This window comes from Halichoerus grypus, chromosome 6 (genome assembly GCF_964656455.1).
Source record: "Halichoerus grypus chromosome 6, mHalGry1.hap1.1, whole genome shotgun sequence".
NCBI classification, from domain to species: domain Eukaryota; kingdom Metazoa; phylum Chordata; class Mammalia; order Carnivora; family Phocidae; genus Halichoerus; species Halichoerus grypus.
Window position 1 is genome coordinate 28078713 of NC_135717.1, and position 59481 is coordinate 28138193.

A 59481-nucleotide genomic window follows, 5' to 3' on the forward strand; every position below is an offset into this window, starting at 1 on the left:
AGGGAGGGAGAGGTCACATCCTACCTTCCCCCACTCCACCAAGTTCCAGGGTTGGAAAGGAGCCTCCTGGCCTAGCACACAGTAAGTCCACAGTTGGATTAATTTCTCCCTCCTCTATGTCATGATAAGGTCTTGGTCATTTTGCTAATGAAAAGATAAAGCCCAAAATCGTGGGTGACTTCAACCAGGCCTTGTCATCAAGTCTTAAAGAAAGTGGAGCTGACTTCTCTTGGTTTTGCTCATGCAACACCTACTTCTCTGGGAAATGCAGCACCCCGGTCATGGTGGCTGCCAATGGCATGATGTAGGCATGGCTCAGGTCTGCCAGGCCCCAGCGATTCTGTAATTCGCCGCTTCCCCAGGACTGACACGTGTTGCCTCAAGATGAAGTTCTCTTTCTGTCGGGCCTACAAATCGGGATGATGTCAGGCCTGACACTCCTGGGTGTCTGTCTTCTATAGAAGCACGACAGGTTGGCAGAAACCAAAGGCCAGTTTCCCAGACTCCACTCACAGTTAACTGTTGTCCTGTGCGCCTAGCACCTGCCCCTGCCCCTGCCTCAGGGAGAGCAGTGACTGAGCAAATGGCCTGGGGCCAGTTTAAACCGTCTGTCAGTTTCCACAAAGTGGTCTCTCAGAGCCCATCGCGGAGTCCTGCTCATACAGCCTTGATGGAGCAAAAAGCAAGGTCAACACAGAAAGGGGAGCAGAGCCAGACAGACCCTGGATCCAGCCATGCATTAAGCCTGGATTCTTCAATTACATCATCAATGACATGGCCCATGTTGCTTAAGCTAGTTGGAGTTGGGTTTCTATTACTTGAAACCAAGAAAGCCTAGACTAACACACAAGCAGAAATGCATCAATCTGCTGGGAGTCTCTCAGTCACCGTGGAACAGTACCGGCTACGTAACACTGCAGAACAAGTTACCCCAAAACTTAGAGGCCTAATACAATCATGTACGGTACTCACAGATTCTGTGGGTCAGGATTTGGGAGGAGCTCGGCTGGGCAGCACACATTTGGGGTCTCTGAAGTGGCTGCAGTCAGATGTCGGCTGGGGCTGCATCATCCAAAGGCCTGACTGGGGCTGTAGGGTCACTTCTAAGGTGCCTCACACAGGTGGCTGGGAGGCTGGATGGGCTACTGGCCACAGGGCTCAGCTCCTCTCCACAGGACTGCATGAGGACCCTCATGCAAGGCAGGCAGGCTGGCTGCACCCAGAGCCAAAGTGGGAGGCATGACGCCTTTCCTGACCAAGCCTGAGAAGTCACACATCACCCCCCACTTCTGCCTCATTCCATTGACCACACCAGGCCAGCCCCAATTCAGCACAGGAAGGGACCACATAGGGTCACTGGGGCCCCTCTTGAGGCTGGTACCTGTCCCAAGTGCCTACCACGTGCCGGGGGCTGGAAATGCAGGTGGCTAAGATATGGTTCTCACCCCTCATGCACACTCAGCCTCAGGCTCAACGGAATGCAACCACTTTGTCCCCCAAGTCCTGCCCAACTCTTCCCTTTGGGATGCTCCAGCTTTTAAGGAAAGGGAAATCCTATTAAGGAACTGGGTTTAAGTGTCTAGTCATACAGTTCTTTGTTCCCAGAAACAATGCTGAGGTCCCTCCATGACCCAACCCTCCGTTGCATACACTGCTACATGTCACCGGGCCGACTGACTTTACCACAGGTACGCCCACCTCTCCCGCACACGGCATTCCTTCTCTAAACCCCTGAACTAGCCCCAGACAACCCAGCATGGAACCACACCGTTGCTTTTGTGTAGCGGGGGAGCAACAACTCTTGGTCCTGGGTTCGACTCCCAGCTCTGCCACTTAGTAGCTGTGAGATCTTCGAGTCTCAGTGTCCTCCTCTGTGAAATGGGACTGAAACACGTACGCTTCACAAGGTCACGAAGATCCAACGACCCATGCACGCGGTGCCCTGCACATGGTGGCCACTCAAGGAAGGCGGGTCTTTCCTGCTGGCGCTCTTCCCCCAGGATGGCAATCACTCACCTTGGCCTACTCTCATGAATCTTCTTTCCTCACAGGAAGACCGTTCAGAGTTAACACAGGACTGCCTCTTCCCTCTGCCCACCTGCGCACCTTCAGCCCTTCCCATCCCCCCACGCCCAACAATCCTCCTCGCTGGTGGCTTGACAACATTCAAAACAAGAAAACCCACAGGAGCCAAGGGAAGCCAGCACCTGAGAATGACACTTCCCTGAAGGTCTTTGGGGGTGTCCTCAGTGAAGTTTTATGGCCGCTTCAATAAGCAAAAATGTGCAAGCAGTGGAAGTGAAAAACCCATCGTTTTGGATACTTAAAAAATTTCCCAGGGTAAAAAAAAAAAATTTCTCGGGGAACTTTGGTCCCATTCAAAATTCTCTAACACCATTAACCTGTCCACCTCCCAGGGGGAATCAGAGGAATTCTGTCCCGAGAGTGCCCGAATATGAGAAAATTACAGACAAGAGTAAGCCCACCTTTCAAATGGACTGAGAAATGCATCCGCTTTCTCCCCCCACGGGGAGCAGAGCCCTTTAGAAGCGTGGGCACAACCCCGGGTGACCCGCGGCCAGTGGCGGGGGAACACTGCCACTTACCGGCGGTGGCCGGAACTGGCTGGAACATAGTGACATTTAGTAGTATCTTTCACAAGCTCTTAACCTTTACACCATGTCAATAAAAAGCCCCATTAACATTTAAAAGGGATGTTTCTGGGTGTCCACTTGGAATAAGAGTTAGAAAACACTCCAAGAATTGGATTATGTAGCTCATCTGTCCCAGATCTCCGAGGGCTGACTTCCTGCATTGGCAAGTGACACCTAACAAGACCTTGCACCCTCTTTTTCCTCTCTCCATTCCCTATCCTTCCCGACTTAAACATCACGTCCAGGAAGCCCCCTGTAAACACTCAGGGGGACCAGACCCCTGCTCTGCACCCCCAGGCCCCCACGGCCACTTGAGCTTCCTCTGCCAGGAAGCCCTCAGGTCACCACACGGTCCTTGTCCCCTGAGCGACTGGTCTTCCACTCAGTGATGGGTACGTTCTGTGAAGACAGGCGCCGTGTGCCCACAGATCCGTGCGTGCATGCACTTGTTCACTCCTTACACATGCTCAGTACACGCTAAGAGCTGGGGATACAACAAGAAATGAAGCAGATGTGGTCTCGGCCTGAGTGTCACCGGCTCCCCCCACCTTCACATCCCCAGGGCCGGTCAACTGTGGTGCTCAGCAAATGCTGGGACTTCCTGTGGACCCCTTATGCAAATGCGCAGGCTTCAAGCTTCACCCATCCCACAGATGCATTTTGTTCGGTTTGTGTGGTTTTTTTTTAATAAATTGAATTGGTCACGAACATTTAACACTTCGGTTTCACCCAAAATGTTGTCTTTCTGGCTTCGCTCCCCACATTCCAACAGAGCACCGGTGAGCTGGAGCCCAGACGCTCCGGCTCCTTTAGACGGGGTGGGCACACGCCTCATGTTGCCACAAATCCTTCCCTCCCGTTCTCCTACCGCTGAGACCAAAGACGGCTGCCGTGGGCCACCTCCCCCTTGCTAAGGACTTTCTTGGCCCGGCCCTTCCCTCAGGACCTGTGTGACCCCTGCTTTATGCCAACGTCACGGAAGACATACATCCGAGATGTGCTACAACACACATGAATGGGTGACTTTATTGATTTTTACCTCCTCACCAACCCTCCTAGTAGTAGTTACAGGTTGTGCGGTTTCCAGCAGGGGTCAGAGACGCAGAGGGAAGTTAAGGGACAAGGCAAATCCGACAGGTCCTTCATGAGCAGACCGAAAACCTGTAGTTTACTGGAATTCTTGCAAACTGAATGCTGAAGATTAAAAGATACATTCTCACACCACTAGCACAGCTTAAATACTTTTTGACCAAAAATAATAATAATAAATTATCTTCAACTCAGAAAATAAATTGTGCTCAGCAGAGTGACAGGAGGGTCTATTCATGGCACTGCACCGAGGGGCTGGGGGCGGGGGGGAAGGCAGGCCCGGGCAGCAAGCGCAGGGCAGAAAGCTCGGGCTGAGCTCAGTCAAATGCACGCTTGACACCAAGGGCGGCTGGTGGCCCCTTGGCGGTGGCCTGTCCTGACTGAGATTCACCTGCCCCTCTTCCTCCTCACGTCCGCCTTGTCTTCTGTTTCTTGGCTTGTCTCTTCGCATCTTCTGGGCCGCTGTTGTCAGAGGCTGTCTGGCCAAGAGCTCGGACGCCCTGCAGTCGACTTGTCAACTGCAACAGCAAGGGAATGAGCTAGAAAGAGAGAGAGAGTGAGAAAAGGGGATGCCAGGAGAACACTTCTGCGCACAGGGACACTGGAGCCTCACATGTCCCTATACCTCCTTCTTCTGCCAGGCCACCACCCAGGTTCAAGACAAAGCCGAGACCTTTGCACTGGGGAGGGTCAGGAGAGAGAGGGCGACTGAGGATTAGGGAAGATGTCACAAGAGGTTAATGGCCTTGAAAGGAGGCCTGGGATTTGACAAAGTACAGCACCCCTTCTTGATAAAAACCCTCAACAAAGTAGGGCTGGAGGGAACATACCGCAACATCATAAAAGCCACATACAAAAGACCCACAGCTGATATCATCCTCACTGGGGAAAAACTGAGAGCTTTTCCTCTACGGGCAGGAACAAGACAGGGACGTCCACTCTCACCACTTTGATTCAACAGAGTCCTGGAACTCTTAGCCACAGCAATCAGACAACAAAAAGAAAAAAAGGCATCCAAATCGGCAAAGAAGAAGTCAAACTTACACTATTCACAGATGACTTGACACTCCATGTAGAAAACCTGAAAGACTCCACCACAAAATTGCTAGAACAGATACATGAATTCAGTAAAGTCAAAGGATACAAAATCAATGTACAGAAATCTGTTGCACTTCTATATGCCAATAATGAAGCAGCAGAAAGAGAAATCAAGGCATCTATTCCATTTACAATTGTACCAAAAACCGTAAGATATCTAGGAATAAACCTAAACAAAAAGATAAAAGACCTGTACCCTGAAAACTATAAAACACTTATAAAAGAAACTGAAGATGACACAAAAAAATGGAAAAACATCCCATGCTCATGGATTAGAAGAAGAACAAATATTGTGAAGATGTCAATGCTACCTAGAGCAATCTACACATTCAATGCAATCCCCATCAAAATACCATCAACTTTTTTCAAAGAAATGGAACAAATAATCCTAAAATTTGTATGGAACCAGAAAAGACCCCGAATAGCCAGAGGAATGTTGAAAAAGAAAAGCAAAGCTGGTGGCATCACAATTCCGGACTTCCAGCTCTATTACAAAGCTGTCATCATCAAGACAGTATGGTACTGGCACAAAAACAGACACATGGATCAATGGAACAGAATAGAGAGCCCAGAAATGGACCCTCAACTCTATGGTCAACTAATCTTTGACAAAGCAGTAAAGAATGTCCAATGGAAAAAGGACAGTCTCTTCAACAAATGGTGTTGGAAAAATTGGACAGCTACATGCAGAAGAATGACACTGGACCATTTCCTTACACCACACACAAAAATAGACTCAAAATGGATGAAAGACCTAAATGTGAGACAGGAGTCCATCAAAATCCTTGAGAACACAGGTAGCAACCTCTTCGACCTCGGCTGCAGCAATTTCTTGCTAGACATGCCTCCAGAGACAAGGGAAACAAAAGCAAAAATGAGGGCGCCTGGGTGGCTCAGTTGGTTAAGCAACTGCCTTCAGCTCAGGTCATGATCCTGGAGTCCCTGGATCGAGTCCCGCATCAGGTTCCCTGCTCAGCAGGGAGTCTGCTTCTCCCTCCGACCCTCCCCCCTCTCATGTGCTCTCTCCTTCTCTCTCTCAAATAAATAAATAAAATCTTAAAAAAAAAAAAAGGCAAAAATGAACTACTGGGACTTCATCAGGATAAAAAGATTTTGCACAGCAAAGGAAACAGTCAACAAAACTAAAAGCCAGCCTACAGAATGGGAGAAGATATTTGTAAATGACATATCTGCTACAGGGTTAGTATCCAAAAATCCATGAAGAACTTATTAAACTCAACACCCAAAAAACAAATAATTCAGTTAAGAAATGGGAAAAAGACATGACTAGACATTTTTCCAAAGAAGACATACAAATGGCCAACAGACACATAAAAAGATGCTCAACACCACTCATCATCAGGGAAATACAAATCAAAACTACAATGAGATATCACCTCACACCAGACAAATGGCTAAAATTAACACAGGAACCAACAGGTGTTGGCGAGGATGCAGAGAAAGGGGAACCCTCGTGCACTGTTGGTGGGAATGCAAGCTGGTGCAGCCACTCTGGAAAACAGTATGGAGGTTCCTCAAGAAGTTAAAAATAGAACTACCCTACGATCGAGCAATTGCATTACTAGGTATTTACCCAAAGGATAAAAAAACACTGATTTGAAGGAGTACAAGCACCCCGATGTTTATAGCAGCATTATTAATAGCCAAATTATGGAAGCAGCCCAAGTGTCCATCAACTGATGGATGGATAAAGAAGATGTGGGTTGTGTATATATATCTATATCTATTTATATCTATATACTTATCTATATAGATATATATACACAGCAGAATACTACTCAGCCATCAAAAAGAACGAAATCTTGCCATTTGCAACAACATGGATGGATCTAGAGAATATAAGGCTAAACGAAGTAAATCAGAGAAAGACCAATATCATATGATTTCACTCATATGTGGAATTTAAGAAACAAAACAGATGCACATGGGGGGAAAAAGAGGCAAACCAGGAAACAGACTCTTAACTATGGAGAACACACTGAGGGTTGCTGGAGGGGAGGTGGCTGGAGGGGAGGATGGGTGAAACATGTGATGGGGATTAAGGAAGCACTTGTGATAAGCACTGGGTGTTGTCTCTAAGTGATGAATCACTAAATTCTACACTTGAAACTAATATTACACTACATATTAACTAACTAGAATTTAAATAAAAACCTGAAACATTAAAAAATAATAAAAAGTTAAAAATTTAAAAAAAAAAAAAAAAAGGAAGAAAGGAAGGAATCTGGGGGACAGGACTTGAGGCCTTCGCAGTCGCTTCTGGCCCTGAAATGTGCTAACTTCTGTAACAGGGGACATGTCCCAGCTGTGCGGACGGCGCCCCTGGCACACGGCACTGTCTCACCAGGCCTCTGGGTTTCCTACCTTATCGTGGTTGTAGCCGGCCAACAGGACAAGCAGCGTCAGAGGTAGGGCGATGTAGGACCCCTGCGCGATGTCTTGCTCAGGCAGTTTCCTCTGTGGACACCAAGAGCACCGCTTTACCGGCTCTCCGCTCCCCGCCGCCCACCACCCTGCCGCCCATCTGGCCCAATCTGGCCCCCCGCGTGACCCAGCCCTTGCTCTCCACGGGCAGCAAGGGCAGTGACCTGGATACATTTTCAGGTGAATCCTCTGCTACCCAAACTCTCCTGGCTTGCTCTCTGCCGCTCTGGGGCAGACCGAGGCTGGTAACCAGGCATGTTTCCTCTCCTACCTGAGGAGAGCAAGAGCTGTGGAGAGCAGGCCCCGTGGCTGAGGAGGGCCTCCTCGGGCCGAGTCCCAGCCACACACAGGGGCTCTTTCCTACAAGGGAGTACCGGGAACCCGCCGTGCTAGGCTCCGGCGCACAGTGACCAAGGACATGGTCCCAGAGATCAGCCCCGGTGAGGAGAGGAGGCAGGCTGCTGCTTGTGTCCCAGTGGCCATTTGCCCCTTCTTCCAACAGAACCCCCAACCTTCACCTGGGCCATCAGACTACATGCACTTCCCGGCCTCCCTTGCAGCTGGGACAGCCACGGAATTCTGGCCAAGGCTACATGAACGCAAGTGTTCGGTAACACATCCAGGCTGTTCCCTAAAAGGGCAGTGGTGTGTGTTCCCCTCCTGCCGGCCAGGCGTGCCATCTATGAGGAAGGGGGAGAGGCGGGGGGATGACAAAGCCCCAAGGGGGGGACTGGGTCCCCGATATCTCGGGGCTTCCATACCATCCTGGACTGCTCAGTCCCCGATGCTGACAGAAGACAGAAACTTCCATCTTCCTAAAGCCCCTGAGATGATGGGTCTCTGTACTAGCCAACAAACCAGCACCCTAGCTCACTCAACCCGCACAAAGGAAACAAGTAAATGGAAACTTTCAGAAAATGACAGAACAAGGGGACAGAGCACCGGTTCTCAAAGTATTGTCTGGGAACTCCCTTTCAGGAGATTTTTAAGGTGAAACTATTTTCATGACAATGCTAAGATATCATGTGTCTTTTTCGCTCTCATTCTCTCGTAAGTGAACGGTGGACTTTTCCAGAAGCTACGTGTGATGACGTCGTCACTCTAACAGCTAACGGAATATAATAAATAAAGATAGATTACACATATAAACTAAAGCTCTCTCAGACTCTCAACAACTTTGAACAGGGTAACAGGGTCCTGCAACCAAAACATCTGAGAGCATCTGGGCGGGAGAAGGGCTATGGGGCCATTTTACCCAAGACGGTTGAGGCAGAATGGAATGGTCTCTTAAAAATGAAAGAATCAGGGTGGAAACAGATTTCCACCTCCCACTGCCTACATGTCTTGGGTCCCAGCACATTCTCCCCGGAAGTAAATAGTTAATGGGGACGCTGCAGAGGGATGAAGACAATGAGGCTCACGTCTCGGGTCTGGCCACGTGACCTTGGGCAATCACGGGAAGACTCGGTTCATTCACTATTAAGTGGCGCTGATCCGAACGGCACCCACTGCAGGGGAATGTGAGGTTCAACGAGATTAGCTATGTAAAGTGCCAAGCAGCGCATCAAATATGGAGTAAAAAAATCAATGATGTGGTTCTGGGTTTGCATGTCAACAGAAGAGTAAAGTGGAACGCTCATAAATGCACAATGCTGAGCCACCCATCAGGAGGCTGTAGTGTTCTAGAAACCACGTGATGTGAGACAAATCACCGCATTCTGAGTCCTGGCTCCGCTGATTAACTGCGGGGAGGTAGCTTATTCTCTGAGCTTCCGTCAAGTGCGAGGAACGGCACATCCCCACAAGGTCTGTTGTGGGGATCAGCAGCAGATCCCCTGCATGGCAGGGGTGGGCACGCTCTGCACTTGTCACTTGGCGCCCTGGTCTCACATGCAACGACGCATTTCTAGCAGCAGCTATGGGGCGTGGTGGCTGCTTGGCCGCCACCCAGCAGCATGTCTCTTCCCGCCACCAGCTGGGAAGTGTCCCAAGTATCTCCCTGGATCCAGATTGGGGGGGGGGGGGTGAGGGAATGTCGCAGACGGCCACCATCGGTGCCCTTCATGGGGACCCTCTGCTCTCGCTGGGCTGGCAATGTGCCTCCACGCAGGGACAGATGGTCCCTACATGCTCATCTCTTTGGCACCTCCAACCAGGTCTCCACCCTGGGCAACGAGGAAAGTGCTTCCTTCTGGAGTCATCAGAAAAACTCTACTTCAGGTAAGATTGTATTTGCCAAGTCACTGGGCACAAGCTCCTCGTCAGAGACGCCCAGAAAGCAGCAGAAGAGCTGTGTTCAAATCCTAGCTCTGCTGCGCACGAGCTGGTGACCTGGACGGCTGTCTCTCCTTGGGTCTCATCTCTAGATGACGGAAAATAATTCCTACCTACCTCCCATCTAGGATGGTGTTTGAAAAGCACAAAATGGTAACTTGATTGCATGTGGGAAAGATAAATTTGGAACTATTCTTCACACCCTACACCAGGAAGAACCCCAAATGGATAGAGATGGAAATGTACAAAAGGAAACCATACACGTACCGGAGGAAAAAGAAATTCCTCTAAAAACTGGGAGCGGGGGAGACTTTCCGAACTATGACTCAAAATTCAGAAGCAATGAGGAAAAGACTGACACATTTAACATAAAAAGTAAATGTTTGCATAATCAAAATGAAAAAACAAATTGGGAAAAATAGGTACAACACATACCACAAGGGGTGAGAATCCCTCATAGACAAAGGGCTTCCAAAATAGATGAAAAAGACCAACAACTAGAAAAAAGTCAACAGTTCCCAGAAAGGGAACACAAAAATGGTTCTTAACTACATGGAAGGATGAGAAACGCAGGGAACAGCTACGTGGAGATGCCATTTCTCATCCACCAGACTGCAAACACTCTTTAATCTGACCACATACTCTGTTGGGGAAAGGGGTGCTCTCATACATTGCTGGTGGGAATGCAAAGAGGACATCCCCTGGAGGGCAGGTGGCCCCGTCCAGCAAGATTCCAGATGCACTGACCCTATGATCCAGCAACTGTACCTCTCAGCGTCTATTCCAAAGATGGACTGACAAGCAAACACACGCATGCATGAGGCCGATCACTAACAGGTTATTTGTAACAGCAGATAACCAGCAATAACGCGAATGTCCCTCCAGCAGGGCTAACTGAACATATTATGGAACAGCCACGCAGGGGAGTGCTATATAACACAGCTGTTCAAACATACTCCTCTGCACAGTTACCTTTTTAAAAAAAATAGAATTCTGACCCTTCACGCTGAAAAGGCCTACAACAGTGACCAATGCAGTAGCTCGGGGGCCAGGCTTCTGTTTTACTGTAGATCCGTGGGCTCTACTCTCACTACCTACCAAGTTCAGAACCGGCCGGTGTGAGGTTGGGCCCTGGAGCCCATTTTTGTGGCTGCTGTGTGTTTAATCCTCAGGTGATTCTACTGCACGCCAGGTTTGGGAAGCACTGATCTAAATAATCATCTCATGAATGTGTGCCTTGTTTGTTCTGTTGTTTTTAGTCTGTTTGATACAGGATCCAATGAGGTCTACTTATTGCAAGTGGCTGATAAAACGAGCAAGTTTCAGGGCGCCTGGGTGGCTCAGTCGGTTAAGCGTCTGCCTTCGGCTCAGGTCATGATCTCGGGGTCCTGGGATCAAGCCCCGCATCGCGCTCCCTGCTTGGCAGGGAGCCTGCTCCTCCCTCTCGCTCTGCCGCTCCCCCTTCTTGTGCTCTCTCTCTCTCTCTCAAATAAATAAAATCTTTTTTAAAAGAATTTAAAAAATTATAAAAATAATAAAAATTTTTTAAATGAGCAAGTTTCTTTTAATCTGCAGGTATCCCACCCTTGTTGTTTTTTTTCTCTCTTGCAATCTGTCAAATAAATCAGGTTCCAGGTTAATGTCCCACAGTTTCCCGCAACCTACACTTTGTTGACTATATCCCTGCAACATCCTTTATATGCTCTTGTGTCCTCTCTATTTCCTGTAAACTGGCACCAGTTTCTAGAAGTTTGGGCAGGTCAGGTGTCCCGTGCCTCCTGCTGAAGGACCACAACACCCCCAATCATGACATAGGGGTGACCCTTCTCCCAAAAAGTCACACCTGAGCCACTGACCTAAACACATCCCCTCCCCTCATTGACAGCTTCCTCCTCAAAGGGAACTGAAGGCATCAGCACTCGAAAAAGTAGAAAAGCATCTAGGGAAATCCAGAATGCAAAAGGGACCGGAGTTGGGGGCCCTCAAATAGCTGTCCTCCCTCCACTAATAACCCGCAGCAAAGGTTGTGAGGTTTTCCTTCTCTCACCGCCCTGATCGGCTGTTTCTAAACTCCCCCTTTTCCTTACCGTGGGATTAAAAATCAGGGTGATGTGTTTATGGTAGCCCACTGCCGTGAAAGAAACCTGAGGCAAGACGTAGTCATACTGGGATCTGGGGAGCGTGGAGTCCAACAGCACAACGTAGTTCTGTGCACAAGCAAGAAGAAGTTACTTTTATAAAGGACTTTATGCTTTTAAAGAAATCCCCAGGTTTATGCATGCAAACCAAGGTTGCTAACTTCAGAAGAGGAAGCTCAGTGGGCTGTTCCATCAGGGACAGCCGTGTGTCCCAGCATCTCGGAGAGAGCGTCTTCCGATAAAGCTTTCAAAGTCTGCGGAACTTCTGTATGAGCATATTCAACTGCGACATAACTGTGGTCCTTTGAGGATCCGACTTTATGAAACACAGAAAGTTATTACGAGCCACTTCTGATGAGGGAGATACATGATCCAACTGAGAAAGACTGCTTTCAATCCAAAATGAGGTTGACTTTTAAGGGAGGATACTTAAGTGGCCCGTTAGCTGGCAAGTTCTAAGAACACAGCATCTTTGGAACCGTCCGGAGCCCCAACGGTGTGCTAGGCGCCGTGAGCACTGCACAAGGCAGACACCTGTTCTGCTCTAAGCCATGGGCAAGGTCGGGTTTACTGCTCCCATCTCAGAGCGGCGGTGAGCCCAGGTGGAGTCTGACCCCAAGCCCATGCTGTTTCTGCAGAGCCGTGCTGCCTACAGCGGCCCCTGCAAAGGGCGTCTCGAGAAACGGGGAGCGACTCCAAACGTCCATCGCAACCTATTTCATTATTTTACAGCCATTTCATGCCCCCAAAGGGCCACAGTTTATCATCCCTGGGGCAGGTGGTAAGAAGCCGGGACAGGGGTGCACTTCTGACAAACGCGTGCCAGGCCCACCAGGAAAGAATCAAATTCTTTGAAAAGTTTGCTCTCACCTTGACAACTACAATAGCCTGCTCTGTCCAAATACAATTGATAATAAACGTTCTACAGTCAGGAAAGGATGTCCACCGTTAAGGGCTTGGTTAAATAAAGTATAGCATTTCCTATATTAGAGACTATTGTGCAACCATGAAAAACCATGTTATAAAGGTTTAAGGATGGGGAAAAGATTTCGGATATATTCTTCGTTGAAAAGTACAGGCTATAAAACAATGTACAGAAGAATCCTAGCCTTGTGTTATTAAAATAAATATATGTGTATACTTACATCTACACACACACAAGCACACACAATGAAAAAGACCAAAGGATACCTGTCAGCACGTGAACAGGGGTTATTTCTGGATGATGGGATTATATCTGATTTCCACCCCCCCCCAAAAAAATCTCCTGCCATGGATGTGTATTATTTTTGCAAAGAGATAAAGAACCAATTAAGAAAACATAAACCCTACAGAGCCCAACCTTGATTCAGAGAGCATGTCAACCGTTTCCACAAAGAGGTACTGGGGGTAGGGGGATGAGAAAACTCTTTCCTTAAACTCAGAAGTGGAGTTATTCAGATGAAGACACAGCTAGAAGGCAGCCCCGGGTGTTAGTTACCTGGCCATCTCTGAGCAGGGGCGGAAAGTGGAAGAAGAGGGACTGGCCCAGGGAAACTGTCTGGATTGGGTTGTCAAGGTTTTCACTTTTGTAAAGCTTTACCTGGAGAGCAGAAAACAAAGCAGGGCGTGCTTTCGAAATTAAAATACAATAAACATTTCGTTTCAAACACTTCATTTCTTCTTCGGGATGGCTTAGCTCTTGGGGGGGCGGCGGGGGAAGGATCTTTGGGAACACAGATGTTTGAAAGAGAAACAACCCGCCCCCTGCTGGAATACATAACGCATTCCTCCGTCGCCTGAGACTCACAGTTCCATGACCTGCATAGAAATGTTAAGATTTTAAAATCGATTCCAGCAACTTAAGTTAATGCTCAAGATGGTAAGTTAGTATAATGATAATAGTAAAAGGAATAGCTTCTACTACAGCTATGAATGCCAGGCAAGCAACAGGCACTTCGTACATACGTCGTCACCAACCCTGGCTCTGAACAGGCATCATCATTACCCACAGGGAGGCCCCGAGCCTCCACCACCTAAAGTTGCACAGTTTATATGTGGTGGTGCCTGGGGCTCCACCCACGTCACTGAGGGTCTGGCCCCCCTGCCATGGCCTCTCCATATGCTGTACCTTCAACTCCACAAGTATTCCTTAAGCTCAAAACACATTCCCCTTTTGCATTTGGTTGTCCGGGCTGCTTCCAGAAGCAGTTCAGTCTTGTATTTCTAGCCTTTCTCTTCGGCCTGTTCTCATTCTCACTACCACAAGCAGTGGGACAGGCGAAGGAGGTACAGTCCTGGATGCCACAGGAGAAAGCCAGTCGCCCCTCCCCAGGGCCCAAGCTGACACTTGTATAGAGAACACGCAAGTCACGAGGCATTTTCCTAAAACGAAAGTCACAGACGGGAGGCCAATGGGCCACATCCAAGACCACACATGCGTTCTCGTGCCGTATACGGTGTTCAGAGCTAATCTGAATTCACTGACCATGTTTAAAAACCAGGTGATTTCAAGTAACTCTACCTTCCAGCTTCTCTGGGAAGTTGGGAAGTGATCCCAACCCTGGGCCAGGATTCCAACAGGACAACAATCACGCGGAGACGAGGAGGGGGCGCCATTCCCTCCCGTCTGCTGCAGGTTGCCCCACAGCCCACCCAGCCCGCTCTGCTCGGGGCCTGCCCGCCCAGCCCCCACAGGCAACAACACGCTTGCAAACCTGGAAGGAAGAGCGAGTTCAGAGGGGAGTTAAACCCTCAGCGCACATTCTCAGCCAAGTCAAATGTGTCATCGTGCATAAAATTACAAGCGCCTCTGAAAAACACATTCCCGTGGCAATTCACGGACATTTTTCAAGGGGGATGCTAGAGCAGGGTATAAACATTTCATTAACTGCAGACAAGGAGATTTGGTTAGAACCTGAAGAGATCTTGAGAGGTCACTGAGTCCCAGCTCCCGTGTTTCCCAGAGGAGGAAACCCCAGTCCGCAAGATGGAGTGACTGCCTGTGGCAGCGGGGTGAGCAGGACACTGGTCAGACTGCCTGACTCCCAGTCCCCTGCCCACCACCTCCACCCTGGACAGAATTTTAAGTTACAAGGCACTCTGCCTTAAAATTACCTTTCCGCTTTAGACTCTAGGTTGTATGGAGCATTCATTAGGCTGCTACCACAACGTTTCCAAAGACTAATTTCTAAGCTAAACAGAGAGTTATCTGAAAGTATGAAGCCTTTTCTCTTCCGGGCCGTCAGCAACCACTCTCCCAGATACATGCCGGGATCTCAGCCTCAGCCCTCAGCACTTCCACCATCTGTCCGCGCTCAAGCGAGCACCGGGCAGGCCCACATATCCCGCTCCTACTCTCCTCAGAGCTGAAAAGAACACAACACTTTCACCGTAAAAAACTGGCCTTACCCATAATGTAGGGAGATACTCGGAGGAAGTGATCACGTTTCCACTTAAATCAAATTGATTGATCTGCCGGAAAACTATGATGCTTACATCATCGATGTCATTATTGCCGACCTAGAAAGAGACCAGGAACAATGTTGGTGGCGAGGAAGCTGGGAGAAGAGCTTCTACTCTAGGTGGTGACATCCTAGGCGCTGTTTCATAGCAAACTTCACCTCTTCAGTAGTCCAAGTCCAAGGGCACAAACTGGTGGTAAGGAGGTGGGCACGGCTGGCCCAAGACACGTTTTGTTTGACTAGCACAGAATATTTTTTTTCTAAAATTCCATTATTTGCCAACAATTTAAAGAGAAATTTCACACACACCAAAAGCCAGACTTTCCAGCCTCTCGGGGAAAAAGAGACAGATGTGTTTGCCTGGCAGCCATCAGCAGGGGCTGAGGCAGAGCCACCCCACAGGTGGGTAGGTGCCCTGCCATTTGTCCCTTTTTCCGTATCTGCCAGGCCGTGGTCCCCAGGACTGTCCGTGACCCTGGCCTTGGCCACCATGGCAGGGAAACATGAGATGGTAAGATGCCACCCTCATTTAAAATGCCAGATGCCATAAAGACATCAAGAAAACCCACTTCTCAGCCAGGTGGTCCTAAATGGCCCACCCCTCTCCTAAATCCTCATTACCTTCATGCCTAATGCCACCTAATCAAGCCACCAAGAGGCAGCACCGCCCATCTCGCCCCTCCCCCCGCCGTCCCACCCAAATCCTCCAGTCTAGCCAATGAGTTACTCCGTGGGAGAAAAGCTTCACTTCAAATGATTCCCGGGCTCCTTCCTGTGACCTGGAGTGAGAGCCGCCTCCTTAGGGATCAATTAGCTAAGTCGTGATCCAGAATATCAAGAGACTCCACCCACCAAGTGGAAAAAACAAGGTCATCTGGATATAAGAAAATCGGTTGGCCCTGACACCGATTAAGCCCACGTTGTCTTTATTACCCTCCCATGATCTGAAATGCCACTTAGACCTTGAGATCCTCAACTTGGAGAATAATGATCAGTTTGCTGGGGGGAGGGAGGAGACAACAGCTCAAATTTCTCCTCCGGATTCACGACAGCAATGCTGCTCATTAAAACCCCACAGGAGATGCCGCGTGTGAAGCTGACACTATTCGAAGAGGACCCTTAACTAGGACCCGGAGCCCCCCCCACCCCCACTCCACCTCAGAGGAAAGGCAGCTAGCCAGAGCTAAAGCGTTTCGGATTGGGGAAGCGCTCATACCGCCACCCGTCCACCGCAGTTTCGTGACTTACCGCGATTACCCGGTGGTGGGGGAGGGCCCGCTCGATGTGGTCGTTGCCTTCTGCCTTGAGCTGCACGTGGTACACACATCCCGGCTGCAAGCAAACCCAGGGATCACGCCTCTAGAAAGGGGCTCGCTGCCCGGAACCTCATCCGAGCCTGCTCCGACCACAGGCCCTCACCACGACCACGCTGCCATCCCCACCCCGCCACTGGTCCCAGTCTGCAGCCTGCTAACCTTCTTAAGAGTCCCTTTTAGAAGCACCCTGATGAAGGAACATGTATCTGGAGCTCTGCAGTTCCTTCAATCCCCAAGAAAAATTAGATTTGGCTTCCTGCTTCAAAACTGCTAAGCACAATACGCTTATTCTGATAAAATCGTTCTCCCCTGGCTGTCCACCGCTCCCTCTGCCTGCATATATATGTGGAGTGACATCAGCCATGACTCCCGAATGCTTACAATGGACACGATTTCTGCCAAGTGAGATCTGAGAATTTCCTTCTTAAAAAAAAAAAATCTGTTCTTTCTCAAGCTTTTTATTCTATTGCTCAATTTTACAGGCATACGTGAAGTTTACCAAACAAATCATTACTCTAAGAAAGCTTTCAGAGCAACCAATTTTTGATCAATAGCACAACTGACCTGCTCACACATTAGGATCTAAAGCATCGGGCCGAGTTCAGAGGGGTCTATATGCAGCTAACGGGGGCCAGCCCTAAGATGTGATCGTTTATTTTTAAACTAGCATGGATAAAAGGCTTCTGGTCTCCTAAAATAATGTGTGCTTTGATAGCTGCAGGGTGTGTTTCTTCCCTTTTAAGATTCTGCTCGTTGGGATATGTTGCTTGAGCTATTTTATAATGAGCACGTGGCACCTTTACAGAGACAATAAAGCTATTGTTTTTTTTGAAAACAGAACAAATTCACGATCGCCAGTAGACACATTCATTGACTTTACAGGTGAGTTAGGACTGGCAGTATCGGGTTCAGCTCAAAAGAGCCATTTGTACCCCAGGGAGGAAGGGATGTGAGCAGTCACTTGGGCAGAAAAGGGGACGGCACTGCCCGCTCGCTCCTGCACCTGGACCACCGGGGAGCCTGTCCAGGCAGCTGCTCCATCCCAACCGGCCCCCTCCTCACTCGGGGCCCAGCCGACTGGCTCAGGGACTCGCCCTCATCCTTTGGCCATGGACTCTAGTGCCGCAGCTTCTTGCCCAAGATGTCCTGACAACAGTGCGGGGAAAGGTGAAATGAATGAACGAGTCCTGCCTGGGGCGGGGATCCTTAGGAAACCTACAACAAGGGATCTTCAGCCTCGTGTCCTCTGGGAGACTGGCAAACGAGAATCCCAAGCCCTGGCTGAGGAATGGCTAAGGATGTCCCCCCAGAACTTGCGGCCTGGCACATGAAGGCGTGGGCAGCCCCCAGGGTGACTCTAAAAACTACTGAGAGCACTAATAAATTACCACCTATTAGAAGAAACAGGAACAGGGGGAGGAGGAGGGTGTCTTCAGAGCATCAATTAAAATTGGAAATCTACTGCGCCGGAGAAGGAAACTATCTTCGGTTTAATTACACACAATGTGTTAAGCTGGTGAGATTAGAAGAACACGTCTGGGCCAGCGAGACGATGGGAGAACCAAGAAGGTGATGGAGATTTTGCGTCCCCGCAACCGTAAGAGTGAGGTAGGCCAAGAACACAGAGTCCACCCAGAGGAAGGAAGGCTCCTGCCCTACACAGGCACCCACCCAGATCCCTTCTCAAGCTGCCACCCCAGAAAGCTACAAACCAAAACCTGAGCTGGCAGCTTAGGTGAGGGCCGCCTCGGGGGAAGGTTTTGTTTGTCGACATTGTGCGTGCCACATACACTGACCTATTTAACACCCACAGCCGACCTCCGAGGTGGACGTCACTCTTATCCTACATATGACTAAACAGAGAAAGGATAAACTCCTTGCCTGAACATATACAGCTAAGCGATGACGGAGGCGGGATTCACACCCAGGCAGATGAGAGCAGAAGGTTGTTCGTGCAGCCAACAAAGGACGGAACTGCAAGGGCTAGGCTTGCACGGATCTCGTGAGGCCGAGGAGCTGGCTCCCACAACTGGACACCTCTCCCTGGGCCCTGGCTACAGTGGCATGAGGCCGTGGTGTTCCGCCTGTCTGTTCTCTGTAGAACCAATGTCACAGGAAGGGAGCGGGCCTGCAGGAAGCACATTCCTCAGGGGCAGTCCCCCCCAGCCCCAAGGCGGAGGACAGCGAGAAAGGAGCATCGCGGTAAGACTTGTGCAGACTCCTAAGCACGGCAAGACAACTGTCATCTTGACGACTCTGCTGAGAACATGCCAGACAGAGGGAGTGGTGGGCAGAGCGGGGAGCGCAGAGCCCACCCAGTTGGTATGCATCCAGCTGGACCATCAGAATTCTAGTCCTCAGCACAGCCAGGGAAGACACCCCCAAATCCATCCTCCTCAGCTTGAATACCCCAAGCTCACCAGGCAACCTTCAAACCTGCCTTCCAGGTACCCCAGGATCTGACACTGGGATGCCCTGGACATGAGTATTTTTGTTTTGGGGCAAGAACAGCTTTGCTCCAATGTACCTAAATAAACTGGGAAACTGGCTTACATTTCAGCTCATGTGATCTGGGCAAACATTAGCCTGCTGCGGAGTTATGCGTGCCTGTCTCTGCAGTCAGCTAGGAATATCCTGTGTGTGACTCTGAAAGCCCGGGGACCCAACCCCAGATCCAAGGGGCCCAGTCCAGCAGGTGTTGTCCAACCCACACTCTTGCAGTGACCACACAGTACACAGGCAGTGTCTGCTGAATGAGCAAATGCATGAATGCAAGAATACAAATTGAGGAAGCATCATAAACCCTAAACTGAATGTTGCAGCTGAGCAAAGGACAAATGAGTTGGTTGTTTGGCCCACACAACAAAGTTGTGGGTTTGTGGGGTTTTTTTAATTAGCTGTTGACACCTAAAAGTCAGGAGTTTTCACATGGAAATCTGAACTTCGGACTTGCCTTTTAACAATTCGAACGATCTGGCAGCACTGAGCCTATCTTCCCACGTGGCTACAAGGAGCTGGAATGGAGTGGGAGCTGTGCCCTTTGCATGGGCCCTGCCCTCTAGAGTTCACCACACTCCTCACCACTCCCTAGTGGGCAGCCAGCATCCTTCGGCCATTCACACGCCTCTTCTGGCCCCACAGGCATTTGGTCTGAGAGCCCTGGCCTACGCCACAACCGCCTAATGCCGGGCAAAAGCTGCACCAGACCCACTGTTTTCCAACTTCATTTTGCCACAAAACCCCAACCCAATGTGTCAGCTCAATGAAAGGTAAACTGTGCCAGATAAGACAGGGATTAGGAGGGTTCCAGAGCCCTAACCCCCCAGCCCCAAACCCCTTGCTCTGCCCATTCCCACCAGTCTTGGGGGGCACAAGACACCTCTGAATCCAAGGTGAAAAGACCCACTAACAAAAAATGTCCAAAGTCTCACCAGCAATCCACGTAATCTGAACTTCCCCTCTTCATCTGTCACAGTGTCTTCCCCGTAAATACTACAGTCGTTCTGTCCCACTGCCTCCACGGCGACACCCTGCTCTGGTTCCCCATTCAGAGAAGAAACTGTACCATAGCAACTAGAGCAACAAGAGAAGAAACGGAACATGGTAAGTCCCGTGGTTTTCTGGAGCACATGAAGGATTTGTGGTCAAGTGTCCCGCGTTTACCAACAATTTACGGTTCCAAACAGCCCAGGGGAGAACTGTACCCTGATGACCCAGGCAAGTCAGTCCCGGCCATGTCACTTCCAAATCCAGCCTTCCTGCCTGAAGGCTCGAGCCAGCCGGAAGGCTGTCACCGATTTCTCTTCTTTTACGTTTGAAGGGATGCTCCAGAAAATTAAAAATGGCTAAGCCTTATTTTATTCCATTTTATCTCATTTTCATTAAGCCGTATTTTAAGTAAGGAAGCATCTAATGAAATGAAATCAGTTTCTCTCTCATTCCACATATTCATTTGAAAATGGCCCATTTTTCTAAACTTTCTGATTAATCGATCTTTACCTCAAGTGCTTCCGTGTACTTTTACAAATACCTGTGTGTGGTGTGTGTGTCTATAAATAAACTTACAGCTCCATAATGCTGATACAGCTAACATACAGTGTATTGTGTATATTAGCACAGCAGCATTTGTGCAAACTGTCTCCGGAACTGCTCTCAAACACTGGAAAACGTGAGCGGCTGGGAGACAAGGAATGGAGGAAAAGCTAACATTTTATCCTCTCTTCAACATTTTGAAGCCTTACTCAAGCGAGTTCATTTCCTCCTTTGTAACATTTAGTTCCAGTTTCAAGCTCTTGTAAAAATAAAACTTTTAAGCAACTAAACAGGCTCTCTCGGGCCAATTTCAGAATAGGAACTTTGTGACAGAATCACTAATTTGAGGAATCCGAAGAAAAAGGCAGCAGTTAGAACTCTCTGGACTTGCTATCTTATCTCCTCTGGCTCCTGAATGGGGGCGAGGTGGAGTTCCCAGGAAAGAGAGGCCTGAGGGGGACTCCCCAGCCCAGGCCCGGAGGACCGGGGAGCAGGCGGGCTGCGCACCTGTAGGCCGTTCGGTAGCCGGTCACGGTGATCTTCAAGTTCTGCCCCTCTTGAACCTCGATCATTTGTGAGGACGGTTCGAAACGGAATTCCTTCATCATGGGTTTGAAGTAATACTGGCCAGGGCTCTGCCGAGAGACAACCACAAACTGAGCCTCTGCTGCCACCTCCAGGTATGGCTGAATGGGAGGCGACTAAAGTCATCAGGGACGAGAATGTGGCCACCAGAGCTCTGGGGCTTCCTGCACAGACAGAAACGGTGACTAACTCTCCAGTAAACGGGTGACAGCAACAGCAATGACAACTCTAACAACAGCCAGTGTGAGGTGCCCACAGTACTTTTGTGAGGTAGAAACCTATTTGAATGTTATAAAGAAACTGAGGCTCAGAGACATCAAGTAAATTCCCAGAGATGACACAGCAAGTAAATAGCGGACGGAAGATTCGAAGCCACTCAGCGTATGATCTTTCAGCTCCGCCTCACTGCCTGCCAGAGACGTCCCCGTAGCCGTCACTTTGTTCCCAGGACTCAAAGAACAGCCAAGTAACGTACGCTTCCTGAGTCTCCACTGGTCAGGGCCCCAAACGACATCTTGAGGGAGACGGTGCTGTCCTCCCGCCACGGGGACCACGGTTTGCAGAAGAAACACAAGCTAACCCCCAAATAAGGCTCTGCATTATCAACAACGCGAGACCACGCTCTCGCAGAGGGATGCCTAGGAGAGGAGTCGCTGCGGCCAGGGCCATTAATTACATTGTCGTCGTGACAAGCCGGCGGCCAGAAAACAAGATGTGTCGGCGGAAGGGAACATGAATCAGCAACATTAAGTTCTAGTAAGAGCAATACTCTAATTACATTTGGTCCCCTAAGAAACGTAAAACACTCCACACGGGGCTCTGTTCTCACGTTGTCAAGCGCTACCTAAGTCACGCACGCTGTGTCCCCGCGCTCCCAGGGAGGGGGAAGACCGGCGGGCGGTAAATTACAGGACACCTTACCAGATTGGAGAACGTCAGAATGCCATTGTCCTGAGTCAAGAGGTTGGAACGAAACATGCCGCCGCTGAGGGATAACAGGACACCAGGGAGGGGCTGGTCATCCTCGGCCTTTATCTGGGGGTGAGAAAGGAACAGCAGAGCAAGGCAGACTCCTCTTACCCACTGAAGAGAACATTTCAAAGGTCAAGAGGTAACTCTTCTGGGTTGTGTTTTTTTTATTGTGATCCGCTGGGGGACAGAAGGTCTAGCCTTTGTCCCCAGGGGTAACTCATATTAAGAGTTTGGCAGGCAGCCTTCCAGAACTGCCGCTGTGCCCACACGAGCGTATAAGCATCACGGCTAGTGTTGACTGACTTCGCAGTGGGGGGGGTGAATCAAGCATGGGGCCCCGCCACACGGCCCTGCACCCCTCTGTATCCCCTCAACCACCGGTCCCTGCTTCCCGCGCTGCCAGGCCACACCGCCTGCCATACTGTGTCCTCACACACAGCATCCTAAAGCAGGGGGCGGCCGGCCACGGCACGCACACTGGCCACCTACTTCTGGGACAGAAAAGGTGGGACCATCAAAGCGTCCTGGAACATGTATATCTATGTGCACTCACGGTTTCCTCTATTCTTAGGGAAACGGCTGGGACATCGTGCACTCTGAATTCAAAATGACGCCACCACGCTGCACACCAAAGTAGCTGTGACCACTTACAGTTCTCTGAATCATCCACGCACGGGGCCCCACTCGCTCTTCAAAAAATGGACATTGTCTTAATCACTGCGAATCTAACCTAAAACCCAGTGTTTCTATGGTAACTTCCTTTGCATTCCTCAGTCACTGCTGAAGTTGGGTATTTCTCCTACATTTATCAGTCACTTGTATGACTTCTGCGAATTGCCTTTTCCTATACTTTGCTGTTCTTTTTTCTATGGGGTTGTCATTTTCTTATTGATTTGAGCAGTTCCTGGTAATCTGGGGTATTACTTATGGTATAAAGAGTTCTTCCCGGTTGGAATGTCTTTTAATTTGCTTTAAAATGCATCCTGCACAAGAGAATTTGAAATCTGTATGTGATGTCATCTGTGCTTCTTTTCCTTGAACCTCTATGTTGAAAATATTCACACTCAAGGACCTCCAGACTTGACTCTGGACATCACACAGCATGCTTCTTCCCAAGAACGATGGCGGGAAGACAGAATGACATTAAATACCACTCTAGGAACATTCTGTCCTTTTACACAGAACACAGTTAAGGATGAGAGTTTAAAACACTCACCAAAAGGTATGCAAACAAGCTAAAGTCAACAGGTCTCCAAATTACGCTGGGTGAAAGGAAGCCCCCTAAAAAGAGTACATCCTGTATGATTCCATTTATGTAAATTCTAGAATATGCAAACTAATCCACGCTGACAGAAAGCAGATCAGATCAGATCAGCAGGGAGGGACGGGGTACAAGGTAACTTAGTGGGGTACCAGATTGTCACTGTTTTCATGGGTGTACCCATATGTTGAAATGATCAAATTATATGCTTTATGTGCAGTTTACTGTATGTCAATTATTATACCGCAATAAAAATGATTTTAAAAACGTGTTACCTCAAAGCTTACGCCGGCCAAAGCATACGCCTTAAAGTCTCCTACGGTTCCTTCCACCGCGGTCAAAACGTAGCCTTCCTTCTGTGAGGACACAGTGTACTCCAGGTCGCTGTGCAGGGGCCCGACACTGGACAAAAAGCAAGCCGATGCTGGAGATGGCTGTGCATCACACCTGCGGGAGGCCTCGCCAGCCCCGTGGAAGCCTGGGCTCCCCGCCTGGTCCCAAGCAAGTGCTTCTTCTGCGGGGCTTACCTATAGGCACCTCTGTCATCAGTGAAGACTGTGATCAGGGGTGAGCTCGCCCCCTTTTCACTGATGACGATCTCAACTCCCTCCAACTCTGGGTGGATCTGGCCTTCCAGAAATAAGCCAGCTTTCCCATGGATCTCAATCAGCTTCCCTGGGCAGCTTTCTACACAGGGAACAAACAGAAGAACAGGACTTAGCTGTCGTGGGAGGGGGCATTCTGGTTGGCGGGCTTCCCACTAACGAGGGGCCTGAAACGGATAAGCTAGGTCCAAATGAGGTTAATACATAACAGAAACTGCAATAATCAGGGAACCCAAGCCTCCATCCCTGAAAGGCCTTGCTCAAGGGCTGGGAATGTGAGCAGATAAATCTAACAAAGGCTGGGTTCGCACTAGCCCTCTCTCTCCATTGTCACAAGGCCTTTCTGGCGGGTAAGAGGCCATGCAGCAGGACCCGAGGCGGAAGCTCACCCCAAACGGGCTGCCTGCCAGAAAGCCACGTTACTCAGTATGCCCTCCTTCCAAACACAGACCACGTAAATGCCCAGGATCTAATGAACCCATAACGCTAGAGGAAATGGTCGGAAGCCAAAAGACACTATTCCACCAGCCGTCACTTCTAATTGTCCGGTCCCAAGAAGACCCTCCCTCACCCCTACCAACAAGTATAAACACCATGAAGAGTTCAGACACACAATGGCTAATGCTCACATTTCAGTAAGTGAGGGCTTTGCTTTTTCACCGGCTTTTTGGTGGCAAACTAAAAATGCAGGGGAAACAGTCGGTAGCCCTTCTCCAAAGAGATGGCCCAAATTCTAATAACTGGAGTTACTTTCATCGACGGAGACCTTCCATTCACTCATTCACTCACTCGCCAAGCAGTGACAGTTCTATGCCAAAGGGCATTTCAGGAGCCTTACTACAGAAACGGCTTCGTGGGAACGACGACACGGAATACGTTTTTAAATGCAGGTAGAGGAACGGTTGCAGAGATGTGTCTGGGGCTCACTGAGTTGACATTTACCTCCGCTGACAGTGGCTTCCATGGACGGGGGGTAGAAGAGCAGCTCTTTAGACGAGGGTGTCACAGTGATTTTCTCTCCGGACCTAAAACGATGGAAATACTTCCATGTGTCTGGTTCGGCCCTCTGCTGGGAAGGCCAGCAGAACGGAGGACAGCACAGAGACAGGGAGCTTACCGTGCCCAGTAGGAGAAGTCATAGGAGAAGGGGCCCTGTAGCTCCTCCACCATCTCCTGGACGGGAGGCTTGGCCCTCCCTCCCCCCGCGTCTTCCCTGCCGCTCTTCTCCCGCTCCTGCTTGCGGCTCTCGATCTCGGCCCACTGCTGCTCCCTCCGCAGCTCCTGCACAGACTTCAGGGGGCCCAGGACCAAGGCGGGTTCACTGTCAATGGACGACCTGGAAGAAAGGAAGGAGCAGCCGAGAGCAGGTGGTCACCTATTCCTGTGGTCGGTGGCAATCCGACATTTCGAAAAGGACTCATCGGTAAGGAAGAAACCAAAGCCCTTATAGCGCCACCACAGCGACACACTGATCGTTTTTTTAAAAAATAAAAACTGAACATCTCTGTGATGGCAGCAGGATCGAGTAGCTCTCAGCTGGGATGAAGTACTTTGTGACTTGAAGAAAACGTCCGATTTCCCGTAGGACGTGGAAGTCTGCACGCCACCATCTTTTTTCATTCAACCCTAACTGAGAACACTCTGCTAGAGAAAAGGTAAGCTGGACAGATGGCATTCCCTAACCAGGTGGAATCCACATTCCAGTGGGAAGAGGCAGACGATTAACAGAAAATGAGGTCAGGTAAGTACAACAGAGAAAAATAAAGCAGCGTGGAAGGAAAGAGTGCTGGGATGGTGGGGGTGCTGTTCTTTACTGGGCTCCCTGGCAGAGGAGTATGGCGGGCAAGGAAACAGCAAGTTCAAAGGCCTTGGAGCCTGGGCGGGAGCTCCCCTGGGGAGAGAGCCAGAAGACTGAGGTGGCCTGGGCAGAGGGACCCAGAGAAGAATGAGATGGGTCACAGGGTCACCGGGCAGCAGGTGTTAGACTAGGGCTTTGCAAGCCTTGGTGTGGACCCTGGATTTCACTCGGAGTGGGATGGAGAGCCACGGGAGTTGCAGGCAAAGGCATGACATGATCTCTACTTCAAAAGGATGAACTCTGCCTTCCGCACGGAAAACAAACTGTCATGAAGCAAGAACCCAAACAGGGAGGCCAGGCAGGATGGCTGTGGCAATGATCCAGGCAAGAGACAGTGGCTCAGACCAGAGTATGGAGGGGAAGTGCTGAGAAGGGACAAGATGGCAAGCATATTTCAACTGTAAAGCCAAAAATCTGCGCATGGACTGGTTGGGTATGGGATGCAGGAGAAGAGTCAAGGACCATCTAGAAAGATGGCTGGAGAGGCCAACAACCAGGAGTCCAGTGTGGGATCCGGTGAGCACGAGATCCCCGGGAGGGATCCAGGCAGCCATGTCCAGCTGGAACATGCATCTCATACAATCCCCAGCATAAGCAAACAAAACAAAAGCCCCTCTGAGGCTACAAAAATGAATTCAATAAAGACTGAAAATAAGGTAATACGGGGTCACGACTGGTAAGAATATGACTTTTTAGTCCCACCAGTAACTGCTATGTTCCAAGCAGAACAGTAAAAGGCATTGTTCCAGTACCAGACATAGTCCCGGGCCCGCAAGAAACACTCCCACGTCCATCTCCTAGACACCTGGCTACCCTGGGGAATGGGGTACCCCTTCAACCCACTCTCCTCAGTCAGAAGTCAAGGGCTGTCCCCGACACTCGTCCCACCTGACCCCACTGGTCAGTGTGTTGCCACATCCTGTCAATTCCATCTGCTCAACAACCCTCCCAGCCACCCAAGGCTCCCCAGCCCACTACCAACCATCTGGCTGAACCCCCATCAACTCCTACCGTCTGGCTGAACCCCCATCAGCTCCTTACTTGATCGTCACAGTGACATCAAGGAATGTCCACCTGTAGGCTTCTTGTACCTGCTCACTCAGCAGCGAGGGGGAGCTTTCTGAAGCAAAAAGTCATCTCTCTACTTAAAACACGTCATAGTGTCCATGTGACAAAGCAAAGACCCTTAACACAGGCTGGTGCTACCGGCCTGCCTCCCTTGCAGGCCCCCCCCCCAACCCTCACGGGGGCCAATACAAAGCCCTCATCGTAGGTGCGACCTCACAGTTCCGTGTGCAACACCCAGATGAGTGTCCGTGTCCCCTGTGAGATTCTAAGTCCCACGAAGGCAGAGGCTGGCCCTGAACACTAAAGACTCTCCACAAACATTTTCGGCACAGGTGGATGAGTTGAAAAGGCAGTGGACAGAAAGATGGAGACACAGCTGAGAAGGTCACTTAAGGTAAGAGGAGGAAAAGTTACTCAAGGTTTCCACTCTCTCTCAGAAAGATGTTCATGTGGCCAAAATTCTTTCATTTCCCGAGAAAATTAGGGTGTCAGATGCACCTCACCACACTGTAAAAATTCCTCTCAAAGGGGACATTCGCATGAACCTGACCCTCAGTGAGGGACTGCCTTTCATATACTTTCTCCCTCACGACCCTGCGTAGATCAGGTGCCATCTCTACTTGCCCAGCCTTCAAGAAAAGGTCTCGAGAAAAATAGGCAATTTTTCTGAATTCGCTAAAACACCTGAAATACAGTGAACAAGGCAGAGATTTTTTTTTTTTTCCGCCTTTAGCCAAGGCAGGGAGTGTAAAAGGTTCAAACAAAAATTTAAGGCACAGAAACGAGCTGTCAGAAGGCTCTCCCTCAATCCGTAGTTAATTCCGGAATCATAAAAGGAGAGGACCAAGGCTGTGGTGAATTTACGGCTATGTCATGTAAGAGGGAAGGCCGTTTGTATACATACCTAGAGATAAGAAATCAAAAATAATTTCCAGAGTATCTGTTAGAGAAGTCCCCCAGCCTCGTCCACCACCACCCTCGCCCCGCGCCGTGCTCAGATCACCGCGGAGCACGAGCCTTACTTGATCGTAACAGTGACATCCATCATTTTGTCAGTGGTGATAGTTCCAAGGACATGGTGGCGAATGGCTGTCAACGTCAAGATACTAGGTGACGACCTATAAATTAAAGTGGGAAAAAAAACACCAGCAACATCCCCTAGTTGTTCTTAAAGGATCACAAACACACCCTTTATGGGCAACCGTTCTAACCCTGAAATATACTACACGAAACTGCTCTAAGTTTGGGGTGAGCTAACTCCTGACGTACCTATCAGTGTTTTAAAGAATCAACTAATTTTCCGCTCCAAAACTTGACACCTCCAATTCCTGGTGAAACCCTCAAGCGTGTGTAAAAAATGTAAAAATGGGAGGCTGGAGTTTGAGAAACTCCCACCACTGAGGGCTGGAAGATTTAACCAAAATGATATTTACACCACTTGAAAACCTCAGACTTCCATCTTGGGTTACAGAATTCTGGGGAAAGATCCCAGCTCCATTTCCTCAATAATTTATCCAAGTGCTGGGGTGCCTGGGTGGCTCAGTCGGTTAAGTGCCCGACTCTTGATTTCAGCTCAGGGTCGTGAGATCGAGCCCCGTGTCGGGCTCCGCGCTGGGCATGGAGTCTGCTTAGGATTCTCTCTCTCTCCCACTGCCCCTCCCCCACCCTCCACTCACGCTCTCACTCTCTTTCTAATAATAATAATAATGTATCCAAGTGTCTTAAAATCCTTACATGGAAATTCTTTTTTATACCTAACTTTACCTCTTCCAGAAAAGAACTTTCCTTTGTTTATCAGAAATAACTGAAGAAGAGGTGTGCGCCCACTCTACTCCAGAGGAGGCTCACACATGCCACAGGGCGGTGAACACCCAGCTTACGTGTCATAGGTGTAGAACGCTTGCTCAAACCGGTGGCAGGAGCGAGGGGTCACCTTGTACACACCTGCGGCCAGGAAATCAGAAGTCATTTTCAGAGGAGGGTTTCTACCACACTGAGCACCTCCAGCCCTGAAAATCTACCGGCAGCGCCTCTCACTCGGGACACACACACAGCAGATGCGCAATAATGGAACCCAAGATGCCTTCTCCGCTGCCTATGGCAGCTTCTTCCCAACAACCCGCTCCATCTCATGGCCCCTCACAAGCTCAGGATTTCATTTTCCGTAAATGAACAACTCACACTAGTTTCATCTGCACAGATCAAGCTAACAGGGACGTGCACACGAAGAACAGGAAGTACATTTCTACCACAAATGAGATCGAGAATTTTCCACTAAACAGATTCTATTAAAGATCCAAAAGATAACCACAGCCTGACCTCCTTCCTAGAAATATTCCTAAAACGGAGCACGGAGCAGAGGAAGGCCCCGAAATTTATGGAACGATTGCAGAGGACACTTTTATGCCACAAGCCTATGTAGGGTAATGATTAGGCGCCTAAGTCGTTTGCTGGAGGAATACAGTCAGTTTCAGGAAGGAGTGAAGCCTAATGATTTACTCCCCCAAACGGTCACTAACCCACCTTTTGGCCATGCTTCCTACAAAAACCTGAAATGAGTTCTAACTATCTCTGCTGTTTTCAGCCCACCGAGGAAGCCCTTATGCAACTACTGGCAGGCAAAAGACTTGGGCTTCTCCGTTCACTTTGTTCTTTCATCCTACAAATGTTGACAGAGCACCAGCACCCACTACAGGCCAGTTATCGTGCCGGGAACAGCTACACGGTGGGGAAGAGCGTGTATTCTATCTCGAGAACCAAGAGAAGTCACTGAATTATTCACCAAGAAAATGCAAAATAAAACCACCGTGAGTTGCCACTTTACGCCCACCGGGACGGCTAAAATCAAAAAGACTGTAACGGATGTTGCGAGGAACGGGAACCCTTGTGCGCTGCTGGTGGGGACACCCACGGGCACACACGGCCCCTTCAGAAAACTGTTGGGCAGTTTCTTAAAAAATGACACATAAATTTACCCTATGACCCAGCAGCTCCATTCCTGGGTATCTAACCCAAAAGAAATGAAAACAGATGTCCACACACAGACTTGGATGCAAACGTTCACAGCAACATTATTTGTAAGAGCCAAAAACCGGGAAATGTCCATCAACCGGTAAGTGGACACACAAAATACTATCTATCCACATGAGCGTATTCAGTAACGACAAGGAACAGACCACTAATACCTACCCCAACATGAACTTCAAAACGTTATGAGAAACTTCAAAAATGTGCTAAAGGAGACAGACAAAATACCACTATAGTAGGATTTCACGTATATGAAATGTCCAAAAAAGGCCAATCCATAGAGACAGAAAATAGATTAGTGGCTGCCTCGGGCTGGGAGCAGAGATTCACTGTAAACATGCATGAAGAATATCACCAGGGGGATGAAAATGCTCTAAACCAGATTATGGTTATGGTCGCATAAATTGTGTAGGTTTACAAAAATCCCTGTATGTTGTAAATGGGTGAATTTTATGGTCTGCAAACTGCACCTCAACAAAGTTGTTCTAAGGGGAGAGAAGCCACTGAAGGATTTTAAGCAAGGGGGCAGATGGTCCAATTTTTATCTTCAGAAGATCACTTTTAAGGAGAGGTCACTGGCCCGTGGTATAGTATTTTTCAAGGGGAATGGGCCCAGCCGTCTCTACCCAACTCAAACCCGGAGACCAGGAACGCTCTCCAGCCCCCCCACCCCCCCGCCCCGGCTCTAATTCTCTGGGTCGAAACACCACTCCCTCCAGCGGAAAGAGACAGAAAAACCAGTGTACGCTAACCACAACCGAAATTGATAGCCTGACGCAAAGAGAACCCAGGGAGGAAAAAAAGGCCTTTACCACAATCCTCGGTGCCTTTCCATTCTCTAACTCAGAGCCCATCAATCCTTTCAGACTCACCAGGCTTGGACAGGCAGAATCGGTTGACTCCTTTGGAGAGGTTATAAATCCCCACGTTCTCAGGTCCATTTCCATCCTGATAAAATTCCTAAGGGACCAAAGCCAATACAATGACTTACTAGGGGAGACGGAGACACCAAGATGATTAATAATATTTCTGTTTCTGAACCAGTCATGTGTTTTACCCATTAATCATTTGAGCAGTTGGGTGCCACAGGAAAATTAAAAACCTTCAAAAACTTCCCACAAAAACATGCTCTTTTTCATTCAATCAACTAATATTTATTGAGCACCTGCTATGACAGACCCAGGGCTGGGCCCTGGTGGCTGATGTGGCTCCTGCACTCAAGGGGCTTACGTTCTAATATGGAAAGACAGAAAATCAATGTGGTCAACAAAGAAATGAGATTTCAGCTAATAAGTAACAGCACAGTGGGCTGAACAGCCAAGGAGGCAGTACAGAGTGGGAGCGCGGCAGGAGCATCTCGGCTGGCCGGGCTCAGGGCAGGACCTCTCCTGAGTAGACAACATTGGGGCTGCAGCCTGAATGATGAGAGAAAACCAGGCACACGCACCACCGGGAAAGATGACTGAGGGAAGCGCATGTGCGAAGGCCCAGAGGAGGGAACGAGCCTGGTGTGGAGGTGAAGAGAAGGCTGGTGTGCCGGGGCCCAGGCAGCAAGGTGGAGAGAGCGGTAGAAGGCTGGGGGGGAGGAGAGGGCCTTGCTGGCCACTGTTATGGAATGGGGACCTCGTCCGAAGGGAAACAGAAACCCGCTGAACAGCTGAAGGAAAGGAACAATCTCCTAAATGTCTACCACTTACTCTCAACTGGGTACCAACTAACCCATCTCCTGGAACCACATGGCTTGTGCAGTATTTGTCATGAAGCAGTTAGGGCAGTCGACTGGCACTGGAAACAGGCTGCCAGCCCTCCAAGGGTCTAACATGAGCGGTGGCTTAACTGCCGCTTGCCTCAGTTTCTCCACCGGAACCTGACAATGACATCTGCCATCACCAGAAGCCAAAAAGTTCTACAAAACTCATGAATGGACCGAGATGGGCCCACACACCTGTTCTCTTTCCTGAAACCCAAGGGGCACACTGCCTGTCAGGGAGATTCCATCGACAAGACAGTAAGATCCGAGCCGCTCTGTCCTCTGCCCCGGAATAAATATACCAGAGAAAGTGACTCGGTGGCACCTATTAATAATAATAGCAGTGTTCACCGGGGAAACCAAGTACAGAAGAGGTTTCCTTAAGCTTCACTACAACCCCAAGAAGTGGAAATTATGATTCCAGGGCTACAAAAAACCAATGTGCTCCACACGACAGCTGTCCCAAGTCACTCATCAAAGTTAGAATTTCATGCGGGGCCAGGACAAGAAAATCTCCCAAAGGCATCTTTCCACTAAGCGGTTTTAAAAAGCTCCCTGTGCTTTCCTGAATCAGGGGATGAGTGGAGGGCAGAAAAGGATATTTGACTTAACGATAGTTAAAATCTTCTTGGCATGCTAGCACCTTCCCGCTTTCCAAATAAGAGAACCCACACGAGGCAGGCATACCAGAGTGATTGCGTGAGAAAGGGAACATCGCAGCATGTAGCCCGTCTGCCTAAACTCAATCGTTGACACGTCGTCCTCCAGAACCTCCACCTCCAGACTCTTGTTTTTCCAGCACCAATCTTCATGCATGATGCTTACTGGAAAAGCCACAATTACAGACACACATGGGCACAGAGCACATCACCTCCCTGAGTAAAAATTACAAGGACTTAATTATTTTTAACGTGTATGCGCATATATGCGCACGCACACACACATGTAACTGGTAACGCTCAGGACAAGTAAATACTAAAGAGAAAAATGAAACCCATGCTCATTAACATCAGCAAGAAAGAAATTCGATGGCGTCTCAACAGCACGCTCACAAGTAAGATATTTAAGGGGCAGCAAACTTTTCCTGTAAAAGGCCAGAGAGTAAATATTTCCAAGTCTGCAGGTTGTGCAAATATTCAACTCTGCCTTCATAGCACATAAGCAGCTGTCGATAATACATAAGCAAATGGGTGTGGCTGTGTGTGAATAAAACTTTATTTATAAACACAGGCAGTTGGGCCCCCTGCCATCGTTTGCCAACACCTGACAGAACAGAAAATATAACTTCCCAGATAAAACAGCCTACTTTATAAGCTATTCACTGCCAAGAGGCTCTAAACTGAGCTTTGAAAAAGCAGAAATACAGCCAGCGGGTGGCTTCGAGAACAGCAGGGAAAAGGGAAGCAACACTGGCCAGCACCTACTGCTTCCAGACGCTGTACACACTGCATTTCATTTGGTTTTGCACTCTCCAGAGAGGCCGTAACACTCCTATTTGAGAAGACGAAACGGAGTCTCAGGGACATCACACAGCTACTAAGGGGGAGGACACGTCAGTGCCATTTCATGCTCTCTATTCGGGCACTTAGACATAAAATGGCACGAATGAGGGCACCCTCCCCAAACAGCAGACGCGCGTGGGTTGTCCTGACAACGTGGCAGTGAGGGGCAGGAACAGCCATTCCTCCATTATCCCCCACTGCTAAATAATGCACGTTCAAGGTCAAGGGGCAAGGAAGACGAGTAAAAGGTATGCAGGTGCGGTGCAATTCGAGAGCTGGGTTTGGGAAAGTTCTGAAAGACAGGAAGTACGTGAGAGCCGCGAGATGCCGCCTTTGGGTCTTACTTTTGTATTTTCCAGGGAGCACGTTGTCAAAGGTGAACGTCATTGAGTTGACCTTGCCGGAGAGCTGGAGGCTCCGCTTCTCACCCTGGCGGCTCACGGACTGCAGCGTCACCAGCAGGTCGCCGCAGGTGTCTGCAGAGCGGAGACAGGAGGGCCTCGGATGGCTGCCCTCGCCAGCCACAGCCCAGCCTCGAACCCTCCACCCCAGGGTGCTGCTTTCCACCGCTTATGTCCCGAAGGGCAGTGACAGCAGGCTTCCTTTCCAGCCAACACGCATCTGCTCGGCCCTAAGACGCCTCCCCTGTGCAGGTCATCAGTGCCAGACACCGGAGCCACCGATGGTGAAAGCCACCCCATCATCTGTTGCACAGCCCCGTGCGAGCACAGAAGACAGGAGAGGGAAAACAGTATTTCAGAGTGCCTGCTAAGTCAGATGGAAGGTGAAATGGGGGAAGGAAAGTATTTATGGAGCACCAGAAGCCAGAGAAAAAGAGAGAAAGAGGACAGGCACGCTGTCTGACCTGACCGTGTTAAAGCCTCACTAAGACCTTCTGAGAGCCGTAGTATTCCCATTCTACAGAAGAGAAAACTGAGGCTGAGCTTACTGTCTCACAGCTGGAAAGTGACCGAGCTGGGAAAAAAGCCACCTATTGTTCTTTTAGGAGCCAAAGCAAAAATACTGCAAGGGAGGGACACCTGGGTGGCTCAATTGGTTAAGTGTCTGCCTTCAGCTCAAGTCATGATCCCAGGGTCCTGGGATCGAGCCCCACATAAGGCTCTCTGCTCAGCAGGGAGTCTGCTTCTCCCTCTCCCTCTGCCTGCTGCTCCCCCTGCTGTGCTCTCTTGCTCTCTCTGGCAAATAAATAAATAAAATCTTAAAAAGAAAAAAATACTGCAAAGGAAACATTTCTAGTGACTTGCCATGTGGCGCTTACTCAGAAAGAACCGTACGCAATACGGATTTGAAAACCACTTCCAGGCGCGGTTTTGGCATTCACCTTGAACGCCACCTGACAGGGAAAAGCTCACCAAAATCCCACTTCCAAGAAACTATCTATTTTCGCTTTCACCTGACACCTTACCCAAACAAGAGACTTTCCCAGAAACTGATGCCAAGAACTGCACAAAGGCCACGTCCATCACAGGCCTATCGGTCACAGCAAGGGGGAACATCTGCGGCTTCAAGGTCAGCCCCGCTCTGGTCTCCGCCTCAGGAACCATCACCTGCAGGGCAGGGACACACAGGACGTCAGTATCTGCGTCAAGGCCGCGGCTCCCCCTGCCTACAGGGCACCAGAACATTCACCCAGGCCCAAGGCTAAATATTTGAAGGACAGAGGTTCACTTCTAGGCCTAGTTTTATAATCACAACAAATCCTCAAACAGGCCATGGGAAGAAAACGTGTTTCTCGAACTAGCCTTCAGCCCTGCCACAAAGCCCATGAAAGTCTATCTGGCATAACCCCACAGAGGCACATGGCTGTCATCGGTCACCTGTACCCTGGGTGGAAACCACACTAAGCCCCAGAAACTTCTCCTGGCTGAGGTCACTCACGACGTAAGCTATGAACCTGTCAACGCTATGTGGATGTCCCCCCTGGCTGACTCAGGCCACTTTCTTCTTCTTTTTCTTCTGTGTCCTTTCTTAGGCTAAGAAGAGGGACTGGGGAAGAGGACAGAGATCACCTATGTCCTCCCTAGTAAAGATTACACCCCAAAGTTGCCCTTCCTTGGAAAAGTCCCTTATACTTTGAAAGGGCTTCCAAAGGCTTGTCAGCATGGCCAACTTCACAAGAGCTGGCTGCCTGGTAAAGAGCTATGAGCTCACACACCGCACTGTTGGGTGGAAGCAGGGAAACCAATCTCCTCGCACCCCATCTCCTCACGGGGGGATCCCACCTGCTCTAGAGGAGAGCACAGTCTCGGGGGGGCCCTTCCCAGCCCTCTCTGTCCCCTCACCTGCCCTTTGTCAGGGAGGAAGAGCAGCTGACTGGACATGTGGGGGCCTGAGCTCCCGAGTCACAGTCTTCCCTGTGGGCAGGGCCATCACTGAGGCACAGTGGGCTGACCTCTGGCTCTCTCTCCTCTCTTGCCTGCCACCCCCACCTGTGCTCAGGCCTTCACCCTCACGGTGAGACCACAGGTACAGGGTCCCCCCAGCTTCTCCGCCTGCCTCAGTGGAGAAGTCAGATGGTGCCAGACCAGCCATCTTCAATTCAGGGCGAGGTGGAGAAACACCAGCTCTACCCTGGCCTCGGGTGCCGAAAGCCATGCACTGTGGGCTTGCCATTAATAAAGGGTTAATTTGGGGACTTATGGATAGTCTATAGTAGCCAAAAGCCTGAGAAGGTGCAGGTGTGATTGGCAGCCTGGAGCAAACTCCTAATAAACATCGGGCCTGGGAAAAAAAGAGGCCTGTGTATCATTTCCAAACTGGGTGCCCGTCTGCTCTACGGTGACATGCAGGAATCTAAAGACCTCAAAATAAGAAACTAGGAGTAGAAATGCTCCGTCACCCCAATCTGGCTAATAATAACCCTTTAAAAAATCATTGCCTCTTTTTTCAAATATCTTAAATAGAACAAAACTCATCATACCTGGACTTTGTAGGTCCCTGGTTTTGCTTTAAAACAAAATGATCCATGAGCATCCGTCTCCACGGTGACCAAAGACTTGTCCTTGTCTTGAGATGACAGGACAACTTTGTATTTACTCATCTGCTTGACGGTGTCAGGGAAGCGAATGATTGATATCTGGCCACAGACACTGAACCTGCAACGAGGGGCCCATTCATTCCAGCATGAGAACTCAATTACCACAGGAAAGGCACTTACCAACCCAAACAACGCATCCCTCTTCCTGCCCCGGTCCCAGGACTAGTTTAACCCTGATGAAGAGGTCGAAAAGCAACCCAAATGACTCCAGCTTCAAAAAGCAACCTTTGGAAGGAAGATTGAACCTCTCTCTGTATAAGGGACAAGGCACAGCGGAGGCCCATGGCGGGGTGGTTTGTATGTTCCGGGTGACATCCGTAATGCCCCAGTTGCGGAAGCAATTTTCAGAAAAATCTGTCGATGATAAAAATGCTTCAGGTAAATTGGATCGTTGATGGTGCAGCAGAAGCCTTTAAGCAGCCTAAAAACCCGTGGCATTGCCCAGGCGGAACAGGGCAGGGGCATCAAAGACACCTTCCTCGCCTGTGATTATATGTAATTCGTGGATAAAAGCAATCAGGAAGACGGGAACAGAAAAGGTAATTAAGTTTAAAATAATTACAAAGCCAAAACTGAACTCCTTACGAGCGAGGAGCCACAGAAGCGACCTAGACTGAGAGGCCCCATTCAGGTAATGACTCGGGTCGGAGACTCTCGATGAGCAGTGTGCACGCTGTTCCAAAGGGCACACAGAGCAGCACGTGAGAGGTGCATGCCCAAGCTGGGAAAGGGCAACAGAGACCGTCAGCCTCAAGTGACGTTCTTCACTTCTGAGCTCCGGACTTGTTAAAGTGTAATAAGGCACCACGGCTGGAGGCCGTCACTGCATCCTCAGCTGACGAAAGGTTGTATTTTCCAATCTTAAAGAATCATTCTGGATAAAAATCAGTTGTTTCTTGTGACAGAAAGATGATAAGGAAAGGAGGCTTTGATGTGGGATAATTAGGGGGTACTCTCAACGCTGGAACACCCACCCTGCTGCAAATAAAAAGGGGTGGGAGACTGTGTGTGTGAAATCTGAGAACGAGGACAAGCCAGTCATCTCTTTAGAGCGAAGTGACTAGCCTGCCACCATGAGCTCAGAATCCTGAGCAGGGGGCAAGGAACGAGGGCCCACATGCCCAGGCCAGCCAGCCACCTGTTTCTGTATGGACTGTGAGCTAGGAATGCTATTCCTACTTTTACTTCCACCTTTTTTTTTTTTTTTTTGGAAAGAGGCAGGTTGGCAGAGGGAGAGAGAGAATCTTAAGCAGACTCCCTGCTCAGTGATGAGACTGATGTAAGGCTCGATCTCATGCCCCTGAGATCACGACCTAGGCCGAAATCAAGAGTCGGATGCTCAACCGAATGAGCCACCCAGGCACCCCTAATTCCATACTTCTCAAGGGTTAAGAGGGACAGAAAATCAAAGATTAATAATATCCTGACACATAAAAACCATATGAAATTCACATCTCAGGGTTCTAAATAAAGATTAATGGGAACACAGCCGTGCCCATCCATTTATGACTTGGCTGTGCCGGGTTTTGTCACAGGGGCCGTATGGCCAGTGGGAAGCCTACAATATTTATTCTCAAGCCCTCTACAGAGAAAGTGTGCAGGCCTCTGATCTAGATTTGAAGGCACACATTTTGGTTCTCACTTCCCCCTTTCTGGGCACTTTCAGAGTAAAAGGACAGAAAGGGAATAGTGATGAGTTATCCTTAAGAACCTTTCATATTCTCTCTTGATTTGTATACGTATCACAGGGAATGTCACCTTATTTGTCCCAAGCTGAACCTCTCTGCTTCTCTAATATTTTAACCATCCGGCCTGTTTTAGCTCATATTCTCAAAGAGAAGTGTCCAGCTACCCCAAACCTCGAATGTATATTGGTTTTAGTTTAAAAAAACTAAACTAAAAAGCCGGCAGGACAGTGTTTTGTTATGCTGAATCCCTTAAAAAGTGATTTGTGTCAACAAATTCTTCCATCGGGGTTTAATACATTTATGGATGGAAATTCCTAATTCTGGTATATTGCGAGATTATTCTCATAACCATTTGGACAGAAGTCAAAGCATTTCCTTCTCAAATAAATGGGGATTTTTTTTTAAGAAAGAAATATGAATGAATTAAAAGGCAAATGTGCTATGTTGGCCCAAAAGGGAGATGAATTTTCCCAAAGATGCTCAACAAGTATCGTTTTTCTTTCATTGACCCAAATATTCCGCTTTAAGGAAAAAAATAAATACAAATACGTTTCCCCATCTCCATGAATAGCACCTCCTCCATGTACACAGTTATTCAAATAAGAAATCTGGGACCCCCACAGCACAAGGCCTGCTGACTCCCTCCCCATATTATCTGTCAAATCCATCTACTTCTCTCGCCCTCCCCTGACGGCCTCAGAACATGCTGTTCCCGCTGCCTGGGAAGTGCCTCACTTAGCTAACTGTGAGTCCCTTTGGCTCAGTGACCCAGTGAAGGTCCTCCCAGGGCCCCGGCCCTCTTTCCTGCACATGTACTGGAACTTATCATCCCAAGTTACTCAGCTCGAGTCTGTCTCCCCAGGAAGACAAAAGCCCCGTCTCTATCACGCTAGTTGGATTCACTGCTACACCCCAGTCTTTGTCACAGCGCCTCACCCAGAGCAGTTGCTCAAAAACGTTTACGAAGGAAAAGGAGGCAGGGTGTGAATCCAAAATGATTTTCTGAGCTCTATCGCGACAGAGACGAAGTACCAGGTTCCACCGGTGATGTACTTCCTAATCACCCAGCCGTCACAGAATCCCTGACCTCGACCCCCACCTGTCTACAGAAAATGTCACCGACGCCTCCTCAGTAACCAAGCCAACGGAGCTCAGCTCCTGGGCCTCCCTGACCATCAGGCACGCCCTCATACCTTAAACCCGCTGCCTGGATCCTCCTGAGGCCACCCCTCAAACGCCAGCCTGCTGTTCTAATTCTGCCTGCTCTAACACATCTAAGGTTCTGGCTGCCACCTGGCCCCGTCTCCCCGAGTCACAGTCTGTCCGGGCATCTGTCGAAGAGCGCCACCTAGTGGTCCTGCTGAACCCTGGGCACCCAGCGGGCTCCTCTCCCTGCCCATCGGCCAGCGCCACAGCCATGCTGCTCCTCAAACTGGAAACCCCTAAATACTTCTCCAACCCACCCCTGATTTCCCTACCAGGAGAGCCCTCATCAAGTCTGTTTTCACGCCCCCTGTACCCCAGTCTTATCCCCTTCGGAGTTCATCCCCCACCACGGCTGCCAGGGAGCCTCGCTGCAAACAAAAAAAAATCTAACCATGTCACCTCCATGTTCAAATCGATCGCTGGCCCCCTGACCCCCGGGGGAGAAAGCCCCATTCTTCCAATGGGGTGGGACGAGGTCCTCTGAGCCCTGCCCCTCCAGCCCCGTCACGCTCCCTGGCCTGCCCCGCGACACCAAGTCGTATGCTCCATCCACAGACGCTGTGGGGCTCTGGACCGCATGCCTTTGCTCATGCCGCCTCTCCCCAGGGAGGCCCCGCCCTGCCCCGTTCAAGTTAGAGTTCAGTGAGCATCCAGCGCCGTCTCAGAGAGAGACGGCATCACCCCCATGCTAGAGGTGACTTAACACGCAGCTGAGAGACGGATCCAAGATCCGATGCCGAGGCCCGGGTCCTCTACACCACGCGGTATCCCCGTAGGATAAAACCACCCAGATTCAACCACCGGATGTGCCCTCACGTCCTCACAGTATGTACAGCAAAGCCAGAAGAGCTGCCACAAGAACTGGAAGCACCTTACAACAAACTCTCTCTCAGGCACCTGTACTATCTTCCAAAGTCCTCAAGAGTTAAGCCGTGCAAGGTCTTACAGATGTGAAGTCAGATAGCAGTCCTCCTCTAACTCAGACCCATGTTACCTTGGAAGCAAGACCACGCTCCCTAAGCAGCCACGTGTAAGTACCTTCCGTTGGTAAGACTTAGCACTAATCTTTCTCAGGGGGCCAGCCTGAATTTCTCACAGGCGTCTAAAGCCCGATGTGGATCCTTAGCAGAAAGACAGTCAGATCGAAGGTAATTTTGTCCTCCAGCGTCCACACTGGCACTTCCACACCCGGACACGAGGACCTCACCCTGTTGCAATGATGTCAGCCAGCTGAGGCGTGTTCGGTGCAATTTTGATGGTGACAGTCTCAAAGTAGAGGTGTTCTTTCTGAGCGTGGATGGTGTACGTCCCAGTCGTGATGTTCTCCAGGCGGAAGGAGCCATCGGCTTTTGTTTTGACTATAAAACAAAAAGATGCCAACGAAAGATGAGCCAAACACAACCGTACATCCCCTCCATCGACACAAGAATGCTTGAGACAAAAAACTGGCATATTTTCACAGAATCATTAAGACTGTTTCCTTTCCATTTCTCTCCGTGATCAAAAACGAGCATTGGAAACAGTTTCCGGGGGCCAATGCGGCTGCCCACCTTTGATCTGGTTATTCAGAGTGACTACTGCCTCTGGAACACCTTCTCCTTCGGGCCCATTCAAGACCCTCCCGGTGACAGAGAATCCCATGACGTGGAACACGGGCTGGAAGATGAAGAACAGGAAGAAGGTTCACACGTGCCTGAGTGCAAAAGCCTTCCTTATTCACTCACGCCGCTGCTCGTGCATGCCACCGCCCGGCTCAGCCGCCCACGCCGGAGCCCCGTAGGCCAGCCAGACCACCCCGTAGGCCAGCCAGACCTCGTGCTGCTCCCACACCACTATGCTGTTCTCGGACTCTGTCTGCATTCTTAAACTCCCAACCCGTGGATATGTGTCAAATAACTGAATAAAAAAGATCTATAGGCTTACCCCCCCCCCCCGCCCAGTTAAAAATCACAGAGTCAAAATTGAGAGGGCAGCCCCCCTACCCTTGTTCCCATCCTGCCTCCTCCCCTCCAGATGCCTCCATTCTGGTAAACGCACCACCCTCCCGTCTCCCGATCTCAAACCCCAGCGTCACCTGGGACCCCTCCCCACACTCCGACCTCAATCCCATGCATCCCACCCCACCCCCGCAAGGGGTCCCGTCTGTTCCCACCACAACCCAAATTCAAGTCCTTGTTCACTCAGCCTAGGCCACCTTCCTCACTCACCACGGCACTCTGGGCCGGGTTTACCCGTGTCTGTGCCCCCACTCGTGAGCACCATGGCTCTGTTCTCCCCAGAGTCGCTGTGGTCCAGCCACCCTGATCTCTGGGTCCTCGAGCTGACCAAATGCGTGCACCACAGGCACTCCTCACGTGGGCCTTTTACACCAGCTGCCCTCTCGGCCTGGATCATTCTCTCCCACATCTGGAGAAGTTCGGGGAGGGGGCCACTCCTTCTTATCATTCAGGTTTCAGCTCACACCGTTGCTACCTCCAAGAAGCCCTCCCTGACTATCCACCCCATCTCAGGGGCTCCTGGCCCTGCCTCCCACCTCGGCCATTCACTATCACACTAGCCTATCTTATCAGCTTCGTCAAACTCTGCCCAATATCTGAAATGTCCTTGATTGATTTCTTGTTTGTCGACCTTCTATTAGTATACAAGCTCCATGAACATAGTGACCTTTCCTGTCTTAGTCAGCTGGTATACAGCAGGCATTCAATAAATCACTCACTCAGTCACTCACTCACAGATGAATGAATGAATGCATGCATACACACAAGAGCGTTTGAGAGAATTTCTAAAAAATTAAATGGCTTTTTAAAAATCCAGATAGCCCTTCTTGATCCTTCTAAAAAGATGCGGTTTATCCACGTACTGATTCCTCTATTCACTCAACGACTACTTTTACGAGACACCTACTCTGTGCCAGGCGCTAAGTCACATCAGGAACACGTGAAGAACGAGGCATAACCGATGCACCTGACCTCATGCAGCTTACAGGCTGCTCCCTGAAATTTCATTCATGTCTCTGCTTAGAAACTGGTATTTGGTTGAGATCTGGGAATGCCCCCCCCGCTCCCCTGCCCCCACCCTTCTGTGCAAGCCCCCTGAAGGAAGCAAGGACACCTTCTCACCCCTAGCCACCTCCAGTGTGCACAAAACCGTCAAGAGCTTTAGGGAATCTTAAAAAGCCATCAGAACCCCACTGAGCATGTGACCTAAAAGCTTGCTCCTACCAATTGCAGCTACTTCAACACAGTACTGCAACATTAAAAGAAAGTGATTAAAATCTAATTTTTTCAATAACTGGAACACTGGGAGGTCCATTTATGAAAGACTGTTATTTTCTTTGGGGGATTTGCTCTAACTGGCAAATTTTCTACAGTAACCATTATCTGTTTCTGTAATTAAAGATATAAATGCGATGGAAAACACATCTGCTATCTATTCTAGGATCTAGGGAGTTTGTCGGGCCATGCACCAGCCCATCCATCACCCCACCTCTCACTCCCCATCCCTGCAGCCCAAGCTCTCAGCTCCCCCCTGGTTTCTGGCCACAGCCTCCCAACTGGTCCCTGGCTTGCACCTTGCCCCCCGCCAACTTCTTCCCAACATGGCAGCCAGAGGATCACACCTCTCCCGCTCAGACACCCAGAGTGGCCCACCGGGTCCTGTACAGTCTGCCCCATCATCTCTCCCTGCCTCACTCCCTCCATGCCAGCCACTCTGGCCTCCTTGGGGTCCCCCATGCCCTCTAGGCACACTCTGGCCCCAGGACCTTTGCACCTGTCACTCTCTCCGTCTTAAACACTCTTCCCACAGATGTCAATGAGGCACCCACCTCTCCCCTTCCCCCTGCAGCTGGTTGCTCAAACATCACCTTCACAGTGAGGACTTCCGGAGAGCACCTGGGAGGACTGTAACCCATCTCAACCTGGGAAGTGTGTCACCTCCTTTCTTGCTTTATTTTTCTACAGAACACCTTCTAATATACCTAATTTACCTATTTATAAGCGTATTGTCTCTTTCTGCCATGGTGCGCCAGAAAAACAGAAATGTGTGCCTTTTGGGGTCCCCATTGTCCACCCACGCCTAGAACAGTACTTGAATCGTCTGAGACCGGCACTCAATAAATACATTTCGTTGAACAAAGTAGCTATAACTGGACTCCACTTTCTCCACGTGAAGAAATTACGTGAGAGTGGATCCCAGGCTACAGTGGAACTGAGGACGAGATTCTGTTTTTTTCCAGCAGCCCAGCCCTTCTAGACAAAATAGTAGTTGTTTTCTTCTCAAACATGTTTGCGACACCTGTGCCCAGGGATGGGAAACTCAAACACCTGTCCCTCCAGAAGGCAGGGAGGTCTTACCTCAATTTTCAGGCTGTCGTGTTCCACCGTAAAGTCGCGTCTGGAAGGAGCAACATCAAAGGTAATCCGCTCTCCTCTATAGAAGGGAATCTAGAAGGAAGGGTCTGTGCGTTACTAAGAGCCAACAACATGAGTCAATATTAATAACTGACCCAGCAGGTCATAAGTGACAAGGGGTTCCAGGCAAGCCCAGAGAAACTATTAATCCTAACTGCTGCTGATCTTAAAAGAGGAAAGCCCACACTTTTTGCAGCCATTACTGAAGGGTCAGTCTTGTCCTAAATAATTACACTAAATAAAATGGTCATGAAACTGTAAGGCAATCATTTACTCCCCTTAACGCCCCAAACGGCATCGACTCTCACGGTGTCTTAAGAGTCTAAAACATACAGAGAATGCAAATCTCCTCCACTCACCACAGTATAGTCCCCACTTGGCAAGGAATAGAAGGAGAACGAGCCATCTTCTTTGGAGACCGCATAGCACAAATACACCAGACTCTCATCTTGGGGCTGGAAGCCAGGCACTGGTGAGATGCTGCAGCCCAGGACATCCTATGCCAGGGGAGGGGGGGAGAAAATGACGTCCTTTTCCCCTCATATGTTCTGATTATCATCAAACAGCCACACTATAGGAAAATTCTTCCAAGTTTTATGTCACAAAATACGTATTTCTGAACAGGGCATAGTAGTGGAGATAAAACGAACAACTTTTACACTCAAGTTTTGAGAAGTTAAAAACTGGCACAGTCTTCTTGGGGAAAAAAAAATGACGTGATTGTCCTTCCCTACAACGGGTCACCATTCTGCAGACAAGAAAATGGAGCCAGGAAGGGCAAGTGGCTGGCCCACACAGCGAGCAAGAGGCAGAGCTGCGATGTGTCCGCACCTGGGTCTGACTGTGCTCTTTCCACCCCAGTCCACTCCCATCACAGACATCCAATTTCTTGTGAGTCAACCAAGAAACGCAATGCTCTTAAATGTTCAGACTCTACATCCACCCTGACCCACCCAATCTCGTCTGTTCTCCGCTTTTCCTTACTTACCTCTTTGGAAACCACCGATGAAAAGAGAAGAAACTTCACCCCTTTCATGGGCTCCCCGTCGCTGCGGACAGAGCCAGACACATTGTAGCCGGCCACTATGAGGGGGCTGACGGCGTTGGCATTAGAACTGGTTACTCGCACGGTGGTGCTCGCCTGCAGAAGAAGGGGACTTTACCTTCCCAGACAACAAACCCTCACACATTGTGGAGCAACCACAAAGACGTGCTTAAGCTAAAATATTAATGGGTGGGGTTCCCGGGTGGCTCAGTCGGTTAAGCATCTGCCTTCGGCTCAGGTCATGATCTGAGCGTCCTGGGATTGAACCCCACGTCGGGCTCCCTGCTCAGCGGAGAGCCTGCTTCTCCCTCTCCCTCTGCCTGCCGCTCTGCCTACTTGTGCTCTCTGTCAAATAAATAAATAAAATATTAAAGAAAATATTAATGGGGGGAAAGGAACATGGAAAATTGGGAACGTAGTAGGATCACAACCACATGTTTGAGAGCAAGATGAACTGAAAGGAAATGTGGCAAAATGTCAATCACCAGGATGATTTCCTTTGCACGGTTAACACTTTACCTCTTTGACACTTTTCCACCTTCCAAATTTTCCACCTGTGTTATCACTCTTTTACGCTGTTCGATCTGCTGCGATTTTTGAAAATGAGCGTGCTCTACTTTTTTCCATGTTTAATGGTATATGTGCATGGAATTTTAAAGCTGTCAAAGCACAGTTTACACAGAAAAAAGTGCACAGTCTACGGCCATCCCACCCTGAGCGTGCCCGATCTCGTCTGAAAAAAGTGCAGAGTCTAGGGGTACAGAGCAGTGATCTTCACAAACTGAACACGCCCTGTAACCAGCACCCAGAAGCCCCCTCACCCTCATTTCCAGGTACTAGCCGCCAAGGGCAATCGTTATCCTGACTTTCAACAGCGTGCTTTACTTTGAAACACAGTCTTATGTTAATAGACTCAAATTCCTTTATACACACGACTTACAATATAAGCCTTAAAATTTCTTCGAATCGTAATATATAAGCAATGAGTTTTAAATAAAACACTTTTAACCCCCTGGAAACCTGCAGTCATAAATAGTATACAGGTAAGTCGAGGTGTGAAACCATACCATCAATTATAAGGGCTTAAAACCTACACAGGAAAAACTGAAATAACAATTCTAATAGTTCCTTAGCAAAAACAAAACACAGCCTCAAAACTAATATAAAAGTTAATGTGTCGGAATGTCCTTTAAACCTTACTTCAATTTGTTTTCCTGTAGTGATTACAAAACCTCACCTGGTCTGTTTCTTCCTTTTTTGATCTTTTATCGTAAACTATTTCCACCAAATACTACTCGGAAGAACACCTATACACATTCTAACTGGCTAAAGAAAGAAAAGCAGAAGTACAATTTGGGAGCCCTGCGTACCTCCACACCCCTTCCTGCCTCCCTCTAGAGATGTCAATTTCATAATGAATATGGTGTTTGCCACTCCCATGCATGTCCTCGTACTTTTTTTTTTTTACAAAGGACTCTATCCATAAGTGCAACTACCCTGAGTGTTTTTAATTACTTTATAAACAACATCGTGTTTCCTTACCCTCAGCAACTTGCCTTTTTCCCTCAACTTTGTTTTCAAATGGACTCCTATTGATGTATGTAGCTCCGGTTCACTCATTCTTGCTGCCCTACAGGAATCTGGGTGACGAAACCCCACTCTGCTCTCCACCTAATGGACGTTTAGGTTGTTTGCGATATTTTGCTAGTACAAACAAAACTGCAAGAGACATTCTTTTACGTTCTCCTTGGGCACACATACAACAGTTTCTGGACTGTTAAGTGTATTTATAGATTGCTGTTTCAGACAGGAAAAAGAACAACAAATAAATCTCACTGGGTCCTTCTGGTGTTGATTCAGCTTAAAATAGCTACAGTTAATAACAGACCTATTTCACAGCAGGAAGACAATATTGTCACCTAAAACCAAAAACAACAGAAGGAACATCTGCTACAGTGAGTTTTATCTTATAAATACCACCGAACCAATCAGCAGCGCTTTTTCTCATCTACTTCCAGAAAAACCATAAGCCCATTTCGCACCCTAAACAGGACCCTCTCCGCTTGTCCCCAAACCTGAACACTGTTGGCACAGCGATCGACACAACTGAAATACTCACCTCTTTCAATGCCCAGGTTGGATGAGTTGCAAGAATTTCATAATCTCCGGGAAGAACTTTAAAAAACGCAAACCTAAGAAATACAAAATACCAATTAACTTTCTCTCAAACAGCCTGAGTGTTCTAATTTATGGCTAATCCTGGAAGCATTAGAAAATAATGTTTGGATTATCACAAACTTGCCATTAGCTGGTTAAATGAGCATAAACAAAATTCAATCCTTCACTGTACAAATCCACATTGGGGAGCACTTATTGAGTACCTACTGTGTACCAGAACAGGTGTTCTGTGCACTGACAGGAAGGAGACTTTATGTTTCCCTTAACCCCAAGGATTTCTGACCTTAAAAACCAGTCACTGTGGTTCAGCAGGGATCAGTCATAGAACATTCAAGTGCATTTTGGCAGAGGTGATAGGCATGAATAGGCAAAGAGAAGGGAAGGAAGTGTCCAGAGGAACAGAGGTGGGAAGGAAAGTGTCCCATGTGAAGAAGAGAGAACAGATCTGATAGGCTGAGGCCTAAGCTAAGACGATGCTGATGACATGGGCAGGGCAAATGATAATAAGCTCTGAATCCTATGCAGGGGAGTTTAGATCTTTTATGAGAAACAAATACAGTGTGAGCCATTCTGGGCTCTTGCACAAACTACAAGACCAAACCAGACTCCGATGAAGACCGGTTAAGTAACTATGGGCAAATCAGGACCAGAGTGACAGGAGTGCTGAGGCTGGAAACGCTGGCACCAGGATTCTGACACACTTAACCCTTCAAATGTGCAAAGCACCAGACAACAAGAGGGCTAATTCTAGTGAAATGGACTACCAAAAAATCCATCTAATTTCTTCTCCTGTGGTGGTATTTTACTGTATCAAATACTGTCTGTCATAACTGGACACATCTTGGAAATCACTTTGCTACAATAAAATTGAAATTACTATTGGATTCTGGCCTTCATGAGATTTAGCCTCTACTCCTGCAAGTTACAATCATTGTTTTAGTCAGTGCGGATGAAGGAGATTCAACAAGTTCAAGTCCCTTTGCCCAGCAAGGTCAAGAGCAAACTACCCTAGAGAAGATGGGAGCCCCATGTTCCTCCTGCAGGCATCCATCAAGTAGAAATAAATGTTATCCCCACACTGAAAAAGAATTTCAACAATCCTCATTGAAAAACTGGATAGACAGCTTACTGACAGACTCATTATAAACTTCTAATCTGCAGTTAAGTAGGCTTTGTATATTGAAGGAGTAATGATTCGAATGCTTTCAAAATTATCAGCTGGAACTATTCTGAATTAATCTTGGCACATCTGGGGCGCCTGGGTGGCTCAGTCGTTAAGCATCTGCCTTCAGCTCAGGTCATGATCCCAGGGTCCTGGGATCGAGCCCCGCATCGGGCTCCCTGCTCCGCGGGAAGCCTGCTTCTCCCTCTCCCACTCCCCCTGCTTGTGTTCCCTCTCTCGCTGTCTCTCTCTCTGTCAAATAAATAAATAAAATCTTTAAAAAAAAAAAAAAAAAAAAAATCTTGGCACATCTGTTAACACTTACAACTCAACGATATAAATCCATTAAATACATAAAATCTGACTCAACAAGGTTAATTAAATAGTTGTCAGTTCCCACTACAAAATAATTTTGATGTAATAGTGATAATATGATTTTTAAAAATCATAACTGAGGGGCACTCAGTTGGTTAAGTGTCTGACTCTTGATCTCAGGTCTTGATCTCAGGGTCGTGAGATCGAGCCCCGAATTGGGCTCTGTGCTGGGCATGGAACCCACTTGGGATTCTCTCTCTCCCTCTGCCCCTCCCCCTCCCGCACGCACGCTCTAAAAAAAATTTAAAAATTAAAGAAAAAATAATAATTGAGCAAATCTATATTGAGCTAACACTTAAGCACGTACTCCATGACAGACAATTTGAAATAACGTTAATTTAATCTTCCTATTAACCTTAGGGGCTGGGTTCCACCATCATGACCATTTATAAAGAAGAAAACTAAGGCCCAAAGGCGTTAAGTAACTTGCCCCAGGTCAAACCCAGTAGGTGGCGGAACCAGGATTCAAACCCAGGTTTTCAGGCTCCAGAGCCAGTCCCAACTGTTAAATGAAGGCCTACTATGTGCCAGGCTCTGTAGTAGGTGCTGTACAGACATTAACTCATGTTTAACCATCCCGTCTACATAGAGGCGACGGGACAGATGAAGAGCTTGAGGCCCTGAGAGGCATGAACTTGTCTGCAGTTAAGAGGCCAAATAAGGATTGGAACCCAGGTCTCCCAGGCTGAACCCAGGTCACAGGCTCCCTCCCTCCCCTCAGCTGTGAGGCAGCATGACATGGGCACCACTCACTTTCCACCAGGCTGTGTCACTGTGGACTGGATCTTCGCTTCGGTCCCCGTGTTTCTCAGGGACACCTGAACTCCTGCAGGGCCCAGGGGCTGCCCTTTGCTGAGAACCTGCCAAGGAGAAGGAGGTCAAGACCCAAACCAGCAGCAAAGTTCTCCTTTTAGCAGGACTGTCCATTGTGTTCCTGCTCCCTGCAGGGAGCTTATACCCTTCTTCAGGTCAAGACTCCTTTGCAAAGAGTAGACAGATTATGGATACCCTTCCCGGGGATTGCTGAGGGGCTGAGTGGGGGAATGATACTTTGTTTCACCGAATCTAAGACACCATCAGCTAAAGATGCACCATTATTTTATAATCGACGGAGAAAGAAAAATAACCCATGATCCTCCATGCTAGCAAGCAACTCACACATGAAGGCAGGACCACCTCGCCTCACCAAGAGTGGGTGCCTCACTCTCAGTGTGAAGGCAGAGGAGAAATGAACCTGCCATGAAGAAAAGGACAGCAAGGCAATTTGCACGCGTCAACCTTGGTGCCGGATGGAGGGAAGGATGATAACTCTCCTGAGAATCTGAACTTGGAGCTGCCATTCACATAGGTGAGCCCTCTACATTCACACCATCGATGGGGCCCAAAAAACTCTCAGAGAATCTAGTTTACTGCGACAGCTCCTGGGGGAGTGGCCAAAGCAAATGCAAATCCTGTCTGCAAGAGGCCGGCTTCGTCTACCCACAGTGATGACAAGTGGCCTTGAGTAGAGGGGCCTGCGCTCTTCCTATCCTGCACCCCTATACAAGGCCATCCCTGGCAGTTATCCACCCGGACTTCACAGGGAATGACGAGTAAGCTAGATCTGACCCCAAGAAACACCCACACCCTTCTACACAAAATTTTGCCCATTCTCAGACCCTCTTGAAGCTTATCTATGGGTCCCTTGTGGGCTCAGAGTCCCCATGTTAAAGAGTCCTACTTTTTTAAAGGTAAGAGAAGACTCAGTACATAATACAGAGCAAACATTAAAAATAACAATGTTCTGAAGCCAAACCTTTCCGTTCACAGAGAACCCCGTGAACACAAAGTTGATGTCCCCGCCCTTTGTGCAGATATCATGGACGCCATCCACGTAGAGCTCCACGTTCGTCGGCTCTGAGAAACGAAGGCGGGAGGGGAGGGAACGGGACGAGACACAAGAACCAGGTCAGTTCTGAGATAAGGTGAACGGGTCGAGGCAAAACGCCTTTTCTTGGTTAACTTTCATTTTCTTTATTTTTGAGCACTTAATACACTCACATGGTTTAAAATCCAAAGGTACCAAGAGGTATGCAGGGAAGTCTCCCTCCCATCTCTTCCCCACCCCAGAGTGAAACAGTGTGTGGAGGATAATATGCTTTTATAACAGTCTTTTGGCTGAGCTGTAGCTCAGAGTCCCACTGAAAATGCGGTAAGCACCAAATTGTTTCATCTACTGGATGCTTACCATGGACCAGACATGGGCTAAGAGCACGTGCTCCTCACAGCTACTTTAACAGGTAGGTAATGACATCTACAACTGACTGAGGATTAAACTGACACATGGAAAAGTTAAAGGAGCCCCACAAAGTCACAGAGCTTGTGAGTGACAGAGCCCCAGTGCAACCTCCAAAAGCCTGGCTCCAAAAGGCCCCCTGACCCAAGTGCAGGAGCTCAGCCACATTAAACCAGGACCATAAACTCCAATGTCCACAGGAACCAAGTAGGGGGACAGGCCACATGGGGACTACGGTGAACGGGAAAGGGGAAGCCACTACTCAGCTTTTGCCAAACATCAACCTTTTGAAGAAAACACAGACATCTGGATTTTATGTGCCATCTCCTGATTTTTCAATACCAGCAACTAACTCATTTTGTCTAAAAAACTGAAGAGGTCATCGTAATAAGGGTTAAAGTTTTTAAAAGGTTAGGAGTGTAGAGTGATTAAGTAGAGAAAAAAATGGGAAAATAAAGAGAATTCCAGGTAAAATGAAGAATTACACACACAAACACACACACACACGAAGATGCCAACAAAAAAACACACACAAGACGTGGACACCTCACAAAAGAGGCTATCCAAATGGCCAGTACACATATTAAAAAAAGCATTCAATCTCATTGACCATCGAGCAAATGCAAATCAAAACCACAATGAGATACCACTGTGTTACCAAGGGCTGGTGAGACTGTGGGGCACCTAGAACCCTTCCACGCTGCTGGGAGAGCAGAATCTGCTACAACCGCCTTGGATATTTAACACTGTCTACTAGAGCTGGGCATGTAAATGCTCTCTCACCCAGCAATTTCCCTCCTGGTATAGACCCAACAGAAATGCAAACACACAAAACCATGTACTGAAAGATATGAACAAGGAAATTCGTAGGAGCACCATACTTAGCGGCCAACGTCGAGAAGCGGCCCAAATGTCCATCAACACAAGGGGGAAATCACTTTATACTCACACAGTAATTGAATGAGCTAACTAAAGCCACACATGTAATACAGATGAATGACATTAACAATGTTGAGAGAAAGAAGCCAGACACAAAAATGTACCCCTTTAGAATCACAAAGGGATTTGGAATAGACAAAAGTCATCCAGAACTTTAGGAGGTGGGGGCAGTGGTCACCTGCGGGGTGGGGCAGAGCAGTTAGAGAGTGCCTGGGATGGGGCCCTACTGGGTACTGGTTCTACCTTGTGATCTGGGTAGAGGTTACATGGGTGCGTTTACTTAGGGAACATTCAAGTAATACCCTTATGACGAGTACACTTTTCTGAAAGTATAATTCAATAAAAAAGCTCCTCCAAAGAAAAAGCACTGGCAGGAGGGGAGGGGGCTCAAACAAAACACTCCCACAGGCCGCGGATGATCTGCAACCTCTGCTTTAGCGCTGTGTTGGGTTTCCTTCCCCTCTGGCTTTCTGGAATGCACGCGTCAGGTGCCCCCTACAATGAACCGAAGAGAACTTCTCTCACAGAGCCAAATGAGCTGTCGGCTGACCTGAGCTTCACTTGGCCCTTCATGATGGCAGAATTCATGAGGAAGAATTTAGTCTTCCTCCTCTAACTCACAAGCAAGCCTGACACAGACAACCATGCCCTCCCACCCCCCTCCCCGAGCTACAGAACTGGGATCAGGCACATCTATTCTTCGGAAACGTAAGCCGTGACAGAGCAGAACCCTCTCTTCTTATCTCAACCCATTCCCACATCTCCGGCTCTGCTAAACGCCAAATACATCAGGAAAGTTTTAAGCTTTCTGTTTGTATGGGTGCAGAACGCTTTTAAGTATTTATCATTGCTAATTATGTGCTGTAAATACACTGGCCCATTCACCCTCCAGGTTAGGCTGTGAGGCAGCTACCACCACTCTCCCGACTCCCTAGCAAGAAGGCTGCACACCGACCCAGGAGCAAGCAACCTGTCCAAGGTCGTCGCAGAACCAGTAATGCCCAAGGTCGCCAGACCTTCTGATCTCTTTTGAGAAGTAGATCTGGATTTTCATGTGAAATCTCACAATGTTGAATACTGCAGTCCTAAAAAGCACCAAGGGGGCAAAGAGACCATCCTTGGACAGGAAAAATGTTCCCACTCCTGACCTCTAGACACAGTTTGGGGAACTCCCTGGGGAATGGAACTACAAAAACAGAGCTTCCTGAGAAAGGTTTGGGAAAAGACGCCTATTCCAAGAAAGATGACAGTAAACCTTAGCGTAGGTCCAAGATAAATCCAATCTACTCTAAAGTAACGAGGAGGAAAAAAAGCCCTGTTCCACACTAGAAACGAATCCTTACTATTTTAAAGGTGTCTGCACTACGCCAATGTAAATTAACATTCGGCAAATAATCTAATCCTATACAGAGTATGTCTGGTTATTCAGTTAACTTACCAAAACTCCACCCTAGGGGAGGCTCGATCTTCAGAATGAAATCTCCCTAAGAGGGGGGAAGAAAGATACAGGGATGAAAACTGATGACCTCTCAACTAGTTTAATACACTTCCGTGCTACTGTTTAATCTAGCATTTTTACACCTGCAATAAAATTCTAAGCACATGTTGTGTTCTAAGCAGCTGTGGGCTTCCTGATTGCCTTGAGATGTCGAAAGCTGAGGCTGGGTGCCCTGAAGTCCCCATCCAACCGATCGGAAGATACCAAGTTAACACCCATGGAAAAGTTCTAAAGGCATTATATTCAGCCACTTGTTTTTTGATACCAGACGTACTACTAATGGAGTCTCCTATCAACCCCTCCTACGCCCAAGGTTGCCAGCGTCCTTAGAAACGAAAAGCCATTTCTTAAAACTGGATGTTACTCACACACCCTGGTTTCTTGAGATTGATAGGGTTTAAAAAAAAACAACAACAACATATTTTAAGAACCACCTGTAGAAGTCAGCCCTATGTATTGTGCCTAAAGATTTAAGGTCAGGAATATTTAGCGCTGTGTTGTCAGTAATAATTTTTTAAATTGGGAAAAGCCTCTATGCCTACCAACAGAGAAGTGGCTACATAAATTACGGTTTTGATTTGATTCTGACGTGTTGTGCAGCCACGAAAAAGAAGGCAACAGATCCAAACGTGCTGATGTTGCAAGCGTATCAAGATGTTATCATAGGGGAAAAAGTCAAATTGCAGAGTAATTCCTATTGTTTGATTCCAATTGATATTAAAAAAAAACCCCAAATCAAAATTGTGTGTGCATATAGATTATTTCTGCAACATGCTACAAATCTGTGCTTCCAAATAAAGAGTTGAAGTGGGGAGGGGAAACGGGGGTGGGGGGTGCAGGGAGGGGAAGGCATGGACACACATCTTTCCACATGTGCACCTATGTGGGCATCTTTATAATCATAGAACACAGAGAAAGCAGTCTTTCGGGATACACACCGAACTTGTATCAGTAGTTATCACTACAGAGGGATGAGAAATTGGGGGGTAAAGGTTAAATTTACTTCATAGACTTCTAAGGACCTTGTTTTGTGGTTTTCCACATAGCTCATAAATTCATGTATCACCTGTATCATTTTTTTAAACAATATTTTAAGCTGCTTGCAAACTTAACCCTATTAAATCAGGGTTTCTCAATGTTGGCACTGCTGACATTTGGTCCGTCCTGTGCAGCATGATAGGTAGTCCAGCTTCATTTCTGGCCTCTACTCACTAGATACTGCAGCACTCCCCCAACCCCAAGCAGTAGTAACAACCAAAAATGTCTCTACACACTGCCAAATGTCCCTGGAGACACTGAGAACCACTGTATTCAATCAAACCAGTTTATAAATTGTCCCCCTCAAACTTTGGCCGGAATTGTCAAATTCCACTTATAATTTATAAAAGAGACCAGCTCTCAGGGCGCCTGGGTGGCTGAGTCGTTAAGCGTCTGCCTTCGGCTCAGGTCATAGTCCCAGGGTCCTGGGATCGAGCCCCGCATCGGGCTCCCTGCTTGGCGGGGAGCCTGCTTCTCCCTCTCCCACTCCCCCTGCTTGTGTTCCCTCTCTCACTGTGTCTCTCTCTCTGTCAAATAAATAAATAAAATCTTTAAAAAAAAAAGAGACCAGCTCTTGCTCATGTGGTTAATCAAGGCTGCTCTGGTTAGTGCAGTCCTGTGGGCCACACTAACTCCTTCCCATCATAAACCACTAGAGTAGTCTCTCTTACCTTATCATACAAGGGGATCATAAAGTAACCATTATTAGGGGCACAGTCTGTCTGGTATTTCAAAGTCCCATGCTTGGTATACAGCTTTATCTAGAAAGCAAGGAAAGAAGAGAAGTCATAAGAGAATTAGCTACGTACATTACACCAGAATGCATTCAGTTAGTATGTGTTTGCTGAGGACCTACCACATGCTGCTATTAACACCAGGCATTAGGGACAGAGAGAAAGACAAAGTATCCCCAAAATAATGTGATTAGATACTTTTCTGGTTAGAAACCATCTAAAGACTACCCCCAAAAGTCATATTTTTCAGGTTATTTTTGGTGGCTGTCTCTACGTTGTTTCTATCTATAACAAATTTTCAAATTCGCTGTTAATAAGGTGCTTATTCAAATGCAATCCCAAGCCCCACTTCTGTTTCTAAACTAGAAGGTTGGGGTGAGGGCCAAGGATCTGCATTATTAACCCCAAATGATTCCCAATACTTGGGAGTAACACTCATCCAGAAACTTTCAATTTTCTCTTCTACTTTCATTCCTGGGCAAAAAACAAATCAAAAGACATTTCACAAGGATCTCTAAAGCTCTTGTATCCTGGACATTTCCAAACACAATCTGTTAACCTTTTAAGATGTTCAAGCAAAGTCTGGGTCTTCCATGTACTGTGCGACCTTGGGCAAGTCATTTAACCTCCTGAGATCCAGTTTCTTCAGGGGTAAGAAAAGAGAAATTCCCTTTCCTGGTGATTATACAGATTCTATGCATATTAAGCACCTGGCGGAGAGCACAACTCAAAAAAAAAAAAAGAAAAAAAATAGTATTCTTATTATTTTACTATATTACTATATTACTGTGTTGCGTTACTAACATCTCTCTGCCTTTACTTTTCTCCCCAGGAAACTACAAGTTGCAAAAAGCCTTGCAAGGCACCTTCTGAAACCTCCTGTGCCCACACACTAAGAGGCAATCTAGAAGGTGACAGGGGCACCCCAGCAGAACCTAGGGACCTTGCCACTGCCAGTGGGTAGATTCACTAAACACATGACTTAAGATAAAAAACGGCAGAGAAGCCACAGACGGGTCTTGAAGGTGATAATTATCTTCCTTAGGAAATACACCGTACCGGGTTCTGCTGCTTCTGTCTCAACCCCATCCTACAGGAACAAAAATTGGGATCTGGAACAAGGCCAGGTGAAAGACCTAGTGGGGTGTGGAACCGATGTTCAACCAGATTTGCTGAGAACCTCAGCAACCAGATTTGTAGAACATACTGGTTTAATCCTTCACTGCAGCCCTTGAACTGCCAGAACTGGCGAGGCTCAAATGTGCTTTCAGTCAGCCTTTGAGGGTCTTAGTCCCCCCACAGTCCCTTCTCTTTGGCATCTCCTAGCCTCTTCCTTTTTTTCTCTTTCAAATCCCCTCCTCCTGCCCCATCATCAGTACCCTCCTAAAACACAGGTCAGCCCTCCGTCAGGTCCCTTCCCATCTATGCTGACAAGTGACCATCCTCTTCACAAAAGCTTTCTGGGTCACAGTCCCACTGGGTTGATAATCACGTAACTGCATGGGGCTTTACAACTTAATAAAAAAGACTTCTGCACAAATCTCTAGCATAATTCCAATAACTACCCAGTAAGGCAATCAGGGCAGCTGACAACTCTACCTTCACAAAGGAAAAAGGAGTCCCCAAGGGAGGAATGGGGGAGATTAAAAACACAGTTTCCCAGCCCCAGAAATGCCAATAGAGATGAACTGGGTCAGGATCTCTGAGATGAGAATCAACGCCCTCTAAAAGCATCCCTGGGGGGGGGGGGGGTTGAAGAGGAGTGGATTAGAACCTTTGGGGGCTCTGAGTTGTGGGGCTAGGGTATAAGACTTGCAGTCTCTACGTTCTGGAATACGGCTTTCAGGAAATCTAAGTTTCAGGGGGTCTGAGTTTTGAGGATCTGGGGTCTGGGTCCTGTTGAGAGTGGGTTTTTATTTTATTTTTTTAAATTTTATTTATTAGAGAGAGACACAGCCAGAGAGTGGGTTTTAAGAGATCTGGGGCCTGGATTCTAGGGACGGTCAGAGTCCCCTATCATCTTGGGATGTGGATTCTGGGTTTCTGGAGTTTGAGTTCTGAAGAACCTGGGGTCCTGATTTGGGGGATCCTTCGTTTTGAGTGACCTGATAAAAGTTATGAACCACCAACATCGTCACCAAAAATGTCCCTCACGCCCCCTGCGCGCACACCTCTAGGCCCCCAACCCCACTCCGCAGCTGACCCCACGACAGGAACCTCCACCCTAGCGCGACACGGAGGGGACGGGATGGTGGAGAGCCCGCGGAAAGCGGAGCCTTCGAGGAGGCAAGGACTCCTAGAATGTGGAGCTAGTGGCAACCGCCTGGCGGATGAGGCGAGGCCACCGCAGCCCGCACAGGTTGAGCGACTGGCCCAGGGTCACACGACGAGCTCCGGCCCGGGCCGCGGGGTTGGGCGCTCACCTCGATGAGCGAGTAGTTGATCTCCACGTCCGACTTGACGAAGCCCCCGCAGCCCACCACGATGTCCTCGGAGCCGCGCGCCGGATCCACGCCGCTCAGCAGCAGCACCACAGCGGCGGCCACCGCCACCGGCCCCGGCGGCCCCAAGCCCCCGCACGCCCGCATTGCCCGGCTTCTGCCGCCCGACCCGCCACAGGCCTCCCGGTCCCGCCCCTCGCTCCGCGCGTGGCCCGCGGCTTCCTCTTCTGCCTGCGGCTGACAGCCCAGGCCCCGCCCCCCGCCGCCGCGCGTGCGCGCTCCGGCCTCAAGCCCACCGCCCCAGACAAGTTAACCACGGCGCATGCTCAGCCACAAAAAACGAGATCATTTGTGCCCTCTGGAGGCCTGGAGGACTCCGCGCACCGTCTGGCGGGTGCAGTTGCAAGGTACCCAGTACAGGCACAAACTCCAAAGTTAAATTATACTTTGGAAGTCAATATTGCCGAAACTGGAAATGACGAAAGACTGTTGATCGAAGTATCCAACAACTTTCCCGAATCTTTTTGGCATGTATATTTCACAGACGATATATAATCTCAAAAACCCTTTAGGAATTTAAGTTGGTGCATTTTTCTGTGGTAAATGATCAATACTTTTTATTTTTTTAAGATTCTATTTATTTATTTGAGAGAGAGAGAGAAGGAGCAGGGGGAGGGGCAGAGGGAGAGGGAGAAGCAGACTCCCCGTTGGGGCGCCTGGGTGGCTCAGTTGGCTAAGCATCTACATTGGGCTCAGGTCATGATCTCAGGGTCCTGGGATGGATCCCCACATGGGGCTCCCTGCTCAGTGATCAATACTTCTTAAAAATCAATACATAGGTCATTTAAGTCCGCATAATGTTAAAAAAAGGACATTTAAAACTTATTTATTTTATTTTTTTATTTGACAAAGAGAGAGCACAAGTAGGCAGAGCGGCAGGTAGAGGGAGAGGGAGAAGCAGGCTCTCCGCTGAACAGGGAACCTGATGTGGGGCTCGATCCCAGGACCCTGGAATCATGACCTGAACCGAAGGCAGACGCTTAACTGACTGAGCCACCCAGGCGCCCCTAAAACTCACTTTAATCTCAGCTCTAATAACATTTGTATAGAAACACATTTGGGGGTTTTCCTCCCATAGGCAAGAAATCAAGCAGTTAATTTACTTTGCATTGTCTGGGACCAGAAGCATGAGTTGTCGGAAAATAAGTTCAAATCTCAGCATGTTGTGTTTTGTCCCAAGACTGAATGTATACTATGACCAAAACTGAATTTAACTGCAAGTCACCACATCAAAATGCATAAAAATTGCTTTTCTGACCTGATATTGGAATTCTTCTCTTTTGTCCTAAGAAAGAAACAAGTGCTTTGATAGTTTTTGTATTTTGTTTCTACATGACCAGGTAAGAGAGAAAATTTCCCACTAGAATTTGCCGTTGTGACTAAGACTTCAGCAATATACAACTACGAATCACAGTAAGCCTAAACTATGCAACAGTCAAAACTTTCATAATGGCTACAATGGAATGATACATCCACTGAGGATCTCAATTGTGAGCACATCTGATTTCAGTTTCTCAGTCTGCATTCTCAAAATACAGTGGCATTCTCAACAAAGAGAAACAAGTTAAATTATTTTATTTATTGGGGTTATTTACTTATTTATTTATTTTAGGGAGGGGAGAGGCAGAGGGAGAAGGAGAGGGAGACTCTCAAGCAGACTCCGTGCTCAGCGTGGAGCCCAATGTGGGGCTTGATCTCATAACCCTGAGATCATGACCTGAGCTGAAATCAAGAATCAGACACTTAACCGACTGAGCCACCCAGGCACCTCTGGGGTTTACTATTCATAACTACAGTTGAAACAGATCCCCTTTCTTCTCCCTAGCATGAATCCCTGGTTTGTCTTGGCAAATCCCCAGGGGGTTGAAAGCCACCAATTAGGAAATGCTGGCCTGTGGAAACTTCTTACCTTACAGAATAGGAAACCGAGGAAGGGGGTGTGTGTGAAGGGACTTGTCTAGTGCTCTGCACGCAGCCATTACTATTCAGAGGACTGGAAAGTAGGCTTTGGTGTGCCTGAGTTCTGTTCTTGGCTCACCCAACTGATTTCCTCTGTGTTCTTCCTCACTTCCTGAACATTCCCCCTCAAATTTCCACCATTTCCCTCAAATTCATCTTCAAATATACAATAAAATAAAGCACTATGAGTGTGGCAATGCCATTTGGAGGCGGGATCCCAGAGAGAGAGGGCTCAAGCCTCCCCCTAATTTCCATCAGCCTCCACCAAAATCACCTCAAATAAACAGACTTAACTT

At 48.5% G+C, this 59481-nt stretch overlaps 1 protein-coding gene and 1 long non-coding RNA gene across 2 annotated transcripts; one reads left to right on the forward strand and one right to left on the reverse strand.

The window, feature by feature from the left end:
* Positions 1 to 3655: 3655 nt before the first annotated feature.
* Positions 3656 to 57407, reverse strand: NOMO3 (NODAL modulator 3). Its single transcript, XM_036115489.2, has 31 exons — positions 57149 to 57407; positions 54663 to 54752; positions 52894 to 52939; positions 50037 to 50137; positions 48995 to 49101; positions 46646 to 46718; positions 44470 to 44622; positions 43841 to 43978; positions 43425 to 43514; positions 40620 to 40725; positions 40277 to 40427; positions 36059 to 36233; positions 34544 to 34685; positions 33462 to 33593; positions 32303 to 32439; positions 30738 to 30825; positions 28719 to 28782; positions 27861 to 27956; positions 25030 to 25248; positions 24855 to 24937; positions 23835 to 23994; positions 23583 to 23709; positions 21996 to 22109; positions 20997 to 21124; positions 19889 to 20030; positions 16390 to 16473; positions 15089 to 15199; positions 13179 to 13280; positions 11648 to 11767; positions 7227 to 7319; positions 3656 to 4282 (listed from the first exon to the last, which is right to left on the reverse strand). The coding sequence occupies exons 1-31, from the start codon at positions 57311 to 57313 to the stop codon at positions 4151 to 4153; spliced, it is 3669 nt and encodes a 1222-aa protein (XP_035971382.1). The 5' UTR covers positions 57314 to 57407; the 3' UTR covers positions 3656 to 4150.
* LOC144382287 (uncharacterized) lies at positions 22105 to 23574 on the forward strand. Its single transcript, XR_013448884.1, has 2 exons — positions 22105 to 22185; positions 22618 to 23574. It is a non-coding gene; the product is annotated as an uncharacterized LOC144382287 (long non-coding RNA).
* Positions 57408 to 59481: the final 2074 nt, after the last annotated feature.

Excerpts from the sequence above, each read along its gene's own strand:
- NOMO3 (XM_036115489.2), bottom strand. The coding sequence starts at position 57,313 with ATGCGGGCGTGCGGGGGCTTGGGGCCGCCGGGGCCGGTGGCGGTGGCC. Across the intron at positions 23,995-24,854 it reads GGAAGCCACTGTCAGCGGAG|AAAGCTGCCCAGGGAAGCTG; the intron begins GTAAATGTCAAC and ends TTCCCTGTGTAG. Across the intron at positions 11,768-13,178 it reads CCCTGCTCAGAGATGGCCAG|AACTACGTTGTGCTGTTGGA; the intron begins GTAACTAACACC and ends GCTTGTGCACAG.